Raw genomic sequence first — 70,403 nt, 5'->3', positions numbered from 1 at the left:
AGGCATGAGTGTAGTAGAGTTATTATTCCATCCTGCCTTTTCTGGAAGAACTCCTGTGGACAATTTATTTTGAAGCAGGATTTCAAAGTGATATAGTTATAATCACGTTCCTTTAAATTAAATTTTACTGATGTAGCTGCTACAGAGTTGCCCTGCCACGTAGGTGAAGCCTCAGTGTATGCTTGCAGCTCTTGCACCTCTAGGACCAAAATCTTTTTGGTTGATTTTCTCACTGATTTCCAAAGCTGTTCATACTTTTGATTCTTGCCATGTTTTTCAAAATTAGGAAGGGCTTGCTCCAGCTGGACTGTCTTACTCTGTAGTGTAAAATAGGTGATATTCAGTAATCTTGACATGGTAATCTTGACATTTTTCATTCTGAAGACTTTTGCCTAGCTACAAAATAATTTTTCCCCCTCTTTCTCACAAGAATAACATCAGGCTTTTGTAATTTGTTTTTCTTCTTCCTCTGTCTAGACAGGCTCTTTAGCTAAGTGGTGTGATTTTGTTTATCTGTAATTTCAACAGCAGAGCCACATTTCCCTCCCTACCTCTTGTAAATAGAGTTTTGTTTACCACTGTCTGTTCTTTTGGTGACAAAAGCCACATACTGTCATTAGTTCCCAAATGTTTAATTATGTTGCTAGAGCAGATGGAAAACCACCCTCAAACCTAGGGAGCAGGTCAATAGAATTTAAAATTCTTCCGTCTTTCTTTTATTTTGCATCCTCCATATCCACTTCAACAGCTCTTTAGCACCAAGTTGAACAAGCGTGCGGGGCGTTTACACTTACACGTGTGACTCTTCCCTTACTTTATTAAATGACCTTATGGCTGAGGAACTCCGCTGTCACTTTAGTTTGATTTATCACAGCGGGACATCCCTTGATGGGTGAACTCCCAACAGGACTTCAATAGTCTCTGGAGATGAGTAGCAGGTGGCCTGATGCTTTGCCATGCGTGGCAACTCTCACCGTGATTCCTTCTCTCTGAAGAAACTCATCAGCCCAGATTGCCCTTCCTTACTTATCTGCCTATTCAAATATAACTTAATGGATTTAATTCAGGCTTCTGGCCTGGCAGCCTTTTGCTATCTTTTAATCTTTGCCTTCATCTAGCAATGTGTTTACAAGCCTCAGTATAGCAAAGGATGCAGTGTGGGCATTATGGAGTCTTTCTTTGAAAGGTCTGAGCATTAGTAAGTTTATAATAAAAATAAACAAATTGAAAAATCTAGACAGATAGATTTAAATGAACTGTAATCATAATACAAATCAGCAAGCAGCCAGTATTGATTTAAATTAATGATCTATACTTTGTAGTGCTGCTTCTCATTATAATATGTTTATTTTCAAGGTAGAAATAGCTTTGCATTGAAGTTGGAATGTATTTCTATTGATCAATGTAATTGACCATTATACAAAATATTTAACAAAATATATCTAGCAATATATGGTAGTAATTTGTGGGTTTGGGGTTTTTTTACATTTTCTGTCGGGTGGGAAATGGTGAATGGAACATTGGTATTGATGCTTGAGCATGATTCATTTTTCCTGTCATCATCAGCAAGTTGTACTTGGATGAAAACTGGAATTTTATCAAAATGCACAAGAAACTGCAATCTAAAATAGCAATACTGAAAAGTACAGGGGGGAATAGTAAGATTATTGCAACATATTTTGCATTTAAACTTGATGTATGAAATGGTGAATTATTGTCCCTACTTTGTGCACTGAGGTCATTGCTTTTGATCATCCTGGTTGTATCTAAAGAGACTGTGTCACAGAGGTCCCTATGAGTGCTCCTGGGATTCTATGCGGATCTCCCAGCTAGAAACATTGCCAAACCCAAGTGCAATAACTACCAAACCTTACCATAGGGTGGCTGATGCTTACCAGGGGGCAATGCTTACCAAGGGCTTCCTCATCACTCACTTCTGTGAAGAGAAAGATTTAAACCTCGTTCTTTAGGGTAGTCGCAGCTGTAGAGAATCTCTTACTGATATATAGGATTTTTAGGTTTATTATTAGCTTGTTGCAATGCAACTGCTATTGATGTGACACACTTTGGTACAAAACTAGGGCAAGGTGACCTGCAATGTGGATGACTTCATTGTTTTCTGATTATACTTATTATCTTAATGCCTATGTGTATGGAAGCTGAAGGCAGTTAATGCATAGGTGGCATAGCACTAACTATAATTAAGGGAGCTCCTCGAGAGAGAGGGAGATGGAGGAACTATCTGTCACAATCTGGTCTCTCCCAGCACCTGGCCACCTGACCCATTGGATTTACGTGCCTCAGGGAGCAGATGTGTTTGTCACCAGTGTAAAATATCAAACCACTGAGAGCTTGTACAGTCTTCCCATTTTTGGGTACAACATATGTTAGTTTTAGTGAGGAACTCCAGTGTCCTCAAGAGCTTCTGTGCTCCATAGCTGTCCTGACCAGTTCTTGGTGCCCCAGTGCTGAGGTGACACCTGGACCGACGGTAGCATCCTTGCCTTAGGTTCTGCTTTCCCTGGAGCAGAAAGCTGGATGATTGATTGTGCAGGAACCACAAAACACTCCATGAGTTCTTACAGTCCAAACCATTGGAGGGTTTGCTGGAACCTTGGATTGAGAGTAAATTTTTGTTAACAAAGCTCTTAAATCTTGATTTTGTTCAGAATAGATCAGAAGAGGAAAGGTAGTTTTCCTTCCCTTCTTTTTTTATTTTTTTCTTTCCAAATACTACTCAGTTTGACAACTTTGAGGAAGCCAGTTATTAAACTGGTTGGTGTGCTATATGCACTCTATCTGCAAAGAGTCCAGTGAGATCCTGAGCTTTTAGATGTAAGAATGGAGTTCCAATGCATTGGTGATGACCCTTCCTGGTTAATTGGCTTGATTTCCCTTTAAATGTCAGCATCAAACACACTCTTTGAGCATTTATAAATATATTTTACAATATTTTGAGGTGTCAAAAGCTTAACCATTATAGATGGTTATATTTACAATAAGTATATTTTTGAAAAAAAATATTTGAATAGCACTCTAGATTAAATAGTTTTTTAAAGGACTTTAATAATAAGTAATAGTTTTTTCCTTTGGGCAAGAATTCCCCCTTCCTACTTCTGGATTTACAGGTGAAAAAAATTCAGAGTGTCAACTATGAGGATTTCAAAGAGCTTTGATTTCATTTTAATCTCAGGTTAAATCTCGAAATAGCAGAACTAAGTTACTTTTTTAGCCTCTGTGTTCTGCCTAGGAGTTTGCACCAATACTTATCTCTTGTTGATTTCTGTGTCCCAGCCTCTAGAAACAGATCTGATCTGTTAAATTCAGATTTTGGCTTTGCAAGGAGCTGAGAAGGTCTCTGTTACAATTTCCACTGCAGCAGCGACTTGACTCCTTTGCAGTTACACACCCCAGCGGGCGAGCGCGGGGGGCCACTAATGACAGCAGGATGATCCTGGTGAGCCCAAGCAGGGGGTCAGGTGCCGGGAACGTGAGGGGCAAGTGTCCGGGGCGGATTGGTGTCAGGGTGCAAAGCAGCTTAAGGCAGGAAACTGTGAAGAGCTATCGCAATGGCAAACAGCCACGACCAAGGGCAGCGTGGCCTTTTCCAGCACAGAAGTTCCTGCACCCAGGGCCTGGCTTTAATAGAGCATGACTGGAAATGGTGGGAAGCAGCAGCATACAACCAGTTCCAAGTGCATGGCTTCTGCTCAAAGCACACCACAGGCATGTGGGTCATCGCTGTGTGCTTTTTGGCACCTTCACTTTAGGGAAGCAGAAGAGTTGCCTAAATCTTAGTATGTCGGACATATTATCGCCATAACTTCCGACTTTCCCATTCTTGTGCCTCCCTATCCACTCTCTCATTCCTCTTCCTGTAGTAGTTTATTTTCTCCCCCCTATTCATCCTTTCTCATATTTCCTTTTCTGTGATGATTTTGTTTTCTCTGGATCACTTTTTTTCTGCTCTATTTTTCTCCTTTCAGGTCTTTGCAAAGGGTATAAAGGTATTCCTTCATATCTCTTCCAGCTGGACTCGGCATGTTTGACATTGCCTCATGAGTGAAGGTGTGGCCTTATCTGTGTAGAAAGGAAAAGTATGTAGTCACCGTGAGCTGAGTTTGAACACACAGGTGATCTATGGATCAATGGGCAACGTTCTTCCCTGTAATTAAGTAGTAACAGATGGCAAGAGGAATATTGCTTGTTTTAGTTAGATATTTTATGTACAGTAATTATTAGAGTCTATTGGTGATTAGAGTTTTGTTGATAGAAGCTGTGGTTGGCTGGTGCCCTTGAAAATCATCTTATTTATTTTGATGTCTAAATATGGACCTCAAATTTTCGCCAAGGCAATTTGCTCAAGATAATAATCTTGAGGGAACAGAACATGGAAGGCAGCCAGAATTTTTTCAGCTCTCCTTTCCTATTGGTATTAGGTACAGTTTTAGTAAAGCAAATGTTTATGTATTTAGATTCACTAAAGCAGATATTCAGATTATATACCAGATTGTAATTAAGTGAGTGGTCAGAATTAATCTGGGAGGAGTTAAAAGTAGGTCTTGTAAAGTGGCACAGCCACTTTGTGGAAGTTTCTAGAATGACTCCAGGACAGAAGAAAGGTTCAATGTTACATGGGAACATCTTGGCAAACTATTTCTGCCTTCAAAACATGGTGCACCTTTTCTGGCCCCGTCTGGCTCAGTTGCTGGGACTTGTATGGGCATTTCTCAGAGGACATCCAATTGTGTTAAGGAACCAGTTTCCATCCACTTAGCAAACAAGACAACTGTGTTCTGTTATTGCTGTGGTTTCTAGATCCATTTCAAGGCAAGCCCAAGCAGTAGTATATTTACATATCCCATTGGGCATTGAAGTATTTTCTCATTTAGTACAGCATGTGTTTAAGAGTTTACCAGCCTGGAACATGGTGAAGGTCAGAGGTAAGCTTTCCTACCACAAGAGACTTAAAACAAATCAAGTGGTGCAGCCTCCAAAGAGTTTTAAGAGCCAGCCTTCTGAGTCTGCTTCACATTGTGATTGTCAGATTCCTTCCATTGGATTCGCAGCAACTGAACTTCATTGAAAACACTGTTTTTCTGTAATCTGCCTTTGAGATCTTCCAACAGATCTGATTGATTAAGTATCTCAAATTAATTCCCAGGTCATTTTTGTCTCTGCTCAAATTGTAGTAATTATTTCCAGTTTTGTTGTCACAGAGGTAAAATATTCCTTGCTCTATTTTAGAATCAAAGAAGAGAAGAGGGACTAGGTACCCAAGTTTTGCTCAATAAAAAATAGACTCTGAATTTCTTCTCGTACCTTTGAAAGTCTTCTCCACGTGTATGATTTGTCAAAAGACCCTGGAATCTGCACTGGCAACTGGTGAAGCTAACAGCCATGCTGCAGAAGTAAAATAAATTTTGGACATCATATCTTTACTCTAGTGATTCAGTCTGGAACACTGACAGATACCAGCTTCAAATGCATGGCATTTCCTGCGGAATCATGTGTTGAATGTAAAATTAAGGTTTGGAAATGCATTCAGTTGCTATATGGAAATTCTGACCACTCCTGGATTAATGCTTTTGCATAAGCAAATGGTTAGGTAAGAAAAGTGAAAAAAACCCCAAACAACTGAAGTTTGTGTTTCACGCTTCAAGTGACCTGGCCAAGTGTGGCTAGATTCCCTTTTAAAATCAAATGACCATGATGCATCTCCCAGGGTCCTGTAGTATGAATGCTAAAAGGATTAAAACTAGTCAGGTCACACAGCTTTATTTTGCTTTTTATAAGGGCCATGTTATATCCGAGACTTTATACTCCTTGTTTACATAGATATGGGTGCATGACAGGAAATTACATAATTTAACCTGTGCCATGAAGTAAAATACCCTTTTGTGTTCTGTTTTGAAGTCAAATACACAAATAACTGTATTTTCTCCAGTTCTTTTCTACTGAAGTCTTTTTCACGAAAAAGTAATAGCATTCAAAAAAAGTTACAAAGGCAATATCATGATAATATAAATATTTAAATGAAAACACCTTTGTAGTAACTGCTTGAGTAGAAGCAGTCTATCCACACATCCTCCTTTCTGAATGGTACTCTTTGAAAACAGAAGAAGGTTAGAGGGATATTTTGATATTTATTATTGTGTAGTTCTCAGAGCCGTAACAAGGTATCCAGTCTAGACAGAAGAGGAATGGAATAAACAGGATAAATAATGAATCACCATAAATAGTAACCAGATCACTAGATTTTAAAAACTATTTAGTGAGTTAATGTTAACAATTTGAAATTTTATTAACGGATCTAAAATCTTTTAAAATGCTTTTTAAATAATTTAGGTCCCTTTAAGACCATTTTCGGAAGAGATGTCAGAACTTTGAAGACAAGGAAAAGATGCCTGCAAAAGTTCAATGCAGTGCTTACAGCCAGTCAAGCCTGCCTCTTTCTGTTTGAAAAGAATGAACGTTAAACATCGGGATGAGGGATTATAGTCTGATCCAGATCATAACTTCCAAGAAGATTGTTTTGTTCAGTCTTGAATCTCCTGCCTCCCCCAGAAACCTCTCAGACATCTTCCCCCAGTATCAGCCCAGCTCTCTCAGAACGCAGATAAGGTAGGTCTAGTGTTGTTGCTGGACCCATTCAGAATTCCACTTCATCGTCCTCTTGAACACAGCACTAGTGTGCTGTTAACATCAAGGAGAAAAGCAAATAATTATTTTGAAAGTGAATACATCTAAGTTCCATGGTGTAAAACCCCCTGACATGCAATAACCCCAAAGCCACTTTACCAGCAGATGTTACAGATGGAAAACAACTATATGAGTAGTTCAGCTCATTTTCCTGTGGTTGCAGATATCTTTTTGCCAACCAGTGTATTTTCTAAGGCACTGCCCAAGTTAATTTTAAATATCTCAGTGAGGACTAGCGGAAGCCTTTGCACAGCTACTCTGCACTCTACCTGATGTACCAAATTAGAGACATCTAAAGTATTTATCCACTCTATCTTGTCATCTCTGTGCATTTTATGACGTAATTTTGTCTTCTACAAACTTGCACTGGGGTTTGTAATTTTCTGTGCAAGGAACAGCCTTTTTTCTTTTTTGTCCTCCACTAACAAATTACTATTTTGCACAACAGCTCATCATGTTTAGCAGAAGAGGTTCCTTTTAGGTCTCACTCATCTTGACCTTTCATCTTTATTTTTGGCCTGCAGAAAAAAATATCTTCCAGCAAAGTTAGTAATGCAAATTATTCAACTTGCATTAACACGTAGTTCATAATCTTTCCACCTTTGCAGCTTCTCCTGGTAATAGAAATAAATTTCAGCAGCTAGAATATAGAATTTTTCTTTTTCTATCTATCTGAGTTGGGAAAAAGTGATTAATTTTCTCTCTTTCTTAGCAAAAGAGGAAAGTCTGTTCAGTGAAGCAAAAGTTATTAGAATTAAAATTAATTGGAGGAAATACAATCCATAATTAAGCCAGGCTACTCACTGCCACAGATGCAATATGAATAGCATTCCAACTGTATTAGCATGACAGGAAAATGAGGACATTTCTCATGTTTTTTTGTGTAGCCACTTGCTACACAAACTTGGCACAGAATCATTTAGGTGGGAAAAGACCTCTAAGATCATTGAGTCCAACCACTAACCCAGCGCTACCAAGTCCACCACTAAACCAAGTCCCCAGGTGCCACATCTTGGCCTCCTGGGTGCACTGCTGGCTCATATTGGTGGACATGCACCAGACTTTCAGAAGCCCATAGAGCTGAGAGCTGTGTAGATGTGGAGCCCAGCTCTGTTCTTAGCACCATGTGCATTAAAACCTTTGGCTGCCACACTTTGCTCCAGCGTGCCCGACACCTCCCTTGCACACAGGTTCCCTTCTGCTGGACGCACGTGCTCCGGGACAGACAACTATGAGGGTCACATGTTGAGCCCTCACGGTGACATTCACTGGAACACGTTGGTTAAAGCCCAACTTGGCAGCAGTCACTGCTAAGGGCAGGGAGAACTTGTGCAACCTCTCCTCACCAGCCTGCTCAGCCTAGAGGTGGAAACTCACTTTCTCATTAGGACAGGAGAAACACACTCTTAAAAAAAGCTGATATACTTCTGCAGTGTTAAACACACAGCTGCAAAGAAAAAGCATCATTTTAATTAGGGAGATAGGTGAGCTCTTATTAGAAAATTAAGTGGTGCTCCAACAAAATACAGCTATTTCTCAGAAATGGGGACATTCCTTAATGAAGTGGACTCTGTTGTAAAGCAAGCAATTTAGGGTCCTATGCTTGTTTATCTGATTCAACTGCATTTGCTAAATGTCAGCAGTTTTGCTTAGCAGCCTATTCTGCAGCCATCTGGGTGATAACAAATCCTGCTTCCCTAGCTACAAACAAGGCACAGACTAGGGCAGTGGGGAGGAGACTGCTGAGGGGACAGAAAAGGCTGTATTTAAACAGTTGTGTTTGCTTTTCTGTAAAAAAAAAATAAAGAATCTTGAAGATCTCTTTTCTGCCAGAACACTGGCACTTTGCAAACACTGCCAAAACAAACCCTGCAAGTGAGCCAGCTGACATCAGCTGACCAAGAACATGGTGGTACTTTGGACATTTTATCCATCTCTCTTCAGACACACAGCCTTTTGTCTGGGCCATTTGAACAAAACAAGCCCGTGAGTGAGAGCAGAAGCTGCCTATGGAAGATGTGCTTAAGTCAATAAAATCTGAGATACACGGCACCAGAAATTAATGAATTCAGCTCAAGATCAAACCAGGTTTTCAATATCTCTCTCAAATAAAATGGGGGCTTACAATACTGGATACATTGTGGGATAGATGCATAAAGGAACATTATCCCCATTGCTGCCTGGGGCTTCAGCATTTGTGAGCAGAACCCAACAGGACATGATATCTGTAAGATATTTCCTTTGGAGATCCCCAGTTCAGTATGGCCTATAGGAGTGATGAGGAAAAACATGCTTGTGTTTTTACCTAGATTAAATGAACTGAGTACTTTCTGTATAGCTCAAGCAGATTATTGTTTGAACCACAATACTTGCTAGTGAAACTGGCTCCTTGGTTGGCAGGCTGAGTAAACACTAAGGACAGAGGCTGTGGTTGCAGTGCCTTTGATAGAGATCTGTGCACTATCAGTTCAGAGTCACCATAGTTCATCTCAGACGTGGGACGCGAAGTTCTCTTTCCCAGAGTCATGTTAGTCAGCGCTCACAACACAGATATAAAGTCCCTTTTATGATTTTACGCTCACTGGAGGGTGGACAGGGATGATTGGAAGGCAGGGAAGTCACATGATACCTTATTGAGCATAAAGCCATTTGGAACAAAAATTAACACAGCCAAATTTTTGAGACAAATCACAACCAGCATAAAGGATTTAGTGCAGATCAACACACTGCATTGAGTGGCTCTGCTGTTTTCAGTCTGGCCCTTGGAGATGGATAAAACTGGATGTCTTGCGTTAGCAGGATATATCTTCTGAAACTTTTCCATGCCACAGTCTTGTAGAGCAGGCTGAGACCATGAGGAGCACACACACAAACTCCAGTGAGCTATACTGGCCCCACAGAAGTCCTGGGTGCTTTTATTCTGTCTCTGTACACTGAGCAAGCTATTCATGCTCTCCCAGGAAGACAGGGTGAGAGAGCTAGGGGTTGTTCATCCTGGAGAAGAGGAGACTGGGGAGACCCTATAGCACCTTCCAGTACCTAGAGGGGGCTTACAAGAAGGCTGGAGAGGGACTTTTTACAAGGGCATGTAGTGATAGGACAAGGGGTAATGACTTCAAACTGACAGATGGGAGGTTTGGATTAGATATGAGGAAGAAATCGTTTACTGTGATGATGGTGAGGCACTGGAAAAGGTCTCCCAGTGAAGCTGTGGATACCCTATCCCTAGAAGTGTTCAAGGCCAGGTTGGACAGGTCTTTGAGCAAATTGATCCAGTGGAAGGTATCCCTGCCCATGTCAGGGAGGTTCAAACTAGATGGTCTTCAAGGCTGCTTCAAACCCAAATCGTTCTATGATTCTATATACTAACAAAAGAGTATCTGTCTCTTGATGTAGAGGAAGATGGAAAGTCATTGCCCCGGCAAGACAGTTTCCAGTATCTTTCAACAGGCATATGCCATTTTCAAGGAACAAGTACAGGACAAATTAGTGCATTTCTAGCCCAGGCCAATGGCTGATGGCGTTTGGAGCTAAAGTGACAAGCCAATGTGATAGTAACCCTGTGGCCTGCTCACTTGCTTTTTGTGTCAGAGGAATTTCTCAAATTTCTGAAAGGTCTTGCCTCTGTGGAGTAACAGAGTCTCACTGAGTAACTACCACTGGTCATTTTCCATTGTCCCTGGAGTCACACAGGGTTGATGGAGTGAGGGATACATTACTTTTCTCTCCTTGTAAAGGCACTATGGGCCCACAGGGCTGCCTCTCTGGCAGGGGGCCGAGTGTTGTGCTGTGTTGCCCCCCAGCCGTGCTTGCACCAAGGGCAGGCTAAGCCACCAACCCAGAGAATGTCACCTCCTGCTCTTGGTGACACCTCACTCTCATCCTGTGCTGAAAGGACTACACAGCTTCAGAGATGGGAAATGGAAACGCTTTTTGACTTGGACCACTATTTAGAAATTGGTCATAAACCTGTTTTGTGTGAAATCGGGCTGCTGGCAGTGGGGCAGCTTTCCACTGGTGGGCTTGTGAGCTCCATGCTTGCTGTCTGGACCTGTTTGACACGGGGCCAGTTCCTGCAGAGGAACAGGGGTTCTACCACCAGCACAGACCATACCAGTCCAGAAAGAAGCCAAAGATGCCAGTGAAATTCCACTTAAAGCTGTGTAGCCTGGGTTTGCTGGTGGGAATATTCAGTTTGAAGCACCGTCAGGTGGCTGGTGGGACACATTGGTGAGGCAGTGTGAGAAGGGCATACCTTCACGCATAGCTTCAGTTCACTTCCAATTTTGAAATTCCTAATCCAGCTCTTCACATGACCAGCCTCTTCTGCAGTGTTTCGTTAGCTAAGTAAAATGTGATGTGTTTAAGGCTGAAAAAGAATATCAAACAGAACTTATACTTGAATTATTTCTAAACTTGGTATGTTTATATCGGCATCTTAACCACTACTATTTTTACTTCCACACTCCTAGATTTAGAAGGCTCTAGCTTTGGGGAAAAGCAGACTAAAATCCCCATAGATTTGTGCTCCCATCTCCGTACAATAAACTTGTTGCACAAATGTGGGCACGTCTTGGCCCACACAAAAATTTTTATCTTTCACATCACTCAAGCAAGGGCTGTTCTCATATGAGCCCAGCTGCAATACAAAAGAGTTGTGTCCATGAAAATTCAAATGTCGAAAAGTTAAATATTCAGATCCTCAATATTGCCAATACATTTGAAACATTCTCGTTTCCCAGGATAATAGCTACATAATTAGGGTAAGCCTTTGACACTTTGTCTTTGAACCCACTGGATTTATTTACCAAAAACCATTGCATTGGATATGCCCAGCAAACGTCTTAGAGAACTGCTTGTAACAAAATTAAAAGCTTAGAGATTCTCTCTCCACTAGGAACTAACTGGCTTTTATTAAAACCAGGAGTTTCTCATACTTCATCCCTTGCAGCCTCTTCAAATTCTCTGTTTGACATTTTGAATATGCCATGCAGGTTCTAATACACATTACACAAAAAGAGCTATTATAAAATTCCTGACTTTTTCTTGTTTGCATGACAAAGGCGGAATGGCAAATCCTCCAATTGGACCAGATAATCACTCTCCTGTGAAAAGCCTGCAATCCACATCCTCTGTTTTCTTCTTAGTTGATCTTCTTAGCTTCAACAGTGTTTGGTCAATAATTTTATTTTAGGTGTGAAGTCCATAAATCACCTTCCAATACACATTGGACAGTGGAGAGTCCTGGTAGATTTGGCATCAGCCACGGGAGAAATCACATCCGGATACCAGAAAGCTGAGTGCTGCTGGACCAATCAGGCATTTTCATTTCATGTTATTGTGGCTCTTTCAAGAGCACTCACTGCACAGCAGGACCACTCTCTGGAGCAAAGACTAATTGGATGGATAAATAAATATGGGATCATATCTTTGTGACATAAGAGAGAGACCATTATGAATCCATGACCTCCAGTTTTATCCAGATGACTCCAATCCTATGAACATAAATTCATTGCTGGAACTGAGCTGGCCAACACTTATAGAATCTAATATAAGAAACTTTATCAGCTACCTGAACATTGCTCAGTGGGGTTTCCAACCCAGTCTTCTGACGGGGTTCATCAGCGTGGCTGCATTTGTCCCAGCCCTTGAGGATCAGTCATGTGCCATTTAGCTGGGGAAGGAGTCCTGAGGGAGGGAACGTGGAGTGTGGAGCCTTCCAAAGGGGCTGAGAGGGTCACAAGGATTGCAGGAAAAAAACCTTCCCTCCTCTTATTTGCAAAAGCAGGAGTTTTTTACATGAGTTGAAGCTGAAGCGGTCAAATAAAGTGGGTATTTTTGACTGCTATCTGTGTCTTGGGAATGAATATACTTTGAATGAATATACAAACAGACGTATAAGATTCATCCACAGAGAAAGATGCTACACAAAGGGCAAGATTAAAGAATGCACTTCCTTGGGCCATGCACAAGCTGCTAGTTTGTAATCTGTTTCCATTTTAGCCTTAAAACTCGATTCAGCTAAATAAAGTACCCTTTTAACATCTAGCAGAGGCTTTATCATGTTTAAGGAGACAAGTTTCTTAAAAGGTTGTAAAGACAAAGTGAGCTGTAAGAGAAGTGTTTAGTGAGGCTCTTTCAGACGGTTTTATTGCCTTCCTCTGCTACAAAACAGGCTGCCTCGGCTGACACTTGTTTTAATGAGGGATGAACCACAACAGGGGTGCTTTTGTACAAGTTCATTACATTGAATCCTCCAGCCAGACTGTCCTCAGGGCACACCACTGGATGAAACTGAACCAATTTTAAATCATTTACAGAGGTATAAAATCCAAAGAACATCCGATGCTGAGGACATCTGTATGTGTGCTCAGGCATGTGACTGCTGGAGAGGATGAGAATTTCAAGTGCCATGCTCCTTCGTACTTTTATTGATCACATTCTATTTTTTCTATTCACTTCTCCTGGGATTGTTGTCAAAAATAGATTTCCACATCTTATGCCAGCAAAGGCCAGGGAAGAAAATGATGTGAGCTTAACGTTTAAAGGTTGACTTCAAGAAAAACATGCAGCCTCCCCATGCCAACCTCCAGGTCAGCTTCATTCTCCAGAGCCAGCATTCTATTGTGGTTGTTAACAGCATCCAAAATACCAATATTCCTCATCCATCTTCTGAAAGAGTGGAATGGTTTCTCATATTCACTGAAAGGTGATCTGCCTTTACATAAAGGCTACCTTCTTCTAGGCACAAGTATTTATTAAAACCCACAGGAATCCATAAAGAATGATGGGACATTTTTCTAAAATGTCATGCCTGTACATCTTCCAACTTCTGTGATTCAGAAGCAGCATAAAAGGACATAAATCATTCAACTGCTGTGATTCACTGCCCTGATTCATACACTTGATACAAATAGCCAGAGATCAAAGTGGTACCTCCTTCCTCCCTCCCCACCCTCCAAGATTTAAATATTTTTTTTAATGCTTGCCATAAAAATGGACTTCCAGCTAAAGCTAAAGCTTCTCCTAATTGATACTGGCTATTTTAGGTATCAAGTCTCCTGCAGTAAAAATTGACACTTCCTTTAAGAATCATATAGATTCTTCCTTTAAGAATCATACCTAAAGCAATGTACTCTGCACATGTGTTTCCTCCCTCACCTAGGCTGAACAGAGGACACTGATAGCTCAGGGGAGTTCTGGGCAAACATTTACAGGGAATTAAAAAAGATGGAAACTTCTCCCCTGTGAAGGAATCTGGGAGCCCCCCTATACCTTCTTGTATTAACTTTGCAGTAGATGAAGGTGTTAAACTGGCATGTGTCTACCAACAGGGGAGTGATCCTTTCAAGTCCTCTGCTTCTTCCCCACTTGTGAAATTTGTTGTGCCAGTGGGACGAGGCTTGCTATAAAACCCCAGTGCAGGGGATCTCTGTCCAGCTCAGGCAGCCTGCCAGCACATCTCTGCTGAGAGCAGCCCCAGGGAGATCCCCCCTTCATCTCTGCCAGGCGGGCAGCTGCTTCGCTGACGGAGGAGGATGGACCTGAGGTGCACCTGGATGCTCTGCATGCTCTGCCTGGTCATCACAGTGCAAGCATTTACCCAGGAAGGGTTCAAGGAGGCGTTCCTGAAGCAGCTGGGGCTCTCTGAGATCCCTAAACTTCATAAGAGAGACTTGGTGGATCTGGTTATCCCAGACCACGTCAAGAACAAGTACATCTCCATGCTGAAGCGCCAGAGGGTGAAGCGCCGAGCTTTGCCGAGCCTGGCCGGCATCCTAAGGGGGATCCCTGGCAACGCAGGTAACGTTTCTGGCGTTGGGAGCGTCTAAAGCACTGTGCCGCTGGCAGGGGGAGCTGCCCACTCTCTCGCGGCCGGCCTCAGGATCGGCAGAGGCAAACCCACGGGGAGAATGAGGTTTGGGTTTGGCTCCAAAGCTCAGCTGGGTAGAAGAGGTGCATGTAACAGCACCTTAAAGATAAAAAAGCGCTAGTAACTCCTTGCACCTGGAAAGGGAGACCCACAGTCCTTGCAAAAGGCAGGCTGCTGCTGGAGCTTAATAGAAGAGAAAAGCCTTGGTACCCAGCAATAGTCTGGGCAGGTGTAAAAACGATTAAGAGAAATAAAGGCAGTAGAAACTGCAGAACTTGCAGGTTTGGGGTCAAATCTACAGCAAGTCCTATAATAGGAATCACATCTCTTCGAGGATGTTTTGCTCTCCCTCATCAGTTTTTTAGATTTTTTTTTTTTTTTTTGGCTGGGAGAAATATGAAGGAGGCAATCGGCTGTACAGACATCATGGTGTACAATGGTGGTTGTACTAGGACACTTAGAGCTTATTTTGCTTTCAAAAGACATACATAGCACTCTAGGCAGCAAATGAAAATACTTCTTTATTTCAGGTGGTGCAGTTTTTGTGCTTTTATGTCCAGCACTGGCACAGAGATGCACACCTTTTGGGGTCTGCTCAATCTGGGGTCAAATTATGTAGGACATTTTGTTCCTCCAGTTTGCAGAGAGACAGGAGAAGAATTAGGGCATTTGCAAGACATTGGATTCAAATATGCATTAGAAAAAGTGTGCTTAGTGGCTGGTTCTGCCACAAGGCTCAGTGTGGGAGCATGGAAGAGGTGTGTTGTGATGATAATTGTGTATGAAATGTGGGGCCTTTGCTCACCAGGATGGCAATGACAGGCCACCTTTTTTGTTCCCAACCGCACAGGTATTCCAGGAGAAGTCCTCTACTCAGACACCACCACGCGCCAGAACCTGATCTTTGACATGGAGGGCAGAATACCTAAAAACAGCGAAGTCACAATGGCTGAACTGAAACTCTTCAAAAAGCCTCTGGACAGAGCAAACCTTCCTGCCAGGCAGTCTCACAGGCCTGTCTCCAATGCCAGAGTCAGCGTGTACTGGGTGCAACGGCAGCACGATGGTACCAACAGGACCTCCCTGATAGACTCCAGGTAAGAAAAGGCAGGAATCTAGTTATAGGCTACAGGTCCTCTGGGCTGGATTTGGGTATCATGTAGTTGTGGCTCAGGTCAGTCTGACAGAGTTACATCTGTAGAATCAGGCTCTGTAGCCTCTAAACCCAGAATGAGTTTATAAGAGCAGATATTGTGCTAAGGCTGCAGTATATGAAGATTCATTGCAATAATCTAGTTCTGTGTCAAATGATGCCATGTACTGCTTGGTGTTCCCCTCTAAAACCCTCCACCTTGTTCATTTCTCTCTCACTCTAACTCATGTGTGTTAGGCTGCTGGTATTCTTTCCATTGGCCGCTTCATTGTCTAGTCTAAATAAGTAAATTATGCAAAAAGCATCTGATTCTGTAGCCTCAAGCTCTGTGGAAGTTTTACGCTCCCTGAAGGCATTTTCTGGGTGGGTAGAGACTTAAGTTCCTACTGCAGCTAGGACAGGAGCAGTGGGAGATAGTGGTGTTTAACAGGCTGTCATCACTAGTACTGAGGTTGCATGTAAGCCTGCACCACCCTATTTCTGTTTGAGCATGAATGAATACCTTGACATGAGCATGCACAGAGGGTTTTATTTAGCCCTTCAGTGTCTGTTAGATATGTATACTTCTTTTCAAGGTGTCAGTTAATTGCTGTGGGTGCTTGCCCAGAGCGCTCAGCAAAAATGATTGTGCAATCAAGGCATGTGACGATCTACAGGAAGCAAATTATTCTGCTGCAGTAACAGCTCTGCAAGCCCAGGCTTTGTCTGATGGGCTTTTCTCTAATGCCAAGCCCTTGTCTTGCAGGCTGGTTCCTATACGCGAGTCGGGCTGGAAGAACTTCGACGTGACACAGGCTGTGCATTACTGGCTGCGAAACAAGAGGCAGGAGCCAATGTTCCTGGAGGTCTGGATCGAAGGAGAGAGAGTGGGCAGCTATGCCTCGGAAATGGCCAAAGCCGTGCGTTTCACCTCTCAGGACCCCAAGGATAAAGCCCTAGGCAAACCTGAACTGGTGCTTTACACCCTCAACTTGGAAGACTATGAGTACGTATGAACCCTGAGTCTGTACTGTCTCTGAAGTAATTTTGCCCCTGAATTATTTTGTGTGCCAACCCAGGGCGGGCAACTCTTGCTCTCACATGTGTTAGTTAGAAAGTAGGAGTTAGAAAATTGCTGCTGAATCCCCCCTCTCCTCCTCCCATATTTGTTGTCTGAATACTCAAACGAACCCTGAGCTTGGGGCAAGTTTCATCTCTCAGAGCCCATCTGTGCTATTAACAGGGGGGATTATTTGGATTATTTCCCCCACTTCACCGTTTCCAGTTACAGCATCAGTTCTTGTTTCTCCCTTGGTGTGCAGGGGCCCCGGGGACTGCAGGGAGGAGGCGATGTTGGGGAAGTCCACCTGCTGCCGGCAGGAACACTACATCAGCTTCCGCGAGCTCTCCTGGGCGCGGTACTGGATCATCGAGCCGGCAGGGTACCAGGCTTACCGGTGCTCGGGGGGCTGCCTGCAGCCCCCCAGCCCCCTGTGGCACTTTGGCTACGGGGAGCGCACGTGCGCCGTGGTGGAGAGCTCCTCACTGCCCATGATGTACCTGGTCAAGAGGGGCAACCGCACCGAGATCGAAGCGGCCGAGTTTCCCAACATGATCGTCGAGAGGTGCAGCTGCGTCACGGATGGCATGGCACTGGTGTGAGAAGTGGGTGGCCTGGGGTCTCACCCAGTCCCCCATTCCCTGCTGGCCTGCCAAGAGCCACCCTGGCCCCCCAACCCTGGGGCCAGTGATAAAGGTCTTGGGGGGGACACCTGCCTGCAAGGGTCAGCAGCAGCTGGGGCTGGGGCTCCCCCTGTGCCCTGCAGAGAGGGTGCACTTGAAGGCGCTGTCCATACAGATGGACTCAGAGGACCATGCATCTTCACATACATCTGTGTAAGGGTACCTATGGAGCCTAATGCTTCTCAGGGCCCCCTTGATGCTAGATAAATTTCACTGAAGTTAGTGGGACTGTGTCCAAGTTATTTCAGTCTCCACCCTGGAGTATTGCAAACAACTACAGACAAAGGAACAGTGACCATCAGCAGGTGAAAAAGTAATGCATGGGCTCAGCTTTTCATTCTTAGACTCCTGGGTTTAGCCCTTGTCTGTCCAAGTCATGTTTATGGTGAATTGCAGAGCAGAAGCACTTACATGTATATAATCTATACACACACACATACACACATGCTCATAGTATATGAATATGTGTATGTATTGTCTACATTGTGGATATATACACATTGACTACATGCATATATGTACATATATGTACATAAAATATTGTCTACAGCTCAAAGGGCATATATATATGTGTGTATGTATTGTATGCATATATACATATCTACACGTACATAAAATATTATCTGGAACTCAACAGTTTATATTTTTGGTGCCTGCACAGTTTTAGGCAGAATTTAGAGTCCTGGAATCGACAGGAATATTAGGACTTAGGTTTGCTCTCAAGAGTAACAGCTTATTTTTCTGATTCTGTATTAGAGTTACTTCAATTTAGGGATATTTTCCAAGTCTTATGTGCTTTCAAACTCAAGGAAATAATAAAATATAATTACTAAAGTAGTCATGTGTTTGCTTATATTTATTTTTAGGTCTAAAAATGGAGGGAAAAAAATATCTCAGTGCCCAGCTCTTATAAATATACACACAGTAACAGCTCTTTTCAGCTACCTATGTGATCCTGCCTGCTTCTGGTAAAGCTTATCTACTCACATGGGCACTGGAACTGGGCTGAATCAGCAGGTGGAGCAAAGCCCACACAGCCAGCACTTCTCCCTGAGCTGCTGCGGAGTTTAAGTCAACACTTGCTTTAAGAGAAAACCTAGAATCTTATCTGACAGCAAGAGGTGATACCCTCCCCTTGAGCTGCAGCAGTGCCAGAACCTGCAGGCTCAGCTGCAGCTGTAGTGCAGAAAGAGATGAGCTGCCTCCCAGGCCCTCCCTCCTCAGGAGAATATTTTAACTCCGACCCTTCCTGATGGACATCTGACCAACACATCCCCCGGAGAAACACAATGATAATGTGGTTTAATCCCTTCTTGAACTGTTCTGAACTGCTGACCAGGGGTGGGACCAATGATAATGATTTCCACTTTCATGTCAGACTCCTCAATTCCAAAGCTACTGAGATACCAGCAGTTCTGGGGATGAAGTGATGGCTGCTGTCCATCTCTGTGGCTCTGTGGGATGTGGCCCCTGAGGCTCTGGCTGAACCACTGCTGATAGAAAGACGCCAAAATGAGTTTGTCTGGCTAGACAGGATGGCCATGGACCAGGTGAAAAGAAGGACCTGTTGGACTCTGCAGTGGCTTTGTGTCATTCATCAGGAAGGCTGAGATGTGAAGTGCTCCTGCTACCCTGCAGGACCCCAGGTCTGAGGTCACCCAGGCATCCCTGCTGTCGCCTTGGCCTGTGGGTAGGTTGGCACCTTGCACTTGTGTAAACACCTGTGGCAAAAGGCTTTTAAGGGCAGAAAAAAAGGCAGAAGCACAGACTCACCATTCACCAGCACTGGGCTACAGCACCATTGATTACTGGAATCAGAATTGGATGCGCCCTAATGATCTCTGGTCATTTCCTTCTCATGACTATGTAACATCTATCTTAATGGCATTGGCATTCCTCTCCACCCAGATCGGGGCAGGGCATAGCCTGAAGGCCGTGAGATCATCTGTCACCAGGAAGAACAAAGCCGATGATTTAGCCACACACTGCTCCTGGGAAAGAAAGTGTTTGAGCTGGTTGCTGCCTGAGAATGAAGAGCATTAACCCTGGCTCCCCTCCAACCTTCATCACTTCGATTCCAGACATCATCCATCCCCCAGCCCTGGAGAAATCCCGGCCAGTGCAACTGAGGTCAGGCTGCTACGGGAAGTGGGGAGCAGAGTATCACAGCAGGGATGGACAGTGAGAACAGCGGGGTGGACAAGGCTGCTCCTCTCCACCAGAATCCGGTACTGTGTCTGTCTCCCCTTGCTTTCCATCTGGCTCCCTTTGCTCTGGTGTCATGAGGACACAAGGTACATAAAACCAAACAGTGGGGGGAAAGGAGAAGGGGAGGGGATGGCCAGGGTGGACTGGTTCTACTGTGAGGAGGACTGTGGGTGTTGCAGGGCAGAGACAGGATGCAAATCTGTGAGCAACCAACTGCTGCCAGCCCTGCTGCCAACACGGGTACTTGTATTCATTGCTAAGGCAGCCACACAGATGTCACAGCACCTCTGCTGGGGCTAGTTTCTAGCCCACATTTGGATTGAAGCTCCCCACTTTTGGGGAGACATCACACCACCCCTCTAAACTCTAGCTGGCTTTGCAGTGAATACGTTGCTGGCTCAGAGTTTAGGCTGATGTGAGGAAGGCTCCAGAGATTTCTACAGTGGAAACTCCTAGGCAGAAGGCTGTGGATGAAATACTGCCACACCTGAGGCTTCTTCAGACACCAGCCCGTGCTGCAGGAAATGATCTCCCAGCCCGTCGTTTACAATCCAGGTTGCATTTGCTGAGATACCTTCTGTGTGTTACTTGTATTGGTACAACATATAACACATACAGAGGCTGCCAAGCTGTCATGTTCTCCTTTCTGGCTGAGCAGCACCACAGTCTCCAAGGAAAGGCAGAACATGCCTTACATACCTGGCAGCAGTGTGGTTCAGCATTAACTTCAATGCTGTATTATAAAAAAATAAACGGAAGAGCAGCACAACAGGGGCATAACAAAAACATATAACCAGAAACGATTTCAAAAAATGTAAAGGTGTTTTAAGGCAAAACCAGCATTAAACCACTGGGCATCCTCCTGCACTACTGAAAGTGTTACAGCCCTCTGGTGCTGCTCAAGGAGAAGGCAGTGTGTGCTCTTCACATGAGGGTCTCCAACACCCCTGTTAGTCCCGCACTTAAAGTTGAACCCCTGTGTGAGTATTCACAGTGGCAGCACACCCGAGCTAAAGCTTATCACAAGTGTGAGCTCTGGCCAGCCTTTGTGGAACTGCTCACAGGATGATCTGTGAAAGCCTGCAATAGTCAGTGGAGCTGGACATGGGGTCAGAAGCTGGACCTATTGGTCTCAGGAAAGCTTTCTTTAAGAGCGAGGCTTGGGCATGCTAGCAGCACTTTCTCTCTCTGTTATCTTTTAGTTATCTTTTATCTCTATCCATTATCTCCATTTTAGGGGAGAGAACAAAAGTTTCAAGCCACATTAAATGCCACTGCTAGCAGGGCTATATTGCCCTGTCTGATGTTTCCACTGTTTCACTTGAACCAAGACTGCTTTTCAATTTTCTTTTCCGTGAGATGTTGCAGCTTTTCCCTGCTGGCGAGACTCTATTTCCTCTCTCTCTCTCTTGTGTTTTTTTCCCCTTTGCATTTCACAGACTCCTATCAAGGGTGTCTGACACTTTGCCTTTCAGGCCAGCCTTCTAATTGCCTGTAGAAGTGGAAAGTCAGATGCCCAATCCACATCCCGACAAAGGTGATAATCAGGGAACTTCTCTGGCTTTGGCTGGAAACAGCTGGAGGCTGGGAAAGGGGAACCCAGGACAAACAGAAAAGGGGGAGAGAGGCACTGGGTGGCAGAGATCCTGCAGGACTTTGATATTTTTAGAAGACTTGAGCTCCTCTATCCATTCCTGGAGCAGGTGCAGGACAGCAGCGTGCACAATGTCTGTGCATTTCAGAATAAAACTGAATAAAAAGCCAGTCATTGCTGCTGCCTCTGGCCTGTGTTCTGAGGGTACATGGGCACTCCAGAGCTATTGGGGTGCCAGGGTTTCCTACAGTTAAACCAGCAGGTGCAGAATAGCTCAGAAACGCCATGGTAGGAGATAAGTTATCTGGAGATACTGGGCACTGAAAGGTCATGTCAACAGTCCACGGCTCTTGGCACACTTTTTTGATAACTATTAAATCAGAGGGTTGGAGGTTTTTTAAAGCTATTAAGTAATCTCATTTTAAAGGTACTCCTAATGTTTATTTGTGGGGGTTTTTTTGCTTACAATTTTCCTTCTAATTTTCTCAGTGATGACAAATCTGCCCCTTTGCAAGCCCCTGTACCTGTATCCCCTTTGAAAGTCTGTTTTCTGTTTGTTGAAAATGAATGCAATCAATTTGTAATCACTACTTCTCAGGGGACTGCCAACTTCCAGCCCAATGGTCAATAACTCTGTCACCCTTAGGAGGTCTCAGCTAGTTGCTGTGTGCTGGGTATAATATCACGCAGGCCAAAAGTTACCATCTGTAACCACCAGACACCATACAATCATCTGGGTTGGAAAAGAACTCTGAGAGCTTGGAGTCCAACCACTAACCCAGCACTGCCAAGCCCACCACTAAACCATGGCCCCAAGTGCCACATATACAGAGTTTTTGAGTACCTTCCAGGGATGGCGACTCAACCACTTCCCTGGGCAGCTCATCTATGTTTTCAAGGAGATGTGTAGTGTTTCCAGCAGATGTTTCACAAGCCAGATGGCTCCTTAAAGACTGCTCTTCTTTCCTTACAGCCCAGGCATGTCTTTTAAGAGCTTCTTGCTCCTTTTTGTGCTCCAGGTTTTGTCCAAATTCCTGATTCCCTGTGCCTGGTTAGAGGCACACAGCAAATGCAGAAGGGAGAAGCAGGACAAGGCAGCATGTGCATTCAGGCCACTGGGACATTTCCCAAGCAGGCACAGCTGCTGGCTCTAAACCCAGACTAACCATCCTGGATTAGCCAGCCCCTGCCCAGCCTCCAGCAGTGTAGGAAAGCAGCAGTGCCTGCCCATCCCCTCCTCAGCAGATGAAGGAGGCCAGAGCAGTTGTCACCTCTCTACCTTCAGGTTCCATTTAGCATGTTAATCTGCAAAGCCCCTCTTACTGCTCAGCTGTAACCAAAGGAAAGCCAGCTGAGGTGGCTGTGTCAACTAACAGGTGTGCAGTCATTACCATCTCCTGTTAAATGCCTCGGAAGAAGCTTTAAAATTTAAAAATAGCACCTTCCTGAGAACAGGCATTGTTGCAAACAAACCTTTCAAATGTCAACGTTGTCCAGAAAGCAAAATCTTGGATAAGAATTAGTTTGGGGGGGGATTACAAGGATTAATTGTGACCGTTTCTGGCATAAGCAGAATGACATAAACGCGATCCAATATCCCTGCTCCGCAGCGGCACCGTGTGCCTACGGCCCGTGGAACAGAGCCATGGCTTCGGGTCAGAAGCTCTGCGCAGAGGGCTGAGGGCTTGCAGCGATGCTGGAGCTGGACACATCCTCCGCGTTAGCTCAGTGCCACCTACAGCAGCAAGTGCAGAAGCTCCCGCACTCGGCAAGCCAAAGGGAGCAATTCCCGCACACTCCAGCGGGTGGCGTGTGGGTCAAAGCGCTTAAGTGTTTTTTAGTAAGTCGTTTATTAGGACCGTACAGGTGAGGACAATGGGAAAGAAACCTTTTAGTTGAAGGCCGGCAGCTATTGTGTCTGCTGGTGACGATCTTTCTAAATCTCCACAAGTTATTTCTCTCTGTGACCCGCTCTGTTCCCTGCTATGTTTTGTGTATTAGATGTACTTATCTTTCTTTCAAGGGAAGAAATGGATCCATATGAAGTGAGGAAAAGCCCCCCCTTAGGTTTGTGCTAGTGTTTTCGCTAATTACTTCTTTTCAGTCAGCAACTCTGAAATGCCAGTGAAACACAGGCAGTGCTCCAGATCTTCTAGATGGTTGAAATAAATGCATTTAAAGTGACACTTCAGAAGAATTCTGTAAATCACACCACTTGCTTGTTGGGGAAGTGTTTGTGTGGGAGCACGAACCTTTTCTCTAGGAAGATGTTCACAGTTTCGGTGCATTTACAACCAGAAACATCTTTGAAATCTAAAGCTGCATTAATCCTCGGGAAAAGAAAGACACAGGTAGGGTGCTGCAAACTCTGCATTATCCTCTGGCCCTGGACTAGAAAGATCACTTCTATTCTCAGGCCATTCTCTCCTGTGGAAATAGCCCATATAACACTGGAACCGTTTGTTTATATATTTCTTTTAACTGTTGACTTTTCTGTTCTTGTCCAAATTCTTAAGAAACCTTAAAGCACTTCACCTATTTATTTCTCTTCTGCTGACAGATCAATCTGAGTCCTGTTTGTTATCCAGCTGTTTTCTGGTTGCCCTAAGGGGCACATGGAAGTCCAGAATTGCCTTATGGCTCTCTAGACACTGTAGACACAGTATTGCTCCAGACTAATCCTTCAGGTGGGCATAGCCCAGAGCAAGTGCTTGCTCGTGTTTAGCTCAGCAGGAGCTAAACAATTCCCAAATAAATGTGCCAAAGGGTGGAGCTAGTTCAAGGTGCACCTACTCTAAGACAGATGTAGAGTATTTCTTTCAATTCTGGCACTACTGAACACACAGTTGATCAATAAAGTGTTTGTTACTACTGCTGGCTTAAAATATTCCAGTCCTCCTTCACGAACCATCATTTATTCCCTACTTTATGTAATGCTGCTTCAGTTGCGCTTGCACAAATTTGCTAGAGCCACATCATATGCCCCATCAGGGAACTGATCTGGCTTAACCAGGAACCCACAACAACAAAAAAAGACAACTAGGTGATGCAAAGGGTAGGCTGAGAAATGGCTGTGTCACTGCAGCTGAGGCAAGAGCACGATTGCAGTGAGGGGAAATAACTTGGCCGAGAGCTGTTGTCAGAACATGTCATTAAAATGGCCCGTTCATTTTTGGCCCACGCTACCCTTGCCATGCTACAGAGGAGCTCGAGTGTGTGTTCATAGAGCTGAAGGCCCTCCCAACCCAGGCACTGTAGGAGAGCTTTAAGAGAACTGGCAGTAAGCACACAAAGGTTTGCCACCCAAGTGGGGACTGCTGCCGGCATAGGATATTCTCAGCTGATGAATTTACACCACTAAAACCTCATCATGCCACGGTGACCTCCCAGGCACCCTCCATTCCAGTTTCCTAATGAAACACATTCAGTAAACAAACCTATTTCCTTTCTATCCAGGGGCCACTTGTCCTGTCACAACCCCCATGAGATGTGATTAGCAGAACCTCCAAGTCTCTCTCATCCCTCCCTCCCTTTTTTCCCCCCTAAATTTTCCAAGGCTCCCTTATAGATTAAACTGTCAGCCATGTCACATGCTTTACCTCCACCAAACATTTTCTTACCACCACTTGCCTCACTTAAGTCACTGCTCATCATATAAACCAGATTTTACTAATGATAAGCTGCAAACTGCTAAGTACATTCCTTTTGGATCCCATACCTAGGTAAACAGAGAACAGTCTAAATGTGCTTTAACAATTTAGCCCTTAAGTCCTACAGTTTGTATTTTCAGAACACTCTGTCAAACAGATCCACAAGAGCTGGGTCTGTGTATGATGATATACTTAGCACCTGCCCATGCTTTTTGTAACTCCTTGGGATGCTAATGAAGCTTATCTTGTGGATGTGAATTTACAAGCTGGGGATACTCAATTGAAAGGATACCAAGAACTTTTATTTAATGACATCAAATACACATGCGAAAAGGTAAACAGTCTCAAATCTAACCAGCAGTTTTCCCTTTAGAGGGCTTTGCAAATAAGGATGGCTTGATCTGATCTCTAGACAGACCTCTCACTGAGAAAAGCCTTGCTGCTCTTTCCTTCAAAGTGCCTCCACATTTCAGTCCTAAAGCCATCAATCCCATCTTCAGCTTATCTAAACCCAGGGCTTCCAATTCAGCAGCAGAGTTGAACGCCAATAGGTCTATCGGCTCCACCTCCTGCAAAGAGAAAAACATGCAAGAGAAATGAGAGTTCAAAAAGCATTTGGACAACGTGCTCAGGCACACAGTATGACTCTCGTGCAGGGCCAGGAGTTGGACTTCGATGATCCTTGTGGGTCCCTTCCAACTCAGGAGATTCCATGATTCTACAATTATCCCCAGGAAAGTTCACTACTCCCAAGAAAGCTGAATTAAAAACAGCCTACTATCTTGCACAGCAGTTCAGTAAATTGACTTTCAGAGGCCTGGTAAACCTAATAGAATACAACCAATATACCTCCAGCAGGAGCAGGAAGGAGGATGAACAGTTATATCTAACATAGTTACATTGTAATTAAAGAAATAGATATAAAAGCACCTCTTTTTAGTAAGACTAACCCAAAAAACAAGTTCTGAAGTTCACACCTCATCCTGCCACAAAAAAAAAAAAAGAGGATTAAAATTTCATCTTAAAAGGAAATTAGCATATTTGCTAATTAATTGAGGGCAAAAGGGACCTCTACAGACTCTGTAGTCCAAACCCGGGGCCCTGGATAATTCAAATGCCAGATTTTACTAACATGCTAAACACTAACAGCAAACATTAACACATTAAAAAGGACACCAAAATCTATGCTCATTTCATTCAATACTTGAAAGCACAGATGAATCTTATGGTATGTATCAAAGACCCCAGAGCAAGTAACACCAGCAGTGGGAATGAGACCACTCTATTACGCGCTCAGCAAAAGCAATTCTCGCTAGCAGAACTAGAACCTTTGTCCTGCTAAGCATACAAAAAAATGACTGGTTGTCTCATTATTCTCACCCTACTTCAAAAAAAAAAAAAAAAAATCATCAAGGACTCCTATAAAAATATTTCCACCTGCAATAACAATCTGCCACAGCATTGGTGGAGTTTCCTGTTTTAAGAATAGAAAGTCTCGCAAATACTGAGCAAAAGGTAAACAGTGAAGAATGGTAAACATCCTGTTTAAAATCTGCCAGCTCTAACAGTACAGTAGATGACAGAGTTCTAATTGATCAGGTTAGATCCTTGGTCTTTTTTCCATTGAACTGTATTAAACTTTCACATATGAGAAATCAGTCATTGGCAGCTGATGGCAGACTTTCTGCTCAAGCTGAAAAAAGGCAGAAAATCCAAGCATCTCCCTAGCCTGCAAAAAAAAAAAAAAAAGCCATACTTTGTTTATTGCTAGAATAAATCTAGATTCATTACCCCCAAAAATCTTTATTAGTAATGTCATGCAAGGAGCAATGAACCACAAGTATTGGCACCCTTTACTACCAAGGATCACTTGGGCTTTCATCAGTCTAGCGGGAAAAGCTCCATTGCTGTAGGTGAAGCTTATTTGCTTCCTCAGCTGTACAGCTTCATACTTACTGTGCTCTGTAACTGGTTTGTTTCCGGTGCCTTAGAAGAAACATTTTCTAGCTCCTCTTGTTTCTGAGCCTGGGTCACTTCTTTCTCTTCTTGGGCCTCTTCCTTCAGGGGCTTCGTCATTTTACTACTTTCTTCAGCCAGAATTTCCGTCTGCCCACCTGTGCACATCTCTCTTTTTACATCTTTTCCAGTACCTTCTGGCTGCTCCAGTGGTTTCTCAGTTGCACTGGTAGATGGACTACCCTCTTCTGAAGCAGAAGCTGCACTGGTAACTGGACTATCCTCTGCTGAAGCAGAAGCTGCACTGGTAGAAGGACTATCCTCTGCTGAAGCCACAGCGCTGCTTGAACATTCATCTGAGTTTGTGCCTGACAGACAACTTCTGTCAGATGTACAAGAGGATTCATCTTTGTTGTCATCCTCACAGCCTGAATTGTTGGCGTTATCCAATCCCAGCCTGGCACAGGGAGTATGTTACAAGTTAACATATATCTATTTTAACTTTTTTTTTTTTTTTGAGTAATTTATTTAATTGTCATGTTTCTCTTTTCAAAGAGGTATAGTGAACTACCCTAACAGTTATTTAGGATAGTTTAGTTAGAGGAAGAGCTGCTGATGTTGCACAAGATATACATACCCCCAAAACAGATATCTCTTTACAGAATTCCTAATACAGAAATGACTGGAATCACTGGCTTCTCTTTCATGTTACATTAGGTTAAAGATGCCAGGAAAAAAAATCTTTAAAGTTCATTGTAAATTTAATTCATTAATGAAAAAAAGAGGACAATGGGAAGCAGTAGAATATAACCATATTAGAAGGGGAGGTGGACAAAAGTGCCTATTTTTGCAAATAAAGTTTGTCTGCTCCAGCTGGGACAGAATTACAGGAATACAGAAATGTTTATTTTCAGTTCTTTGATTTAATCAGTTTGATTTCTTATTCCTATTTCAGTCTACATCTCAGATTTGAATCTACTTACTTGTACCTATCTAACCTTTCATCTTGTTGAAGGCTTGAGACTTGAGTATAGAACCAAGGCATAACACTTACCAAAGACATTTTCTTTTTTCAGATTTTGTTCCACTCTTTCCAGGTTCACCAGGACGTTTCCGACTCTTGCCACTTTCTGATGACACTGCTTTGCTGGCAATAACCTGCAACCCTTCAAAACAAAATTGAAAGTCTCCTTCATCATTGCACACAATTCCTACATGTTGTAAATTTCAGTTTTCATTTCAGATGAAGTTTAAAACACAAATAGAAAAGAATCACTACTGGTGCACATTCATGAAGACTCTAAGCTTCATAATAACCTCAGCAGCAGCAAAAGCTTTCCTACATGGATTTACTAAGGCACAGAGTCAATTAAAATTGGATTCCTGAACTGAACTCTCAGGTTCTACATCCCATTCAGCCTCAGTTTCACCATCTAGCTGCCAACAAGGGAACAATCTGTGGATAAATAAAGTAACTACAAAGACCAGGAAGTGAAACAAGGTATTTTGTAGCTGGATTTAATATCTAGTTTTTATGTAAGACCCACTTATAGTTTCATCATTTTACCGAAACTGATAATGTAATTCTTAAAGTTCAACACCATCTTCACAGAATTTGGCTCTTATCATGAGGTGACACTCGCACAACAAGATGAAGCATCACTTGTTTTACGTTACACTGTTCAATGCAATTTGAGACTGCAGACAAAGAGGAAAAATTAAGTCAAGCAAATTTTACTGAATCTTAAAAATTTTCTTCAACTGGAAGAGTTTCCATCAGTAATTTTTTTTTTTTTTTTTTTAAGTTTTCATGCTGGAGTGAGGCTAGAGAGACTGTCAGTTTGCTCTATGTAGCACTAAACCTGCATTATATAGGGAAACTGTTGTTTAAACATGTCTTAAAATGGCTTTTGGTGGTCTCTTTGCAAACATATGCTTCTTCTTCCCAGCACCCCCCATGACAAGTGTTATCCATGCAGGAATGTCCTGGGAAGGTGCCCTGAGGTGTTTCCCACTGGCCTTTGTTAACCCCTTCCTGTGACTGGGTGTTCCTGTAAGCCCCTTGAGACTTCTAATTGGTTACTCTGTGAATCCTCCTAAACCCTATAAATGTAGCATCCCCAACAATAAACGCTCTCTTGCCTCCTCTCCATGCCCAGTGTCCTGTCTCCCTGCCAGCCATGGAGCCACGTGGGGGGGGGGAGGGGGAGGGGGAGCATCTCTCCCCTCCAGCTTCAGGGACAGAAGAAAACCCTGAAGAAACCCCTGGAGTTCCCTTTCCCCATCCTTCAAGGCGTCGCAATGGTTCTTCAGATGGAAATGGAACTAGAACTGGGCCGCCCCACGCCGTGGGTGGGGAAAGGGATCCAGAGCTCTCTGTTTTGAGGACAGAAGGCGAGGCCGAGCTGCAGTACCTATACGGATGGACTCCTCCTGCCGCTCTGCCATCTCCCGGTACTGCCGCTCGTACTCCGGGTCTGTGAACGTGTGCCGCGGCTCCGACAGCTTCCGCTGCAGCCTTTCCAAGCGCCTTTGCTCCTTTTCTGCTTCCCTCTCTGCCTGCTTCTTCACCCATTCAGCCATCCTGCAGGTAACAGAACCAGGAAAATGAGTGTTTCCAGCATTTAATGTAATGCCAGTTGGTTGCTTTGCATTTACTGGATGCTTTCACCACCCGCTACGGCGGAGACAACGGGAAAAGTCAAGTAACAATGTTCAGGGGAACTACTGAAGGAACAGACAGAGATTCTGCTACAGAGAAGAGAGCAGAGTTTATTTTGAAAGCCAGAAACAGCAGTAAGGTCACATATCCCCAATATGTGCTCTTGCAGCTTCAGGGAGAACTGTGAGAATTCCAGATGAGGAATCCAAGGGGTGGAGAGCAGTCTCTCAGAAGCAGGCTGCAGTACAATCACATCTATTTTGCAATAATAGAATTACAGTCAGGAGACTCCTGTTGGCTTCCAGTCCATCTGCACTAAAGACTTCACTTTTGCTCTTTCTAGTATTCAAAGTACCATTTCACTGCTACAACAGCCTGGCGTTTGACCTCTTTTGTTAACAGTGAACTACAGGGTCAGGTTATTTTATAATTCCAGCTTCCAAGAAAATGCCTTACGCTTTTTCATGATTGACATCTCGAAGTCTTCTTCCACTGAGATCTCGGCAAGCCTCTCTGTTTGTTGTCTTCTCAATTTGAGCACCAAGCGCTCGCAGCATCGACCCAAACCCTTACAGAGGGAAAAGTAATCAAGAATTAGCTAAACGAAAACAGAAGGATATGAGCTAGCACACAACAAAAGAATTAATTATGGAAAAAGAATATAGTGAATTCAATGCTCTCCTCTCCCTCGATGTAACTGCAGGGAGAGTTAAAAGCTGCCACATGTTGGAGAACTGTCATTGGCTGAAATGCTGAAGCACTAAGGGAAAACAAAGGTACCCAGTGTTTACTAATCACCTTGGTTTTGTGCTCCTGGTTCACACCAGAGAGACTCCAGATTTACTAGAACCTGTGCAGCATTTCTAACAGGAAGGTCTATTTCTGGGGTCCGTCAGCAAAATGGTTTGAAACCTTTTTCACCCCAAATTAACACTTTTGGGTCCTTTCTAATTTAGCCAGGATATACCTTCCCCCCACAAGACCCTTTAGCCCCACCAAGCTTAAATCACCTTTTAAAAACCTAACAAAAAATAAAATAGCTTTTTTAGCAGATAACCTCACCTGCTTCATCAAGATGATTGTTATGCACAAAGTTATTCTGGAGAGCCCCTCAAAACTGATTTCTATACACTCCTCAGCCACTAATTACTCAAAGGCAAGACCACTACTTTCTCTCACTCAGTCTCACCTTATACTGTCTCCAGCTGGATAAAGACCCTTGTTTAACAGGCTCAAAAAAACACATCATGGATTAATAGCAATACAATCCTTCATGCAATTGCAAAGTGCCAAGCACCATTTTTTTAACTGGAAGATGAACAAATCTTCAATGTCAGTGCCCTAAAATGACGTTTAAGGAGTGTTATAGAGAGTAATCAAGCCAGACAGTCTACTGCATCATGAGGCAAAAAAAGTATTGTCTTCAGCTAATAAACCCAATTGCTGCCACTAGTGAGGAAAATTTTGTAGCTCATGAAACATGCTACTGAAGAACGTGGACCAAGCTGCGACGCCCAGCCAAGTATGTTCCCAAAAATCAGCAGCAATGCGTTCACTAAGATTTTGAGAACTACATTCAAAAAGCAAACATATTGACTCCAGCTACACTCAAATATTCTGCAAAGCTTCCTTCACCCATCATGTTCCATTTTAGGGAATGTCCACAATGTCAGTGGCCATGTTAATACACACCTTCGGTAACAACACTTAAAATATTTTGTCAATACAAGGTGTCTAGCTTAGATTGAATTCTTTAGTTCTTCAGCTACTGAGATCGTGGCACTTATGTGTTTATTAAAATAAGAGAAGAAAGTCAATTAGGTCATAAAACATAGCCAAATCACAGACTATTTGTACCTGAAACATTTGTCCTAAGAAACCATCGACGAAACAGGATCCTAAGATAACAGGTCCTTTTCAACACAGTTTCAACTCTGAAGTCACTTTGGTGGATGATACAGATTTCTAATAGAGCTAAGCTGAACAGGGATGTGAAGAAGAGCTGAACTGCAGCTTCCCTGGTCAATTCTCAGCTTTCCATGTGCACTTTGGTTTCAGCTCAGAGACATTATATCACAGTCATACACACGACAAGAGATCTGGTAGTATATGAGAACTCCTGCTACCAGCCCAGACTATGGCATAGCAGAATTTTTTCAACCTAAGAATCTAATCAGTAGCAAGCAGTTAAAGAACAAACCTCCTTTTCCACCACAAAGTCTTGGCTCCAGACTATAAACAGCTCCACTTTGCAACACATCTTCATCATTGGCCAGTCGCCCGTTACACTTCACATACAAGCTTTCTTCAGGAATGTTCTAAAAAAAACAGATAATTGAGTTATATCATCAACTCAAAATGAAACATTCTGACAAAGAAAATCATTAGGCAGTGATGTTTTCTTCCTTCATCCAGGAGCAGCAGGGAGGCCAAAATCAGACAATTTTAAAAGCATGAACATTCTCTATGGTGCTTGTTTTAATTTCTGTTTACCAAACAATTGAATACAGTCTAAATCAGCTCGTAAACATGTAAGTGGAAAAGCTGTGCTATGGGAAAAATTCAGAAACAACCTGTGATGAACTGACCATAACCCCCATTCTCTGTCCTCCTATGCCACTGGGGGGAAGGAAGTAGAGCCTTCGGAAAGTGGGAGGGGTGGGGGGGAAAATGTTTTTAGGATTTGTTTTACCTCTCATTACCCTGCTCTGATTTTGACTAGTAAAAAATTCAGTTTATTCCCCCACATCAAGTCTGTTTTGCCCACGACAGGAGTCGATGAGTGATCTATCCCTGCCTTTATCTCGACACATGAACTTTTAGTTGTATTTTCTCTCCCCTGTCCAGCTGAGGAGGGGAGTGATAGAGCGGCTTTGGTGGGTGCCTGGCCTCCAGACAGGGTCAACCCACCACCATGTGCACATATTTATATATATATATATATATATATATATATATATAAATATGTGTGTGTGTATGTATGTATCATCATCATCATCATGGCCGGGCTTTGTGAACGAAGATTTGGGGAGGGCTCTACCCACATTTGTTGCAAGAGCATTGGTGGCTAAAAAGGCCAATACGAGACAGGCATGTCTGGTTGCAAAAGGCACAGCAGAAAGACTCCTTAGGTGGTATATGCTGCAAGGCACGATTCTTTCTGCGTTGTCTTTTCTCCTCGAGAGTGATCCTGTGTGCGTTCTCAAAGGCATCAGCAGCATTATAGATGTTGTGTCTCCAGACCTCCTGATTGGAGGCCAGAGTAGACCAGTTATGGTGATCAATATAACCAAGGCTGAGATGTCGTTTCAGGGAGTCCTTGTATCTCCTCTTCAGGGCTCCTCTCTTGCGGCAGCCGGTGGCAAGTTCACGATAAAGCAAGATCTTAGGGAGGCTGTGGTTGGTCCTTCATCCTGGAGATGTGCCCTGCCCAGTGCATCTTTGCTCTCATTAACATGGCCTCAATACTTGTGACTGCTGCTTGTTCTAGAACAGATGTATTGGTCACAAAATCTGACCAGTGGATGTTTAGGATTGTGCGGAGACAGCGTTGATGGAAGCGTTCTAGGAGATGCAGGTGGTGGCGGTAGACGACCCATGATTCAGATCCGTATAAGAGAGTAGACAGCACTATGGCTCTGTAAACACTGATCTTTGTACTTTTCTTTAGGTGTTTATTTCGCCAAACTCTTACACACACACATATACACATACATACACACACACATACATATATACATATAATACCTAATATAGGTAACAGGTTATAGGGCTATCTCACAGCAAACCCTGCTGCTCAGCTAAGCGACAACAACGCAAACAACCGTGCCCACAGGTGGGGATCGCGACAGCCCGTTAGCACCAGAGGGCCGGGGCGGGCGGCCTGCGCAGCGCCACCGACAGCGGAAGAAGCCCAGCGCCCCCCGAGGCCGGAGGGCCTCGCACCCGCCTCCCACCTCCCACTCACCAGCTCCCGGGCGCGGTCGCGGCGGAGGCAGCGCACGGAGCCGCTCCCGGGGGGCAGCGGGAGCGGCCGCGCCCGCGGCCACAGCGGGTCCCGCACCCACAGCGGGTCCCGCCCGACCTCCGGCTCCGCCGCCATGGCTCCTGGTCGGCGCGTCACGTCACGCGGGGCGGAGCAGGCAGGCCGCGCCCCCGGGCCCCTCAGCCGCGCTGGGCGCCTCTGGGCACTCGCTTGTTCCCGTTTATCGGTGTTTAGACGCGCACGGTCGAAGGAAGATCCGGAGAGCCCCGTCATTCCAATTCGTGGAATCCTTGCCGCCCGCCGGGTTGCGGGGGCTTTCCACGGCCCGTCACGTGGGCGCTGCGCGGGCGGAGCAGCGGGAAGCACGGGCCGTGGCTCCCGCTGCTGGCGGCGGCGGGAGCGGCAGCGGGAGAACGGGAAGGGGGAGGCCCGTGCCGCCGCGGGGAAAGGGGCTGGAAGCGCCGCGTGGAAAAATGCGATGGGAAGGGGCAGCCCTGAATTGTCCACTCCAACACTGCGCAAATTTCACACGGGGACTTGAAGGACGAGGGGCTCCGTCTCCGTGGCGTCTTCGCCTTGCTTACTCTTGCATGAGTTTGTGCATGTGGACGGGGAGAGGCCCCAAACTCTGGTATTTGGGGGCAGCCTTGTGGTGAAGGACTTGGGGGTTCTCGTGGATGAGGAGCTGGAGGCGAGCCGGCCATGTGCACTCGCAGCCCAGAAAGCCAAACGCATCCCGGCTGCGCCAAAAGAAGGACAGCTGGCAGGTCGAGGGAGGGGATTCTGCCCTTCTATTCCGCTTTGGTGAGACCCCACCTGGAGTGTTGCATCCAGCTCGGGGTCCTCCGGCACAGAAAAAGACGTGGGTCTATTGGAGCAGTTCCAGCAGAAGGCCAGGAAGATGCTCAAGGGGACCAGAGCACCCCTCCGATGAAGACAGGCTGAGAGAATTGGGGTTGTTCAGCCTGGAGAAGAGAAGGCTCATTGTGACCTTCCACTACCTACAGAGGGCTTACGAAAAAGATGGAAGGGACTTTTTACATGGGCATGTAGTGATAGGATGAGGGGGAACGGGTTTAAACTGACAGAAGAGAGATTTAGGTTAGATGTTAGAAAGGAGTTCTTTACACAAAGGGTGGTGAGGCACTGGAACAGGTTGCCCAGAAAAGTTGTGGATGCTTCATCACAGGAAGAGTTCAAGACCTGGTTGGATGGGGCTCTGTGCAACCTGATCTAGTAGGTATCATCCCTGCTCATGGCAGGGGGGGTTGGAACTAGATAATCTTTAAGGTCCCTTCCAACTCCCGCCTTTCCATGATTCTATGATTTGATTACATAGTCACATAAAATTTAAATTGGGGTGAAGGATGATCTGGAGCAGGAGGCCACAATCAGCTCTTCATGATGTGTTGTAACTTACCTGTATGCAGGAGACTGAAGAATTGGTTGGGAAAAAAAGTCACACCTCTACCTCTCCAGGAAAGTGTGTTTACAGCGTATGTTTACAGATGGTGATCCAGTCAGTGCAACCATTGCATTCTTTGGTAGCTTCAAATCTCTCCATGTTTTCAGCATATCCATCTAGAGGATATTTGAAGACGGGTTGCTGCCAGGTGTCTCTGGTGAGAACTGTTTCAAACACTAGCAAAGATGTGGTTGGACTACTCTGAAATACATGTCACTGTATTTCCAAATAACAGTGTTACCTGCAGTGCCTTTTTGTTTAGTAGGAACATGGGCAAGGACTATTGCTCATGGTATCATCTGCCCTCTTCAGGTTTGCTCCCCCCACAAGGTGGGGGCTCCCCTGCCAGGGGAAGCCCTGAAAACCCCCTGTTAACAAGTGAGACAGGCTCCTGTGTCAGAGCCTGCAGCTAAACCCAGTTCTTAGCACGGACGCTGTTTTAGAAAGATGGGGTTTGTGTCTGAGCTGCTTGGCTGTTCCAGGAAGTTCAGTGGTGTGACTGTCCCACCCTTTGAGCTTGCTGGAGAGCTGTGCTGCTTGGCCAGGCCTGTGCCAGCATGGATAAGTGGCTCTTGTGCATGGCTGTCTTAAGTTGATGTGATAATAAGGAGGATGCTGGGAAACAAAGAGGCAGAGGCATGACTTGAAATGGGGAATTCACTTGCAAGTGTAAACAAATGAGTAATAATTTAATTAAGGGGATCTTCCCATGCCTTTACCTTGGCCGACTCACAAATCAGGTCACCCACAATTTCTTACATTATAATAATTTTAGCTAAAATATTTTAGTAAAGGATTCTGACCCAGTATGGACAATCCCTTACTGTCTTTATTTTCTATAGCAAGTTGATATTTCCAAATTACATGTCATGTTGACACAGTGCAGCCATTCAAACCTGATGTATCTGTAGCCTGGAAAAGCTGTGGTTATTTTTTGTTGGATTGGGCCCAAATTCAGTTGACATTGTAATTTAAGTCACGTGGTACTGCTTGTTTCGTTTATAATCATGTGTCATGTCTGTGGCATCCCACCTGATGCCAAATTCTACTTGATTTGGGGTGGTTTTATTTATTTGCAGTATCTGGTTGAAATGTAGTTGGCAAATGTGAGGTATGCACATATATATATGCAGATGAATAGGTATTTTCTTAGATCTGTGGGATTTCACTTACATTCTGAGGTCATGAATCATTTCCTCCTCTGAAACTCCTGCTCCTGGCACCGAGAGTGTGGAGCTTGCCAGTACAGGCCAGATAGGCGGAGTTGTCCAGGAAAGAGTTGGGCCACAAGACTGTCCAGTGGATGTGCTGAATCAGGGTAATTCACAGGTCTCTGAATGTTTCGGTCTACTCTTTTATCTGTGGGGTTTTTGTATCATCATGGTGAAAAGAGGACCAAAAAAGAGGGCCCACTGCACCCCGAGAGATGTACATCAACGACAGCTACTTGCCATTCCGAACTCTGACACTTGGATTCTGCCTGCAGATTAGAGCTGTGATGCACCTGTGAGCAGGAGAGCTGGCAGCAGTAGAGTCATACTGACATAAATCAGGCCCTCTGTAGATCATACATCACCACCTTACAGGTAGTTTTATGCTACTAATGCCATGCTCTCGCTGGTGCTGGGGTCTCTATTTGGTTGGTTACACGTAGGAGACTTGTGCACATAGTCAAACTACAAGCAAGAGATATTTAATAGGCAGAGGAGTAGTTTTCTTTCAGCTCTGCCCTACAGCAGTGCTGGATATATAGTCCCCACTCTCATGATTTATGCAATGCCGTTTAGCTGGTGCCACGTTAATGTCAGTGGGTGAGTGTTCCTGTATCTCTTGTTCTTGATTACACTTCTATTCCTAGAACTCATCAAAAGTCTATTGTGTTGCTCCTCACAGAAACGTCTAAATAAGTCAAAAGGGCTCTTATTATAATTTCCCATTTGAAATATGTTTTATGAGAAATGTTATTCTCTTGATAAAACAATGATCACTCCCTGATTCTGCAGTGGTGTTTTAGACTTAGTTAATAAATCATGCTTGCCACTTTTCATTTAGACAGGATTTCACAGACATAATTAATTAAACCTGACAGTATCCTTGTGGGATAAGTAAGTACTCTGACTATTTAAATGGTGACACTCAGGCAAACTGGTTATACTACCTTCTCAAGTCAGTGGAAGGATCAAGACTAGAATTTAAAACTTCCTGCTATCTTGACATAATTTAAGAGATGAGACCACTCATCCTTTTTCTATTTCATCCTGATATCCATGTGTGTGGTGTCTGAGATTTTGGGTGTGGTTCTGTGTCCTGCAGTATGCAGTGTGGGAGACCAGGCTATGTACTTATCTGCTTAAAATCTATTACTTGATTTAACATGGAACACAGTTTTTTGAGTCTTTCTATCTGGAACCATTGGATGTGTAACTGTCATAACACTGCTATTCATTCATTCATTCATTCAAGCTTTTTGTTTCCTCAGGTATATTCCATTTTAATAGTAGTACCAGTGCTTTACTGTGCTTTTTAAGTCTTGTCAAGACCAAGATCACATTATACACAACCAACATGAAGAAAGAGTAAGGTACTCATTGGCCCTTGACTTCTAATCTGCACATGAAAGATACCTGGGGGAGTGAAGAACACAAAACCAGTTGTTGACAAGGTGCCAAGATCAGCAAAGATGGGCCAAAAGTTGCTCTGTTAAGAAGTCAATGTTTCTCTCTTCTAAAAATGATCCCAGACATAGGCAAGAGAAAGGATGAAAGACCGCTAGAAGTATGGAACAGATGTGTATATGTTCCTTTTAGAATATTCTAAGTGTGCAGAGATAGCAAGAGAGGTAAATTTTGTCCACTGAAGTCACTTCCAAAATTTGAAAACATGTCTTTTAAGAGTGGTGCTTTTGTCTGCTAGGCAGTTTAGGTCAGGTATTATCATATATATATATGGAACTGGCTCCTCTGGATATATTTTCTTCTACATTTTAATGATAATCCAGAGGGTAAATTCCAGATAATGTATTTCCAAGACTTAAATGTGTTACATGCTTTTGTAATATTTTTACATGAAGGATCAGGACAGAAATAAAAGAAACTCATGTGTGCATGTTCTTAGGACGATAACTAAGAGGTCGTATGACAAGAAGGGGCATTTTTTACTTCAGATACTATGACATCATATTGTTTGACAAAACTGTGATTAGCTGTAATGAATCTAAGTTGATATTTGCAAGTGCAGTTTCCTGCCAAATGTCAGTAGTCATCTGCTCCAGTTTCTGTGTCATCAGTGCAATGGGTAGAGAGAGTGTGTTAAGATACCTGATACCGGGTTGGGAGCAGAGGGGGAGAAATACAAATGTTTCTTACACTACATTTGTATTAATATAATAGCTACTATTAAATATACTTATTGTCTCACAGTGAATGCCTAGATGTCAATCTGCTAACAAGTCTCTGATGAGTAACTATATTTTATTATTCTTATAGCCCACAGTTGTTAGTTGTGCAGATGCTTAGAGATAATCAAGGTTTTAAAATAATTCTAAAACCAATTTTACTCTCATATTGGTCCCTTTCTTGTGTTTAGTATCTTTGAATCCATCCTATGCAGGGAAATGTAAACTGTGAGTTCTTTCAGGGAATGCACACGCACTGTTCTGTACCTATATATGTAATGAACCTGAGAAACTCAGGTCCCTCCTTGTTTGGCCATAAGTATCATCAGCACAATCAGCCTTGTTAGTGTTGTTAATAGTAATTTGAAATTTGGCAGCAATAATTTGAAATGAATTGACTAATTAGACACGTAGGTAATATTGCGGAAGTTAATACTTCAGGTTCTAAGATTTCTTTAACCTTGTGTTTTCTCTGATTTGCCTCAATGCCTAGATTTGGTCTGTTCTGGTTAATTTTAACTGAATACAGCTGAAGAGTGGTGAACGGGTCAGTTGTAGTGTAAAGTATATTTTACAGGAAAACAATACCAAAAATAGATCCCTGCCTCTTTACTTTTGCTCTCCCTGTAATGAAGCTAACTGCTTTTAATTACAGCTTGCAGAGACACTGTGCTGAATTACTTAATCTCTGTGCAAGGACTGGTTCTAGTTTCCTGATTGGCATCTGTATGTTTGGCAACTTCACAAAAATCCAAAGTTAAGAGTGAGCGTGTGGTACAAGATGTGTGTTATCCATGTAGTAGATCTCTATTGTCTATCAGATCCCTCACCCCTAAAGTTTTTAAGAACCAGGAGAGAGTGACCCTTGCATGGCTTTGCAACATGAACTTGTCATCCCATTGTGACACTGTTTGCAATAATTTGAAGTTCCTGCAGCAAAGCTACACTCTTGAAATGATCAGCTGAAGGGGGAAAAAAAAAAGATCAGGTATCCTCATTTATTTGTCAACTGAGATGGAAGCTGATTTGGAAATGTTCCTTACTATAACTGAAGTTGCATTTCCAGTAGTTGGGAGGAGCTCCCACATTATATTACCCCACCCCCATCTGCTTGCTTTCAGTTTACCTGAGGGTATTCTACAAAGGAACTGAAAGAGGAAAGGAGGACAGCAACAAAAGGGAGAGCACACAGGGCAGGTCTAAAAAGGCAGAAACTTAAAGCAGAGTACCTCAGGTGGGTAAGCCCTCATTTTGAGTTATGTTCAGTGGAGATAACATGTGGTTAGCATGTTGTTGGTGTTCATAAATCCTGTTTAAAGCAGATCGTGCCAGTGATTGTTTGACCTCTGATAAACTGTTTGAGTCAGATCCTCAGCTAGTGTAAATTTTCATTGGCTTGAGGGAGAAATGGCATAAGTTAAGGATCCAGTCTGTAGTGTGGAGAGGCCTTATTCTTTGGGTGCTGAGTTTGACATGGTTTCCTTTTGACTGCTTCATATAAGTCCCACTTAGACAACATTCCCATAATAGTAATATTTACCTCCTTGTGCAGGGAGCTTACAGAGGACCTACAAATGAGTAATAACAGATGCAGATCTGTGTTTGTTTCTTTTAGAAGAAATCACACAAATATTTTTTAGGGAAAATACTTGGGGTTTTGTTTTATTTTGGGGGTTTTTCTGGGTTTTTTGGGGGGATTTTTTTGTTTGTTTGTTTTATATGGTAAGTTTGAGTTGGAGAATAATGACCTTATAGCATCACAGACGTGTGTAGCTTCTTGTTGACTCAATATTGGAATAATTTGCCTTTTTGTTTATGCAACGTCTTTTTGCACCCATGCAATTGAAATGAAATTGTTAGTATGATGTTTAAGGAATGCCTCTGGTTGGACTCCCCTCCAGTGTTTCTTCTAATCCTTTCCAAAATAGAGGTAATTATGTGTCATCTATGAGGAATTTGTAATACGGCACACTCTGCCCCTTGAGGATCTCTCTTAAGTCATATGTGTGTGAGGCCTGGAAAAATCATGTCCTCACATGGTTATATTTCAATATTAGCAACATGAGGAGGATACAGCTGTGCATTTGTTCCTTCGTGTTCCTGTCTGACTTGGGCTCTGGCCTAGAAGTGATGTCGGTGTCAGAATATGCCAGATTGGTTGTTTCTCAAAGCGGGGCTATGAAGAAGTCTTGACAGTATATAAAAGTCACAGTTGGAAAAATCTGTTTGATGATGGTTGTTTTGTTGTTTTTTTGGGTTTTTTCCTCCCTGATGTTCTTTTGTATCAGGAAGTGACAGGAACATTTTGTCAGGAGAAGCCTTTGTGCCGCTTGTACCATGTCTCGAGTCTGCAGAATTGTGCATGGCACCGATGTGTGTTCACTCCTGGTTTGTTCTGGTGGCCCTTTGCCTGTAAAGATTCTACAAATGATCTTGTGGTTATCATAACCAAGATTCTTAAATATTGCAGATGTGGGATGAGCTATCTTCCTGGCCCTCTGAGCCACATCCCACAACTTAGGACAGCCAGACAGCCAGCTTGTTCTTCAGGGAACCAGGGGAGAAGGAGAAGGGTACTGTGTGCTTTTTGGAGGTGGGAAATGACAGTGGCTCCCAAGAATGCTAGCTGTCCATTGTGGGTCAGGGCTGGGCTGAAGGGTGTGACTTCAAGATGGAATGAAGTGTGTAATGTCAGCTTCAGTAGCATCTGATAAATTAGTCCCTCTCACAGTGGGGGATTTATCCTGCATAAGCACAACCCCTCTCTTGGATGTGGGACACAGTGCCAGCGTGGAAGCTGTGCTTGAAAGCCTTGTAGTCCAGGGGAAACAGGCTGGCAGCTTTTCCTGTGATTCTTTGTTGCTGAAGTTTCAAGCGGTGCTGCTTCTCTTCCTCTGTCCTGAGATCCCTGCCCTGCTGTCCATGTTAAATCCAACTGATGTTCTCCACTTCAGTTGCCCAGGTTGTGGCTTGTGTTTTAACATCAGTTGTACACTGTAAGTCTAAGTGCCAAAACTTAGCATGCAAAAATTGTAGTGAGTCCCCACAGAACGTAAGATTTGCCAGAATCATGCAATGTTAGCACATGCTAAATTTGTGCACTCTCATTTACCTTCTGTTGCTTGTTTGTTTTGATGGGTTTTGAGTTGTTAGGGGATCAAGCTTGTGCCTGCAAACACAACTGCCTGACACTTTCTCTGGAATTCAAAAACAAAAGATGAGATTTTGATGTTATCACCTGTCTGCAGGGATTTGGGGCTTTTACTAGAACTCCCCAAGCTCACTGTAAAACTTCAGAGGGAATTTTGTCAGCAGCTAAGACATACAAGTCATATATGAAGAACTGGTGCTGCCTGACAAATCCTTCTCATGCACCAGCCATCACTGGAGTCCTTTAAGGCAGCTGGGCCCCATGAAAGCAGCTTTGCAGTACCCACAAAGAGAGTGAGGCTTGACAGGCACCGTTTGATCAGAAGGAACTACCTATTGCCACATTGTTCCTTTGCACCCTCGCTTCCGGCCCTCTTCTCTGACACATGAGATGTGTGGTCAGAGCGTGTTTGGGAGCCAGGAACTTCTGATTCTGGCTATAGCACTCTCTTCTTTGTGATGTGAAAGCAGCTATGTGGGCATTTTTAAATGATTTTTTTAAAAAATAGCCCCTAAGAGGGGTGCCCACACCTGGGTATGTAGTCAGAGGCATACTAGGCCTGACTTTCAGAAGGGGTGAATATCTGTGAGTCCTTTTATTCTCAGCTGGGATTGTACATATTCAACATTGAGTAGTCAGGGCAAAGTGTTCTTTATTAGGCTTGAACATGAATTGTGTTGCAGAAGTTTCTAAGCATTAAGAAACTAATGAGCAGCGCTAATACGAAGCCTATTCTCAATAGCAACTGCAGTTTTCACACCGAGATGCCTTGAGAGGTGTGAGTCTGAGAAGAGGAGGAGAAATGAAGAAAAATAACCTAAAAATGTGGTACAGTAAAGTATAGTCTACAGAGTGTTTAACTTACAAAGAATGTTAGGAAAATAGAAAGCTTTCATTTCTTTAAAAACCCCCAAAGCTCCACAGTCTCCTAAGACTGAAAATAACTTTATGTTCTTTGCTGATGCTTTAAGATATAATGTCTGCTATTCCATCTTCTCTTTCCCTTTTCTGCTCTCAGGAGACCACTTTCTCCAGAAAGTGGGTTTTGAGATTTGGGAGTACTTGCTAAGAGAGATGGGACATGTCAGAACACTTCACAACTGTCTTGGAGTCAGACCTCAGAAGAGTGTTTTCATTTCTGAGACCCTTCCTCAGCTGACTGTCACAAATGAGGCTTGTGAAACATCAATGGCATTTCAAGACAATCTTATACGTTTATGAGGAAGAAGCAGATCTATTTTGAAAGCAACCAGCCTACAGAGTATTGTTCCAAATAAATTAAGATATTGGGTGTCATACCCGATATTTTGGTCTGCTCCTTGCTGTTGGAGCCTGAGTACTTTGATCTGTGCTGTTTGCATTATACTTAAGCGTGGCTAAGTTTCATTCTGCCTGCTATCCCCAGGGCCCTCATGAAGAAGAGATTCATATCTCATGAGATTACCCCACTGAGCAAAGAAATGAAATAAATAATATTACTGGTTTAGTTCTGTCAAGTATAGTGGCTCATAGAGCCTTTCATGGCAGTGTCAGCATGGGCTAGATACTACATCAGTGCGTAGAAAGACATCCTTTACAAGAAAAGCACTGCAAAATGAAGCCAATGGGAGCCTAATGGGTGGTGGGAAAGAGTGAGCCTTTTTTTTCCCCCTCCCTAGTGCAAGCCTGCAGGGAGTTATTTTCCAGCATGTGTGAGTCTTGGGGCAAATCAGCATGCTGAAATTCTTCTACAACAGGAGCTCAGAGTAAGTCACTGTAGTAGTAGTAGGGATCTTATTTGGGAACCAATTAGAGCTTGTGTTCATTGTTTCTCCTTGGCAACTTTAATGAATCTATCAACACAGAAGTACTGGAAATAAAAGATTTTACAGTAGTCTCCATTAGGAGGAAACCCACAGGCCACCCAGTTCCTTCCACAGTACAATACAGTGCTTCAAAAGACAGAAAAATGTTGTTATAATAACTTAGCCATGTGTGAAGATCGAGGAGAGCTAAAATGAGTTAAATAATTTTACTGTACTGTAACTTTAAGAAGAAATATTCCCCAGAACAATTGCTCTTCCCTGTACTGCAGAAAATGCTGCAAAAGCCCACTTGAAATGTGTCTGTCAATGCAAACTAACTCAGACAGGTACAGTAAATTTCAGATTCTTGTATTATCATTACAGAGAATAAACTCCCTTTTCTTTTTACTTGTCTGCCAGTCCTTTCAGCCAATGCCTTAGACACATTCTTATAATTAAATTTCCCATCCTGTCTCTGAAATACATTATGGCATTTGCTCATACTTTATCTAAAAAATCACAGATACTCCTTGTCGTATCATATAATTCCTAGTCTTTGGCAAGGCTGTACAATAACCTCACAATTATCTGTTGTAGCCTATTCCCAATCTCATGCTAGGACACGGTTTCTGTTTCAGTTAACCCTTTAGTGCACTCCAAACTGGGAGTATCTGTCTAAGAAAAATAGCATGATGCTGAGAAATGGAAGAAGAAAAGGCATAAGCTTAGAGAAGTCATTAAGAAGCTGAAGTTCTCCTCACAAGGGGAGGTTTGTGACTGTGTAAACATGCAGGGCTATTTTTCCTGTCATTTTCCTTTATCATCCCCATACATTGAAACAAATGAGAAGTTGGTTGTCCAGTATTAAGCACGGGGGTCATGTCAAATAAAACATAATATAAAATAAAGCATGACTGTTTAAAAAAACTACCTCTGTTTCTGTTTAGGATTTTTATAGTGTCAGTATAATAGGAATACAGGGTTTTTTGGTGTAATATTACAAGTCCTGTCTCCACCTTAAGATATTGAACTGTTGCATGCAAGTCCTTCAAAGCTGATAAGAAAAAAATGAAGACTCTCGTTACAGCTACAATGCATCATATGTACCTGGAACTGTTCTTAGCTCTATATCAAGCAATTAAAGATATTTTTAACTTCCATTCTTTAAAAGGTAATAGATTTTTTTTTTACTTTCTATTAGAAAGTATACTAAAATATTATGCATATTTAAAAGGCTATTATGAACACAAATAAGCAAACAAGATTGGAACACAAGTGAAGCTTCAGGATGTCATTATAGGGTGCTCATACAGGGTTTTTTTATGACTCTTTCCACCAGAAGAAACTCACTAGGCCATGGAAAAGAAAGAATTAGTGCTAATTTATGTAATGTTATTTACTCCTTCATGTTCTGTAGGACCTTATTAGAAGGATGAGAGATGAGTTCCAGCAGTGCATATTAATAATAGGCCATACAAATGAGATTATAATAAGAGAATCCTGGATGATACACAGGGAATTAGAGCCAGGAGTCCATATATAAAAGCAGGCGTATACTCAGAGAAACTAAGAGCTTGGTAACTCTTCGCAGGAGAGGATCCACAAAGGTGGAGGCTGAGTCAAACTCATGAAGCCTCCTAAAAAGTAGTGGTAGTCCAAAAAAGAGAAGCAAAATCCAGGAGTCCTGGGTCTTATTCTCAGAGCTATCACAGGTTTATTTTCACTCTCTTAGAACTTTGTCCTTGAAATTCCTTTTGGAAAAACTTTCCATTGAAACAGTGTTAATTTACAAAAAACAAAAAACAGAAAAAAAAAAAAAAGAAGAAGAAGAAGAGTCTGGGGGTTTTTTGGAGGAAAAAACCCCAGATTCACTGCTCTTGGATTATGAGACATTAGAGAAATGCAGTTTGTCTCCAAAATAGATTGTTCTGAATCACCTGCACATATGTGATGCTCAAAGTGTGAAAAGGACTGATAATTTTGCATTTTAAAGTATTTGTCTCTTTTAAACTTCCTGAAGAACCCATGGATTCCAATAATCTTTTTCTCACGTGGCACATATACTCTTTCCTTATAATTTAGACAGGGAGCTTTCCTTAGGGATCAGTTTTCAGGGAGACACTTCAACACTTGTGTGAATCGAAGACTGTGTATCTTCTACTGAAGTCCTTGGGACCTGAGAGCTGCTTAAAAGTAAACATATGTTATAGAGTTTTCTTTAAACAGTGGGGCTCTAATGTCTGATATATGTGAAGTATTTCAGAGAACTGCAAAAGGCAAAACACATTAAAGACACAGTAAAAGTGAGGAAAAAGCTGTGTCTGCTACTTCTACATAACTTCTTATCTGCATTTCCAGTAGGTGCCAATCTCTGAAGATAGGTGTACTATACAGCTGCTAGTTTTGGCTGGTGTATTTTTGGTCTCTATATTGACAGAGAGTATAAATATTCCAGAGGATAGATAAGTGTCCTGCATGATGTAATAGGCAACCCAGCATATCAAACAACTGTGCATTTCAATGGCTGCTGTTATAATGTTGTAACTGCTGTGGTATACAAATTCATGACATAGAAAGCTTCAAACAAATACTAATAGAAAGCTATTTACATAGAGACAAAACTATTGTAAATAATTTTGAAGTTTTAGATGACTTGTACTTTCCTTAATGAGTGCCAATGATTCACACCCTTGGTAACTTCCTAGTAAAAATACTGGAAATGGTGTATTTTCATGTTTTATGTGGATGATTATTAAAGAATACATTTAAACCTACACCAAAATTTACGGTTAAGTTAAGGGTAAAAATATTTTAATTCTGTCAAAATACACGTTAAGAGGAAGATAGTTTTAAAGCTTGTGAGCATTTTGTACTGACATTTTACTTTAATTTCCAGAAGAAGTTGTAAGTGTATAGCAGCCACAACCAGAAACTGGGTGACAGGCCTGCCAGGACTGGAGTGAGCATGAGGAAACATAGTCCAGTGTTTTTTAAGGATGGAATTGAAATTGGCTAGGAAAGGCTGTCCAGCCTGGGAGCTGCAGAAGGAAACACAGCAGGTATGGGACTGGGACTGGCTGAAAAACTAGGGGAAGGTGTGGACCATTTGGCATCAGAATCAAGATGATGAAACACAGGGATACAACCAAAAAGAAAGAAGAGAAAAACGCAACTGTCTGAGCAACTACATTGAATCAAGGAGGTGTGTAGGGAATATGAAATCATAAAATGGCCATCAGGCTGGGAGCTAAGGCGGTGTGAACATGCAGATCTGGAGTGCAAAGAGTGGTTGGAGGTTTGATTAGTTAGAGAAGAGAGATGGATCTAATTGACAACAGGAAGGGAGAATTGTGTCTGGGAGGAGATGCATGAAAGTAGGAGTCAAGTGAAGGTTGTAGATAAATAGTCTTGTACTCCTTCCCTTAGTGAAATGTCTGAGTAGCTTTTTACATAAAATTAATAACACCCACTTCCCCTTTATCTGTTGAGATAGAAGTAGACCAAGTAATCCTAAGTAATTTGGATATTTAGTTTGTGCATTTGGGAGGGATAGGAAAGAAATATTTCTTCTTTGACCAGAGACCGTTTGGAGTTTGGTGATAAATCATGAATGTCTCTTGTAGTGGGAAGCCTTTTTCAAATGATTCTTGAAGATACCTGCAAATTTTGCTTAAAAACAATCACACTCTGGACTCACTTTTTTTTTTGTTGTTGTTGTTGTTGTTGTTTGGTTTTGGTTTTTTTTGGTCCGGGTAACCTCAAAAAAAGGCAAACTTATCTGCTTTGCTGTGTTTTGTTCTGGGGTTTGTAATCTGTGCTGTTGCAAAGGGAAGCAGCTGCTACAGTTGTTTGTAGATCTTCCTGCAGTCTGTGATGTTACTGGGGTTGATCCGGTAGCTCTTTGGCCAACAGGGCCAGCGCCTTACACCAGCCTTCGAAGCTGGCTAGAAGCCGTTTTGGAAAGGACTTGAGCTTGAAGCCTTAGCTCTAAAGAAACATTGTGGCTTATTTTTTTCCCAGTAACCATTTTGAAACAGTATTTTCAGCTGTATTGACTCAGTTGCAACTAATCCCAACTAATGGGAAAAAAGCCTGTCTTCCTCTGCCCAAAGTCTCCTGGGCAAGGTGGGAGAGAGTGTTTCCCAACAAGGGAAAGGTGAAAGAGAGTATTTTGAAAAATGTCTGCTATCTGGACAGGCAAAATAAGTATGAGCTGTGGAAATCTGCCTGTTTTTTTGCTGAATGAGGGCTGAGTGCCTTCTGTGCAAGGTGCTAAACAACATCTCTGACAACTTCTGATTTGAATGTCCCTCTTTTTCTGTCCATTATCACTGGAGTCTTCTTTGGCTCCAGCCTGCACCAGCTGCTTTCCACCCTAATCTTATTTACCAAAGCAATCTGGACACGTTCGCAGCAGCAGTGGTTACACTGGGTGAGGATGAAGTGCTGCAGTTGTCCTTGGCATGTTATTGTCGGTTAAACCAGTGGAATCTCATTAGGTTAGATTCCTTCATGGCCGCTTATGGACGCCTAAGGGTGGAAGATGCCTGTGGTCTGGAGAGATAAAGGCCCTCGGGAAGGAGGAGCAAACGCTTATCAGTGCTGCCAGTAAAAGACGAACGTCTGGAGTCTTTTTAGAGTTGGGCCAGCTCTTTCTGCGCTGTCCTATGGCCACACAAATAGCACATTCGTGGCAAAGCTCAAAGGGCTGCCCCAGAGTCGCTACTGTTCCTACAGCCCCGGAAAAGCACGGGTTTAATGGCATTAATCAGCGAGGATGAAACGAGGGTGCAAAACCTGGCAATATTGGAATAGTTTTTCCTTCTCTGGGCTTTCCGTGGTTTTCCGGTGCGGGCAGTGGCCAGGCTGCACACCGTAGTCCTGCCTGCGGTATTTCGTACGCGTTTTAAACCACGCAGAGCTGCCAGCAGCAGGGCGGGAGCGGCGCTGGGGTCCAAGAGGAGACAGGAAGGCTCGATGGGCTCCCACCTTCCCGGAGGAAAACAGTGTCTCGCTGTGGGAGGGGGCAGCTCGGGGCCGGGACAGCCTCGCGCCCCGCCCTGCCTGGCGTCATGGAATTCCAGGGCGCTCCCGCCAATGGCGGCGGGGCCACGTCCAGTGCCACTCGCGGCAGCCCCGGCACGGGGGGGGCCCTGGGTCCCCGCTGGTGACCTCGGGGCTGGGTCCTGCCCGGCCCCGCTGCCGCCGGGACACCAGGGAGCAGCTCCTCGCTGCGGGAGAAGGACGCGGGGAGCAGCAGGCAAGCGGTGGAAGCGCCATTTCTCCCTCCTCCCCTCCGTGCAGAGCTAAAGCTGACAGCGAAACCCCATGGATTATTTACCTCTGGGCAGCTTCTTGCAGCTGGGAACTATAGCGCTTGCCGGCTTTTAACTTTTCCAGCTGCTTATCGTATGACATGTGTGTTATGTTGGGAATTGATGCCTATTTCGGTGCCTGGCTTTTAGTGTTTACAGAGCATTGGCAAATACTCCATCGTGTAATACTGTACAGCTCTGAGTTCTCATTCCAGCTGTCCAGTAAGGTGCTGCTCTCTCATAAAATACTATCAATAGAGAAATCACTCCGCTAATACTTCTGTAAGTATAAAGAAAATGCTTTGTGGTTTCTTTTTCCTGACAGTCACCTCCCATAAACTCACCGTTGGGTCAGAGGTGTGTCTGGTGTATCTACTCCCATCTGTGTAGTGCAGCCCGTTGTATTTGTCTGAGTACCAAAGCAGACTATATCTATTTTAGCAGGGTGTTCTGCCCACGATAACCCCCTCTTCCTTGGGGTTAGCCCCAAGTGAATTTCTCAGCTCACATGGCTAAACCACTTCTGCTGCTGGAGGTGACTTGGATGTCTCCACACAGAACTGTATTACATCATCATCCGTAATAAAGAGTTTGCAAATCAAATATGGCTCCTTCTGATGCCTCAGTGACAGACAAGATGGTGGCACCACTTTGTGTGAGTAGAGAACCTGACGCTGTAGTTGAAACGTGGTTAAGAAAATTGCAAGTGACTGTTCATTTGTATTACAATGCAGGTTACTTTCCCACAGGCCATTTAGATTCTGACACTAACAGAAAATAAAGTAAGAGCAGATTTTCTCATTAAACAACATGGCAGCTGATACAACTGGTTTGGATCTGTCGGCAATGACTCTGCTAAACTACAGTTGCTTTTCAAATAGCTGCATTTCAAACTTGAAACAGTTTGACAGCCCTAATGCAGGGAATGTGGCTCCTCTTCCTTTCCCAACAACAGATTTTCAATGTGAACCATTGTGCCTTCAGTGCGTTTCTGAGTCAGAAGTAAGCCCAGCAGTCTCCTCGTGATGCTCAGCTCTCATTTTGCAGAAGAAACATGGCACTTCCATGGCAGATCCTCGCTAGGTGGGCTCTGACGGGCCAGCTTACAGGGACAAATTTTTTGCATTGCTTCTATGTAAAGAAAAAAATCACAGAATCAATCATAGAATCAATTAGGTTGGAAAAGACCTCTCAGATCATTGAATCCAACCTATGACTGAACACCACTAGGCCAACCAGACCATGGGATATAAGTGCCATCTCCAGTCTTTCATTAAACACTTCCAGAGATGGTGACTCCACCACCTCCCTGGGCAGCCTGTTCCAATGCCTAATCACCCTTTCTGTGAAGAAATTCCTCTTAGTGTTCAACCTAAGCCTCCTCTGGGGCACCTCGAGGCTACATCCTCTTGTCCTGTTGCTGGTTGCCAGGAAGAGAGACTGACTCCCACCTGGCTAAAATCTCCTTTCAGGCAGTTGTAGAAAGTGATGTCACCCCTGAGCGTCCTCCTCCCCCAGGAACAACCCCGGCCCCCTCAGTCACTGCTCATAAGACTTGTATTCCAGCCCCTTCACCACCTTCGTCTGGACTTGCTCCAGCACCTCCACATCTTTCCTGAATTGAAGGGCCCAGAACTGGACACAGCACTCGAGGTGTGGCCTCATCAGTGCCGACTACAGGGGGAGAATCGCTTCCCTAGTGCTGTTGGCCGCCCAGTGAACCCCAACCTCCCCAAAAAACCCACCCGAAACCCAGCAGGGGAAAGACAGGGTCCCCTCCTACTTTGGCGGGGTTAAAGCCAGGCCCGGCTGGCTCCCGGTGGGTGCGGCTGGTAGGGGTCCGTGCTGCCGTGGCGGGGTGTCCCGGGGCGCCCCCGGCCCGCGGGAAGGGCGCGCGGGGCGCAGGGAATCCCCCGGCGCGCGCGGCGTGCCTTTTGTGTTTGTACACACGGGGCGGGGGCGGGGCCGGGGGCGGGGCCGCGCCTTCCCTCCATTGTGCGCCATTGGCGGGCGGGCGGGCCGGGGGCGGGGCCGCGCGCGCGGGGGGCGGGGCCGGGCGCGGGGCCGGCCCTCCCGGGTCGGCCATCTTTCAATTGTGCTCCGAGCCGCCGCCAGCAGCAGCCGCAGCAGCTCCGGCTCCTCCTGCGCCCGCCCGCTCGCCCGCCCTCCATCCCTCCCTCCCGCACGGCAGCCGCGCTCGCCCAGCGGACGGGGTAAGTCTGGCGCCGCGCCCGCCGCCCCCCCCTGCGCCCCGACACCCACCCGCCGCCCTCCGCCGACCCTCCCCACAAACTTTTGGGGGGCTCGGGAGGCGGCGGCGGCGCCGGTTCGCCCTCGCCGCGCCGCCTTCCCGGCGCAGCCGGAGCGGCTCCCTCCGCCGGCACCCCCGGCCCCGCTTCGCGCGGTCGTTGCCCCCCTCTGCTCCCCTCGCCCCCGCTCCAGACCCCCACCAGCCGCCTCCCCAGCCCCTTAGCTGCCTCCTCAGCCCGACATCCCCCGGATCGGGGCTGGGAAGCGGCCGCAAAGAGGAGCCGCTCGCCAGCCCAGGGTAACTCTCCTGCCTTCCTTCCCCTGCTCCCCACAGTTGTTGCTCAGCTTCACCATCTTGTCTCTTTTCTCTGGTCACCGACCATATTTTTTTTCCTATTGCATAAAAAACAATAAAAAGGGAAAGAAATTCGCCGAAGGAACGACCCAAACGCAACGCAATTTTTTGGTTTTCGAGTGCAAACTTTTCCGCTGCCTCCCCCTGCATCTGCACCCGCATGGTTTGGAGTTCCTGGCGATATTTTTGGCGTTATTTTTCGCAATTTATTTTTTCCTCCTTTGCAAAAGGACTAGGGCTGCATTTCGTGATTGTTTCCATTTTGTTCTGGCTCTGGGAGCCGAGTTTGCCTGTGAGAGGCGCTTGGGAGCGAGGCAGCTCTTGGGGAAGCAGTTACACAGAAAGAGAAAGACGGGCACCCAGAAAACAACCCCCCGAAAAAAAAAAAAAAAAAAGTTTGTTGCTTTCTCCCACTTTATCCGGCCCCTTTCCTTTTCGCACGATAAACGCCGGGTTGCCTGCGGTTGCCGGCGGGTCGGGGAGCGCGGGCGGGCGGCGCCGGGCAGCCCGGGGAGGGCCGGCGGGGGCTGCCGCTCCGCTCTCCTCCGCTCCGCACGTTCGGAGGAGGTTTTCCGGCGGGTGGGAGCGGCGGGTCCGTGCCAGCCCCCCGATGTTTGCCGGGCGGTATTTGCAAACACTTGGCAGGTGACGGGCGGCCGGCGGGGGGGAGGCGACAGCCGCCTCTCTCCGCGTCTGCTGCCGCGCGGCTCGCTCGTCTTCGAGCCGCCGCCGCCTCGGTATTGAATTCGTGGGCAAAAAAGCCGTATTTTAATATTCCGCGATCGGCAGACGTTTAATTTCTAATTTTTTTTTTTTTTTTTCCTTTTCTGGCGCAGTTTTTTTTTTTTTTGGTGTTGGGTTGGTTTTGTGTTTTTTTTTTTTTTTTTTCGCTTGTCTATCAGCGGGCTCGGCGCTCAGGGCTCGCCGGGCAGGATCGCGCTGCGCGGGACGGGGCGGGGGTGGGGGCAGCGCTCCCGGCCGCCCCGGGGGCAGGTGCCGCGGGGGGCGCACGCTGAACGGGGCGACCACCCCCCCCCACCCCGCCTCTCCCCACATTCCCCCCGGCAGGTGTAAGGCAGGGACGTCGGCAGGAGCATGGCCCGTACCAAGCAGACCGCCCGCAAGTCCACCGGCGGGAAGGCGCCCCGCAAGCAGCTCGCCACCAAAGCCGCCCGCAAGAGCGCGCCCTCCACTGGCGGGGTGAAGAAGCCGCACCGCTACAGGTAACGCAGCGCCGCGCAGAGGCGGCCGCGGGCCGGTACCGGGAACACCTCCCACCAAATCTCTCCTTTAAACCCCCCCCTCCTCCCCGCGGGGCCGGCGGGGCGGGGGTCGCTTCTCCCCGCCTCCGCGCCCGCTCCCGCGGGGCCGCCCGCATGCCGGCAAAATAACCAGAAAAAAAAAAAAAAATAAATGACAAGCGCGGGTCCCCGCCTACCGCAAAAATAAGTAGAAATTCCCAGGGCGGCACCTACGCCCGGCGTTTACCATCGGCCCCTTTCCGGCCGTTCAAGTGCCCTACAAAATCGACGACTCCCCCCGCCGCTGCGGCGACCCCGACTCGGCGTTGTTGTTTGTTTGGTTGGTTTTTTTTCCTTTGAATTTTTATAATTTCGTACCTGTGGTTATTTGGAGGCCGCAGCGGGGCCGCCAAGTTTATTGTTAGGGGCGCGTACCGCGATCCCCCGGCGGGGCCGGCTCCGGGCGCGGGGGCCCTGCAGGGCGGGCGAGCGGCCGCGAGAGGGCGCCGCGGGCCCGCGGACGCGCCGGGACCCAAAAAAAAAGCGGCGTCTGAGCAGCCGGGCGGGAGCCGCCGGCGGAGCTGTCAGTGCAGCCCCCTCCGGACGTGGAGTTCTGCGGTCCTTGCTCGGTGTGGGCTGGCGACAGCCGGTGCTTCAGCTTGGAGGGTGGCTTTGGGTTGGCTTTACGCGTTTCGTGGGGAAAACGTGCACCGGGAAGAAGGCGGTTTGAAATAGCGGATTTCATCTGAAAGTCTGAGGGGGGGGGGGTGTCTTAGCAATGTGTAAAACTGTCTGAAGGGAGGGTGTCAAGAGGATGGAGCCAGGCTCTGCTTGGTGGTGCCAGGTAATAGGACACGAGGCAACGGGCAGAAACTGATGCACTGGAATTTCCACCTGAACATAGGGAAGAACTTTGCTGTGGGGGTGACTGAGCACTGAAACAGCTTACCCAGAGAGGTTGTGGAGTCTCCTTCCTTGGAGATACTCAAAAGCCATCTGAACACAATCCTGAGAAACCTGCTCTGGGGGAACCCTGCTGAAGCAGGGAGGTTGGGCCAGATGACCCACTGTGGTCCCTTTCTACTTGAACCATTCTGTGATTCTGTCTGTTGCTGTAGGTGTGAGGCAGAATTAATCCACTGAGAAAAGATAATTAAGCTGAAGCAGGAGAATGCAAAGTTCTCACAGAAATAAGTGTGGTATTAATTTCACAGATGGACTTTGTGTCTGTGAGAGTATGCTGTTAATCTAAATTTGTCATTCTAACACCAAAACTTAACACAAGGAAATATGCTGGGTACTTTGTACTGATAATATAACACAGAATGTAGATTTTTATTAGTTCTGTGGACGTTGACAGTAGGGAAGAAGAATCAGATTTCCCTTAAAACTGTGCTTGGTGTCAGGCTGATTGCTGTGAGGATACCTGTGGTACAGCTGAACTCATGACAGCTTTGCCGTTTGCCACGTCTGCACTGAGCTGTGTTGGTGTCAGCCAGCATGTGCCGTCCACCTCTCGGGGAAATCAGGGCTCAAGGGCCTCATGAGTCTGCCTGACATGGGGGATCCCTGTTGAGGACAGTGGAGGCTGGCAGAGATTGATGGTGAGAAGACAGTGGCCCCTTGCCAACGAACTGGTTTCGTATTGTAATGCTTGGGCTCTCCTAGGGAAAACAAAGTGTATGGGGCTTAGGTTAGTCTGGATAGCGAACCTGTGTTTTTAAAGTGATGCAGAATATGTTTGAATACTAATAATTTTATTTTTTTTTAAATTATTTAATTTTAAAAGGCCGGGTACTGTGGCTCTGCGTGAAATCAGGCGCTATCAAAAGTCCACCGAACTTTTGATCCGCAAACTTCCCTTCCAGCGTCTGGTGCGTGAAATTGCTCAGGACTTCAAGACAGATCTGCGCTTCCAGAGCGCTGCCATCGGTGCTTTGCAGGTGAGCCTTGCCGTGGGGGCTCGGAGTGGGCAGCCTGGGGGTGGCTCAGAGGGCAGGAGTCAGTGCTGGAAGTGCCATCACATCCAGGCATCCCCCCCCGAAGCCCCCCAGACTCTGGGGCTGGCGGTGCAGGAGGGCTCCGCCTCCCACCCCCATTGGCCGGGCTGTTTCCAGGGTTAGTCTCGGCTCTGCCTGATTGCTGGGCTGCCGTGGTGGGCGGGGCCCCTCCTGGGGCGGGGCTCATCCGGGGTGGGGGGGTTTGCACACCTCAGCCTTGCCTTGCTTGCTCAGAGTGGACCTGGTGATGTCTATGGATACCATAGGCTGAAATAATGCAGTGACAGGTCAGCAGCTCCTTACAAAGGCTGTAAATGTGTTTTTTGGGGGGGCTGTCTTGGTTTATTTTTAAATAGCCCCCACCCCTCAAGCAGTTAGAACAGTGCATCTTATTAAGACACTTAAGAAAAACGTGCTTCCTCCATCCTTGAGCTTTGCTAGAGGCTTTGCTTTTGAAAGCTCTGCAATCTGAGAGGAAAGCGGCGTGTAAAGCTCATTCTGGTGTGTCCTAATGGAGCCCTTGGTGTCCTCAAATGCTCTTTAAAGAAAAGCAGCTCGGTGAGCCACATCTAAACACAGTTAGGGAAATAGGTGCTTTTCTATGATGTAGTTGATACTAAACACATTTTTTTAATATATTAGTTATATAACTTATTCAGAGTGTACAGAGAGTGAAATATTAATTGCTCTTTCTGGCCCCAAATTCCTGCATCTGAGTTAGGGCTCCCCGCAAGACTCGGTTCTTATCATGGGAATGTTTCCCTCTCATGATAAAAAGACACTCCTGGTTAAAGATAGGTCTTTACTGTTCTTTTAGCTGTTGAAAGATTGTTCCAGAACCCATCTGTAGTTGTAGACTGTCTGACATACAGGCAAAATGGTCTCTTTCTAGTTAATGACTTCCACTTGATAAAGGGCCAAGACATATGCCACGAGATCCTATAAACTTGAGCACATGCTTAGCTTCAAAAGGTGGCTGTGTGCATTTGCAGAGTTGCTGCTTTTGCTTTTAGTTATTCTGTGTGGCAGTTCTTAAATCCTGAGGTTTACCTATGTGCCTTTTTATCTAGAACTGCTTATTAAAATTTGTAGTTAATACATTTTCAGAAGGCAGGTTTGAACATTCCTGCTTTTGCACTAAGGAGTTGTTGGTATAGGACTTTGTCACATATTATTCCTAGTGCTTCCTGCTTGCATATTTGCAAAAAACCCCTCCAAAAACCCAACCCAAAAACTTTTAACCCCTTGAGTACCATGTCACTTGTACCAGCATAGCTTTTTGGTGAAGTGTCTTAACTTTTCATGTAGTGATTTAGCAAAACTTTGTTAGGGCTACTGCATGTGAAATGACTTAGTAATGCTACAGTCAGCATCTGCTATAGTAAATATTTTTCTCTCTTCATATTAGATAATCCTATGTTTTTAAACAGGGTCTTTGAACCTAGTAAGTTGATTTTTGCAGTTCTTGGTAATGAAGTGGTTCACACAAGCTGTTCTCTTGCAGGTATTCTAGAAAGGGTGACCTCAGCCTCCTTTCCATAAGTGACTCCCAACATTCCTGTCTTCTCACAGCTGTTTGCTGTGTCCTGGTCTGTTACTGGCATGCTAAGATGCTTCCTAGGAGATTGATTCTGTGTCAGCCCAAAAATGTGTAAACATTGCTGTGCTGGGCTTAACAGCAACTAACTTAACGTGAGTCAGAATAATTAGGTCCAACTGAGCATCTGTCTGACTTGGAATCCTGTCTGCAGTTGTTCAGTAACAGGGAAAACAAGATGGCCAGGGTTGTGGTTTTCCCAGGATAGAGCTTCTTGCGCTCCCAGGTGCTGCCCCTCTGAGTCTCACAGTTGTGAGGTGAAAACCTCCTGAGATAGTGGGGGCCTGTGCTGTGTCCCCAAATAGACAGGAAGGCAGGAAGAAAGTATGGAAATAGGATAAGTGTCTAATGGTAGTTCTCTGACTGCAGTCCTGGTTTTGGTGGTTCAAGGAGTTCCTGAGCTAGAGGAGTTGTTCTCTTATTTCCAGTAATTGTGTCAGTTCATTTTTTCTGCTAATTTTTGACTTTTGAATTAAGCCACCTCTTCAGTATCCTGTGGCCAGAGCTCTGTGCCCAAACTGTGTGGTTTGAAGGCATACTTACTCTTCTTTTCCCCAGCACTCTTACTCCAGTAGAGGCAGCAAACAGGTCACTCAAGTAGTGTAACCCAGCCTTTGAAAAGAGAATTTCCTAAACAAACTAACCTTTTGATAAGATAGCCCCTTCCTTATCTTGTGAGAGTCCCATAAGAATATTGGCTCAGTTGTGTTCTGGAGGATGTCTTTACCAAATGGCAGCAATACACTACTTTGACGTAGTGTATTTGATGGTTTATAAGAAAATGGAGGCTTTTAATTTTTGAAAATCTAAAACTTTTGGTGTTTGTGAGTAATAAAGACAGAAACCTAAACTTCATACCATGATACATTGTACTTTTAATTCTTAATTATGTTTTGGTTTGTTGTTTTGTTTTTTTTTTTATTTCCGATGCTCAGAGAGTCAAAGTGTTCTTAACTCTTTTCTTCCACACTAGGAGGCAAGTGAAGCCTACTTGGTTGGCCTGTTTGAAGATACCAACCTGTGTGCTATCCATGCCAAACGTGTCACAATCATGCCAAAAGATATCCAGCTAGCACGCCGCATACGTGGAGAGCGTGCCTAAACTTCACTAAGATGGGTTTGTCATTCTCGAAGCAAAATCTTCTTCCTGTTATTGGTAGTAATGAACGTTAGATATTTTTTCCATGGGGTTAAAAGGTACCTTAAGTATATGGTTGCAAGTGGAAAAATAGGGGACAGAATTGGGTATTGGCAAGTTTTCTTTCCATTTTCATTTGTGTGTGGATTTTTAATATAAACGAGGGGACATAAAACTATCAAAATGCGGTCAAAAAAAGAAAAATGAATTGTTGAAACTTGTTCACCAAAACAACTTTATAAAAAAAAAAAAGAATTATAAATAAACCTGTCAAATTTTTCTGGACAATGCCAGCATTTGGATTTTTTTAAACAAGTAAATTTCTTATCAATGGCAACTAAATGGTGTTTGTAGCATTTTTATCATACAGTAGATTCCATCCATTCACTATACTTTTCTAACTGAGTTGTCCTACATGCAAGTACATGTTTTTAATGTTGTCTGTCTTCTGTGCTGTTCCTGTAAGTTTGCTATTAAAATACATTAAATGATGCCTGCTCTTAGTCTTGATTTTTAAATATTACACGTGGGTTATACTGTTTAAAAAGTGGCCTAAATGCTTAGAGCAGATCTGCGAAACACTGGGGATGCTGCCTTGGCTGAAGTACTGAGGGTTTTTTGTAAGGGTGAAAAATTTCTGTCTGCTCCACATGAAAGCAAATTTGGTGAGTATACTACCAGGTAGAGTCTGGAGTTGAACTGAGCTCTCTAGCTAAGCTACAGTGCGAAGAGAAAGCAATTTGTTACCATTTAGATTCCTTTCTTGCTTAGTGCTGAATTTGGAAGCATTTCTGGTTTTCATGGGGTTTTAGTATGGTATAAGTGGTGGAGTGTATTGGTTTGGGTTTTTCTGGTGTGTTTTGGGGGTTGAGTTTTTCTTTTTCTTGGGTATTTTTTGTTTGTTTTTTTTTTTAACCCTTTTGCACTCTGCTACTTTGTTTCTTGGTTTGTAGGTGTTCATTTTTTGGTTGACTGCCTTTCTGTTTCAGTCACACCCTCTGGCATTTTTGAGAGCTTAGTCCACATGTGATTCGCTTCAGTTTGTACGCTCCAAACAAAACCACACTTCTGTACCATTTTTAATAGTTAAAGTTCTTCACAGAAGCAGTACTTAGAGAGGATCACACATTTAAAACTTACTGGGTTTTCCATATTCCCCTTCCAATTGCTGATGAAAGTTCACGTGGAGAAATTTACTGCTGAAATCATGTCCTGTGAAAATTTGGTTTTAATTTTTCCCCTGAAACTTGTTTAGGGATTCTGATTGACCAGTCTGGAAATGAGTTATGTGCTGCACTTCTTGATAACCCTTGCAGATAATGAAATGAGTTACATAGAAGATATGTGGGTGGTGAACAGATTTTACCTCTACGCTAACACTCCTGCAGAGCTTATTTGCTGCTAACTTCTTACAAGAGGTTTTGAGTGAGCTCTAAACACGAGTGAATTTGTCTGAAGATTTCCAAAGAGGATTAATAGAGATATTATTATCTGTTTTGGTGTCTTGAACACAGAGCCAAAAATTACAGAATAAATCACATTATTCATAACCTGCTCAGCTTTAGTAATGAATGCTGTCTGCCAGGGTTGTGCAAAGTAAAGTCTATTTAAATGGAGTAGCTTGTCACAGAGAAGACTTATGCTAGACAGAATGTGATCACATCCTTTTGATGCCAAACACTTCATAACTATCAACTAAAAATTAAGGAAGACTTGTCTTGGAGCACCCTGAACAACAGAAATACAAAAGGTGAGCAATGGAGACTTAGACAGAAGTGACATCTTAAATCAGCTATTTGATAACAACCTTGTTAAACTTGCTATAAATGCATTTCAGTATAATTCACTACTTGTTTTGTCCTGTACTTCAGAATTCTCTTTCACCTATCAGTCAACACTGCTGCAAGGACTTACATAAAAAGGTTTTTTTTTGTTGTTGTTTCTGTTTAATAACCTGGAATTGAAGTATTGATAAGGAACTTATTTTTTTTTCTCTCAGGTACACTGGGAAGTCAAAAATAGAGATTTAGCTACCCAAATGAAATACTGACTTCTTTAAAAAGAGAGAATTGGGTAGAGGAATATCCCAGTTTAACTGTCAATGCAGTTAAATTGTTCAAGGCAGAAGAAATCCTAATGAAAGATGAGGTGATCAGGAATCTATGCAGATGACAACATTTCAGTGTGCAGTGATACACCTGCAGTTTAGGGATAAACTTGGCCTTTTTGAGAGTTGTACTCCTAGAGATGCCACATGAATCCTGTTGGTGATTAGCTCTCTGTGTCTATATTGATGCCAAGAAACTTCAGTTTCTAAAATAGTTTATCTCCTTTTTTTTCCCTATACCAATTCTGCTATTTCTTGGGCAATTCAGTTAGAGCTGAGATTTTGAATACTAGAAACAAGTTGTGGTCATATGGACATAATTCTGTGGAGGAGTTTAACTGTATTGGGTGGAGGGATGGATGTGAAGTGGCTCCTTATTAGTAACAATCATATTCAAAAGTTGAACATCTCTTTAAGGCATATATGTCCACAACTCAATTTCTGAATTATTTTTGTGAAGTCCTTTACAATGTGTATATGGTAAGCTGGTTTTTAGATCTTCGTTTTAGATTTATATGTTAGCAGCTGTATTTACTTACTGTTTTCCCAAGAGTAAATACAAAACCTTATTTTAAGTTGGTTACCTTATATTAGCAACACAAAAAGCCAACTTGCTTACCAGAGCCAAAAAGTAAGGCAGTGGAAAATTTAAAGTAGTGGGAAATAACTTCGGACACAAGATCAATCTTGTGTGGCTTTATCAAATTCAACTGGTAGTTCTTGAGAGCTTGTGTAACAGGGAGCTTAAACCCAGCACTTCAGATTTTGTTTAGAAAAGTAACTTGCTGAATACGAAGTAACTAATATTAGTGTACCTACATTTTAAGTGATGCATCTCTGGGCTATGTTCCTTCAGCCCTTTATCCCACCTGGCAGTAGCTATTAGGTGATCCTAATCCAGGGGCCAGATTCATTAATGCCTGCTCTATGACAGGTTGCACCACCTACTTGAAGTTGGTAATGCCACCATGATGAGGAAGGAGAGCCAAGTGTAACTGTTTCTCCTTAAGTCTCACTAATAGTCTCTTATGCTGGTGAATTTTTGGGATACATTTTGTAATGGGGGGTTACTGTCTCAGGACATGCATTCCTGCCCTCTGACTTTCATGGGATTTTGTGACCACTTAATGATTTGAATCCACTTTTTTATATGACTAAAACCAGTGTGTTTCACACACGTACTTCCTGTGCCACTGTTTTTGGTCAATTAGCCAAATAATTGGACTTGGCATGTTTGCTTGATCTGAAGTAGTAGAGCAGACAGGAGGGTAGGACTATCCGTTTCCCCAGCAGTGTACAGTTTAGGTTCAGTTTCACATTACAATTAATCCAAACTCATGCCTGTGCTACCATTCCAATACCAGCTTTTCCTGCCACACTTGTCTCCCTTGAGATTCCGTGATGGGTTACTTCGGTTTATCTTCCGGAGCTTAATTTTAAATTTAAGGTTTAATGAAGTACGGGCAAGGTTCAGACCTACTGTGTTGATGGCATTGTTTACTGTGATTTAGTTTCTTACTCTAGCACACAAACACAACTTCTGTTGGTTTTCATAGGAGTAAACACTTAAAACTACTTCTTGTATAACTTGGATTCAAAGGCTTGAACTGAGAGGAGGAATTCTAGTGTCAGGAAAATTTGGGGTTTTTTCCCAGGCACACATCAGGGGGATACTGGGGAGCTGCTTGCTCAGATTTTACTTGTCTTACTCCCATTACCATATGTAATGAATCATCCTCAGTGATGAGATTTTTTGGTACTAAGTGGATGTTACAGACTTGTCTGTGGCAGGTTTGCCTCTAAGCAAGTGTTTTGCTGAACAGAAAACCACAGTTTATGTATTTATTCTTTTTTTAATCTGAGGAGGCTTTGGTCTTCTGACCTGGGTAATACTATGTCAAAAAACTAGCTTAGCGTGGGAAAAGCACTACATCTATCAATAGCAGTGTTAAAAAGGGACTGTTGCAACTGCACAGGCTGATTTGCTTAATGTAAGCTACTGAATTTCATCAGATGGTACCTAATCCAGTTCTTATTGTCTTTTTGTACTTAAAACATAGGATGCTTAACAGTGCATGTAGCAGAGACTGAAGACTTGCTATAAAAGACAATGTGTGCACAAAAAAATCTGTCTAGGGAATGTGAAGGGACTGCCTGGTTTCTGTTTGGGGGAGCTACTGTCACATACTTGATTAAGGCAAGAAATTGCTTTCAAAAAAACCTCACAAATTATAAGAATTTATTGCTTTGTGCATGTATTTTGGAAGGGTGCCTCAGCGTAGCATAAGCCCTTTTTTGAGTGTTTTATTTCAAGCAGTGATTGAGTGGTTAGGGGAGCAGACCCCTCTTTATTACCTGGATGTGTATTGTTGGACAACTCTTACTCAAAACGCATCCCTTTCCTGCTGCCTGGATGAGAATAAAGTAAATTGGATGAGAACAAAGTAAGAAGAGATCTGGTGTATGGCCAAGTATCCACTACGGGTGTTTCAGGGGCTGCAAGTGGAGAAGTAGGATCAAGAAGGAACACATGGGTAAGGATGTGTCTTTTTCTCCTCTTGCCCTCGTAGATGACTTTCGCACTTCCCACTGCACAGAAGTTGTGATTTCAGAGGCGCTTTCTGCTCAGAAAGTTGGTTTCTGGGTGTTGTCCCAGGGGCACCTGTGTTTCCTCTGATTCACACCACCCTTGCTCAACTTCCTGGCCTATACATGGGGATTTTAATAAAATCTAATTTTTTTTTTTTTTAAAATCACACAAAACCCCCTCAATAACAGCAAATCTGATCTTTGTAGGAGATAGGTACCACCTTTTCTTTATCCAAGAATTTCCTATGCAGGCCTGTCGGTGATGGAGTAATTCTGAATAAATGGGGAAAGACAGAATGAATTGTAGCTTTAAGTGTGAGGGGTTTTTTTGATTGCCTCCTACTTGCTATCCCTGGCAATTTTACCTGTTACATGATCATAACTAAATAAATATACAAGAAGTTATGTATTTTAAATGAAGAGTATGGTCTGATTCTGAGAAACAGCTGCAAAATGCTGAGGCTTGGGAATACTCTCGGTTGCAGTATGCCTAGGCTGAAGCTTTCTGCTTTTTCCTTGATGGTGGTGCTTCCTGTCCCTTTGCAGCAGCAACACCAAAGATCAAGACACTTGGGTAAAATCCCACAAAAGACGAGGTTGAGGTCAAAGGCAGTGTGTGTGTGCTCTCCAAGTCGGTGTCACGGTTGCTCTTCAGTGAGAAATAAGCCTGGATTTTCTGTCCATCTCTCTTGATAACACATTTGTAGGCTTACACGAAGCTCGTGGTTTGAGACGTGCACTCACATTCTCTGCTGTATTGTCCCCTGCCAGCAGCATCCCCCTCATCTCCTTCTGTAGGCATGCTATTACACACAGCAGGGTCTCTAGCAGCAGGGGTGCTTTATGTTACTAAAAGCTCCTGTGATGTCAGAAAGATTTAAGAAGTAAAATAAAAAGAAGGCCGGAAAAAAAAAATCTCTACAGCTCTGGAAACCACTTGTGTTTCCTGATGGTGTTAGGACTGAGTGTTCCTGTCCCCCTCCCTTGAGGAGCCTGCCCTCACCTCCTCTTTGCACAATATTTGCATTTATATATGTGCTGTTCCATGGAAGCATCCCAAGTGAAACCCAACTGGGAAATATCTGTTGCATATATGTCCTAGTGTGAGTGTGAGCTAATTCCATGTGCCTCAGTGATAAATGTTAATCCCCAGGTTTGCCCCTACCACCCTTTGCTCGTGACCAGTTCATCTCTCCTGCTAGCCTAGATTTGCAAGAGATTTCTAAAGTTTAACTGCTTTAGTTTTCCTTAGCGTCTGTTGAAGTTGGTAGGAGTGTATTCCCTCTTGTGACTACTTTGAGGAGAGGACAGGCTGAGAAGGCTCGGCAGTCGTCAGGTGAGAGATGCTCCGTTCTTTTCCATGTACTGGAGGAGGAGACAGGCTGAAGGAACAGTATTTACAGTCCTGCTCAGGCCTTCCTCTCTAAATGCATCATTGCCTGGCAGCTGAGCCCCTGTGGGTGGGAAGGCTGCCAGGTGAACACATGGGCACGGATGCCAGCCGTGAGGAGCGCGAGCACGAATCGTGGATGGCAGGATGGGCGTCCCAGCTGGATGCATCCCCAGGACCGGTTACCGCTGAGGGGCTGCGTGTCCCTACATCTAAAGGCTGGAGTGGCTTCAAACGGCCTCCATGCCTGCTAATTTGGGGCACAGGAAAGTTGCCAGGCTGAGGCGTGCATATCCCTGAGACCTTGGGCTTTGGCTTGGCTCTGGAGCGGGCAGGGAGTTGGCAGCGACCACGGAAGCTTCCGTGTGCTGGCTTGCTGACGTGCTTTGCCCAGAGGGGCTGTCTCCACAGCGCGTGGATGATGGCTTTTCCTTTGTGCCTCCTTCCATCTGCACCCCACTGAAGCTGAGGGCATGGGCCAGAGAAGATGTGCAGAGGAGGGGGGACATCTACAGCAGGTCCTGGGTGTGTGGGCAGGTATATGGAGCACAGGGGGTACCAGGCTGATGCCAGCACTCTCCCAGGAGGATGGGGTGTGAACTGGGACTCTGCCAGGCAGATGTGAGCAACAGGGAGCGTCCAGGGTGTTGGTTTGTTGCTGAGGATGTATGCACTGTCTCCCAGAAGATAACTGGCACAACTGAGGTCAGTTGTGTCAGGAGGGTTTTGCCAAATTCCCAGGGCATAACCTGAGCTGTGGTTAGCAGTGCTGTTTCTCTGAGTAGTCACTGAACTGACATGAGGGAGTTGTGCCTTAACCCTGACTTGATCTGGGACTGAGCTGGGTGTGGAGCTCAGGTGTTTCCTGAGACAACAAAGCACCAACCAAGAGAGTGTTACACGGTGTGTGAACGTGCAGTAGTTGTTGGCTCCCTCCAGCCCCCTCTTCAGGCCTATGTGTGCAAAAAATAAGAGCAAAAGCATTTTTCTTTGCCTGCATTTTTGAGGAAGAGGGACTCCTTTAGTGGATTGGGGTTAGGGGATTTTATGGTGATACCATCGCCATGAAAAAGACACCCCTCTGCCCTCCCATTCCCTGGTACATGAAATGATTTAAAATTATGGTACTTGCCCTTGTTTTGGAGTTACAGAGCTGGCTCTTTGATAAACCTCCAGCTCTGCTGTGCAGCTCAAACGTAGTGGAGTTTAAGAGATGTTTTCTGCCTGGTGTCAGCTTGAAGCCTCGCAGACACTGAATCCCTCTAGAGGAGGGCACATCTGTTCAGGAATCTGATCTCATTTCTGCCTTATATGTTCTCCAGCTAAATGGACCATTTGCTTTCATGAAAGTAATTGCTTTGAATGCTGTGGAAAAAAGAAGCCAAAGCCACAGACAGCATCTAACCTTGCTAGTGTTTATTCAATAAATTAATAAACACTAATAGGGTAACATTCAAGTTCACAACAGTGTACAGCCTATTTTTAAGCCACTGTGGGTATTGCTAGAAGAGCACACAGCACAGCAGCCACTATCTGTAATGTGAAAAACCTGGCTACGGGTGCAGAGAGGGGTTATAGTGCACCCACGAGCATCGTGGAGCCGGGGCGTAACAGCTCCGTAGAAACACATCTGTTCCTGCCATGCTGATGAGGAGCTGCTCTGGCTCCACTGCCTGCTGCTGCTGGCACTGAATTGGTCCCCCTGGCCTTACTTACCTGAGCCTCAGGAGATGCTGTAAAATACAGGGCTAATACCAGGATGCTCTCGGCCTGGGCACATTGTTCCTGAGGCTACCCTGACCTTCCTCCTGCCCAGCTGCTGTGCAGGTAGGGCAGGTGCTCCCAGCACCCAACACACCGAGCTCATGTCCCCGAGTACGGGGAAACCCGGGTCACTCAAACTCCGTGTCACTATGACTTGTGTGCTCTCTCTACAAATCAGAAAGGCATAATTACGTACTTGCTATAAAGCTTCTTCCCTTCCCTGCTGCGTCACCCTGCTCGTCTCTGGCGCATCCATAGCCCTGCTTTCTGTAAATCAGAAATACCGTCACACGTCCTGTCTGAAAGGAGCAGTGTGTATATCTTCCCCATGCACAGGCTCCCTCTCCTTCCTCTGCATCCACCCAGCTCCTGGCTTTTCCTGTGGTGGGGAAGATATGCCTTGTTTCTGCAGGTGCCACAGCTTCTGTGGTGACTTGACAGTTGAAGGCCCTGTCCTCTCAAGCTGGCAGCATCCTTCCCTCACAGCACTCAATTCCCCTCACCTTCTAACTTTGGTAAGAGGTCAGGCATGTGGGTTTTTTATGTGTAAATAATAATATATGGTATTTGCTCAAAGATTACAAATTATATGTTATATAAAAATAGTGTTATATATGCATATATTTATTGGAAATATAATGTTGTGAAGTATATGCAATTATATATATGCATATAAAAATGTTATCATTTAAGCACATGAGGTTGGACAGATGCTCTTTTTATGCTTAAATAATACTATATTATTTATTATAAAGATATATCTTAGCATACTAAAAATAGCTTCCTCAGTCTCACACCAAAGTCACAAGGGGTGAGGAATGGAGTACTATGATGGAAGGTTGCTGCCAGCTTTATATATCTATATATTTATAATTTTTTTTTCTGTAGGTCTGGTAAAGGTAGGTTGCCTTAGGTTTACTTGTTATTGTTACCTTTCCTTTATTTTTCTTTTAAAAAGTGGCAAAAGTTACATGGATTCTTCAGAAAGAAGGGACATTTTTGCAGATGTGCAGCTATTAAAATGGCAGTAACCAAACCGTGGAGCTCATGGTCATCACCCAAGCCACAGCCACCAGGGGCCAGCCCAGGCACTTTGTTTAGAGGGTGTGAAGTGCTGAACGGTGATTTCTCTCCCTCCCGTGCATGTGCCTGCTCTCTCCTGCCCTCTCCTCATTTCCTCCAAGGGCTGCCTTTGCAGTTTTGAGGCAGGCACAGCACAGTTCTAATGATTACTTCTTTCATGGATATCTTCTATTAAATATTAGAAAATTCATTTTGTTTCTCTAAGAGTCTTCCATCCTATCGGGATTCCAGCACATGCTCTGCAGAGCAGCTCAGCTCAGCTTCCAGCTTCCAGGGATGGTATGTGAGGGAGATGAGGAATGGGGTACAGTAAAGCCAGCAACAGAGCAAGTGCCCAGTTTCATTAGGCTCCTGGGTTGATTTGGAGTCACACAAAGATATGGTTTCCAGCTGGATGAAGACAGAACCAGGAGAACTACTTGTACTTTCCTCTTCCAGCTTAAGGACTATGCATATCCATCTCCAAGCTGGAGCTTACACGGGTAGGTGTCATTTCTTTGATTCCACGATGCGGTACACCTGAGGGGAATGCAATGTGAGGCAGTTTAAACTGCTAAACCTGCACAAAGGATTTAAAAATTAAAATAGTATATGAAAATTCCTAGGAAAAGTGCTTTAATTCAGGGCCTCCAGAAAAGTACATCACCAAACTAAAATACTTTCTAATACTTGACCAACAGAAAGAGCCTTGTCCACAGCCAGGCTGGCTGAGGTGGTACCTGTGAAACCTAGAGGTCTTCCTCAATGTAAGATACGTGTGCAGGCTGTGAGGTCCAGCTGAAGATGGTCCTGCCTCCATTCCTACTTTGCTGAGAGCATGTCTGCAGTCAGCTTTGCCCCATGGCCCCAGGGTCACACAAAATGGTGCCCCTAGCCCCCCTCGATGCCCACCCCAGCACCCTTTTGTGAAGCAGCTGGGTGATGATTAGCTCCTGTGGGCCAGTTGGGAATAGCTCATGGAGGTCTCATGCCTGCAACAAGTGCAGGTGACCAAGGCAAGCCCACCTGCAGCTTTCACAGCATCAAATCATCTCCTAATGGACACTGGGGAATGGTGTGGGAGGGTTGGTGCTGGCTGTGTTTGTGATTCCTGAGCTCTGAAATCCTGTTTTACATTAGTGTTTCTCCACTGCTTTTTCATTATATATCTCTCCCCACCACATCCATATTGCTTTTTTTCCCAAGACTAGCTTAGATGGGCTCTGCCAGGGCACAGAAATATCAGATTCTGACTGGAGCTCGCTATTAAGCAAGGTAAACGGGTAGCAGACAAGGCCCAGAGCAAGCTGTTTGGCACCAGGTAAAACTACTTTTATTTATCACCATGGGGCTACTGTCCTCAGGATGTAGCCTGGCACTAATCATTTCCTCAGTGAATTGGCTTAATTATGATCCATTGGTCCTGAATTGCTGCTGCTTTTATACCAGTAATGCAGAGGTTCACTGTACCTGTTGCTACATCCCATAGATGCTGGGAGCTACTGGACCAAGGTGCCAAATCTCTGCTCCTGAGTAAAACTTAGTAACATACAGAGATATGGGGTGGAGGTAGTCAAAACAAAAATAAAAATAAACAAGCCTCTACCCATTGGTATTTATACAATGCCACAGCTATGACTAGTGCTTCACACATTGAGGGGAAGCCTGCTAGAAGCGGTTTGTATTATTATTATATTATTCTTATCAAATAAACTCAGGACCAAGCACAACAAATCACAGGGTGGAGCAGAAGTGTGGTGGAGATACAAGCAGAAGATGAGGACTGGGGAAGCTCTTCCCTGGTATGCAGCCAGCACTGGGGCAAAAGACACCCAGATCCACCCTGTGAGCCCAGGAGCAGGTTTTCCCTTCCCAGTCTTGCTCCAGGCATGACTTTCTCAATAGTTTTGTGCAAGTTGCATCACATCTGGATTTTTGTTTTCTCTCCTAAAAATAAGGTCACTGCTTTTATGCCCTTGCAGTGGGGCTGAGACACCTGTTGCTGTTTGCAACATGCCCCAAAGAGCCACCAACCCCTGTGTGACGTTCACCCCGGAGAGCTTCTGAAATGCACCCTCCTCTTATGACAAGTCCTCTGAAAGCTGTAATCATGCTCCACTGCTGGCAGAGCAGGAATTCAGGTGGGACCATTGAGGTCTCTCCTGGGATGCTCAGAGAGGAGTGCAATCCTCCTGATGGAAATCGGCTTTTAGCAACATCGTTGAACTCCCTTGCTGCTTTAAATGCTGGCCTAGATGATAATAGTGATGATAGTACATTGCTGCACAGATCCAAACAGTGGGAAATACACCTACCTTGTTTAGAGGTAGCTAAATAAGCATATTTTATTTCATAAAATATCCTACCGCTCTTTTGGCATTAGACCAGTTCTCGGTGTCACCCCTGTCAGTCCCTGTGTCTCTGCAGGGTACAGGGCTGCGTGGTGCCAACGTCAGCAGCCAAAACTGTTTTTTTTTCTGAGGAACCAACATCTTTGATGGAGAATTTTTGTTCCACTTTGTGTCTGCAATCAGCTAGTGACAGTTGAGGATTATGACATTAAAAATATATTTTTTAACTACAGTTAATTGATCCTCATGGGAAATCAGCATGCAGTGGGCTATTCACTCTGTATTTATCACTATGCTTTGCTGAAAGAAGTTATCTCTGCTGTCTGCTACTGTATCTCCACTGTGATGGGTGAATCTCCTTGTGCCTCAGTGATGTTGGGCTCTGAAGACAGAGGCTTAACCCCGGCTGGGACAGGCAGCACCTGGCTGTGGAGATGCCCCTGGAGGACCAACGCTGCTGAATGGTTTCAGATAATCTGTGGATGCTCTGCCATAACCTGCATCCCCATATTTCTTACTGCTGCTTTCCCTTCCCTGCCCCACTGCGGCTCCAGCTGGGAAGCCAGAGCCACGTGCGTGTCTCCAGGCTATACATCAAAACTCGGCTTTCTGCGACCGTGGCTCTGCAATAAACAAGGAGAGCATGTCCCTGCTTGACTGGTACATTAAGCAGATGTTCAGTACCTAGACCTCATTTCAGGCAGGCAGAAATGAGAAGAAAGGAGAAGGGGATGATTTTTCTCTCCTCCCCAACAGCCAATGATGCCCTTGCAAACCTTCTGTGTTTGCAATGCCAGTCTGCAAATTTGGCATTAACAGCTGTGCGTGAGCTGCTGGCTGGATTGCAGAGATGCTACCTCCCAGGATATTTGAGTGTGTATGAAGCTGGCTCCAGCTGCAGAGATGGAAAGGGCTGAAAGGATGCTTTAGAGCCACTGAAGAAGTGCTGAAAGAATATGCTGGAAGCTTGGAGGTTATGGGGCTGTCACAGCCAAGCAGACCGCTTTAGCTCTCCTTCGAGCTACTCTTTATTTCTTTCAGAAGCAGCTCAATTTTTCATAACTTCCCTGTGTGAAAGGCTTGTTATTTTCTGTTGTTATTATTCTCCAAGGTTACACAGCATCTCTGTGGCAGAAATGCAGCCCTAAGCATGAGCTGAGCCATCTTGTCTCCTGTTTTCGCATTCATCCAGGCACCTTTACCCTCAGCCACAGACAGCAGTGAAGGGGAGAAGTCCCATTGACAGAAGAATGTAATAAAGGCTATAAATATAACAGAGGTTTCTAGGCACAAAGTAAGAGCTAATTAATGTGTAAATGTGCTCTAGTTAATTGGGAAGACTATAAACACCGTTTTACCTGGGTTGGACACAGGTAAGGTGAGGTGTCTTGCTCCTTTTCATCTGAGAGACAAGAAGCAGAGTGGGAGGATCTCAGCCCTGTGCTCCAGCTAAGAGATCAGCCTTTCTCTTGCCAGGCTAGTCACCCTGTTTCCACATCCATCTCTGCAAACAGTTGATAAAACAACCCTTTATGTTCACATTGAAGTTGCTTTAACTGCACAAATGACTTCTTGCAGACACAAGAAAGACAATGATCAAAACTATAGGCAATGGCTACTTGAAAAGCAGAGCATCCATGCAGCAGGCTGATAAATTCTGAGTATTTCATGGACGAAAATGGAAGGGCAGTGGTGCTCTTTTAAAGATGTTCCAGAAAAAAATCCATCCCTGAGCAGAACTGCTTTAATCTGCATGCTCCATTAGGAAAATTTTCCTTTCATCAGCAACACAATGGCCAACACAATGGAATGCTCGAGGAAAAAACATCTCAAGGCTGCACCAGGCAAAGTCTGCTTTTCACAGGATGCTACAGGAGTGACAGACACCAGGCTGCCTTCCTCCACTCAGCTGCTTGAAAAAAATCAAAGAGCATCAGTTGTAGTG

The 70,403-nt window shown here is 44.5% G+C and overlaps 3 protein-coding genes and 1 long non-coding RNA gene across 4 annotated transcripts; 2 read left to right on the top strand and 2 right to left on the bottom strand.

Moving 5' to 3' along the window:
• The first annotated feature begins 13,967 nt into the window (after positions 1 to 13,967).
• On the top strand, positions 13,968 to 18,254 carry LOC113954657 (left-right determination factor 2-like). The gene is made up of 4 exons (XM_027659266.1): positions 13,968 to 14,505; positions 15,426 to 15,672; positions 16,474 to 16,713; positions 17,030 to 18,254. Exons 1-4 carry the CDS (start codon positions 14,241 to 14,243, stop codon positions 17,367 to 17,369), a joined length of 1,092 nt encoding a protein of 363 aa, XP_027515067.1. The 5' UTR covers positions 13,968 to 14,240; the 3' UTR covers positions 17,370 to 18,254.
• A 6,928-nt stretch (positions 18,255 to 25,182) lies between these two features.
• Positions 25,183 to 33,778, bottom strand: SDE2 (SDE2 telomere maintenance homolog). The gene is made up of 7 exons (XM_027659336.1): positions 33,488 to 33,778; positions 31,721 to 31,838; positions 29,977 to 30,088; positions 29,273 to 29,442; positions 27,913 to 28,024; positions 26,859 to 27,315; positions 25,183 to 25,471 (listed from the first exon to the last, which is right to left on the bottom strand). Exons 1-7 carry the CDS (start codon positions 33,776 to 33,778, stop codon positions 25,253 to 25,255), a joined length of 1,479 nt encoding a protein of 492 aa, XP_027515137.1. The 3' UTR covers positions 25,183 to 25,252.
• Positions 33,779 to 44,988: 11,210 nt separating this feature from the next.
• On the bottom strand, positions 44,989 to 50,462 carry LOC113954674. The gene is made up of 3 exons (XR_003530304.1): positions 50,398 to 50,462; positions 49,479 to 49,745; positions 44,989 to 45,482 (listed from the first exon to the last, which is right to left on the bottom strand). It is a non-coding gene; the product is annotated as an uncharacterized LOC113954674 (long non-coding RNA).
• A 229-nt stretch (positions 50,463 to 50,691) lies between these two features.
• On the top strand, positions 50,692 to 57,687 carry LOC113954650 (histone H3.3). Its single transcript, XM_027659244.1, has 4 exons — positions 50,692 to 50,827; positions 52,288 to 52,442; positions 54,250 to 54,403; positions 57,031 to 57,687. Exons 2-4 carry the CDS (start codon positions 52,315 to 52,317, stop codon positions 57,157 to 57,159), a joined length of 411 nt encoding a protein of 136 aa, XP_027515045.1. The 5' UTR covers positions 50,692 to 50,827; positions 52,288 to 52,314; the 3' UTR covers positions 57,160 to 57,687.
• Positions 57,688 to 70,403: the final 12,716 nt, after the last annotated feature.

Source organism: Corapipo altera, unplaced genomic scaffold (assembly GCF_003945725.1).
Source record: "Corapipo altera isolate COAL_440 unplaced genomic scaffold, ASM394572v1 48, whole genome shotgun sequence".
Lineage (NCBI taxonomy): Eukaryota > Metazoa > Chordata > Aves > Passeriformes > Pipridae > Corapipo > Corapipo altera.
Note: the sequence above shows the minus strand (reverse complement) of the source record. Positions and strands in the feature narration are given on the sequence as shown.

Coding starts and splice junctions, on each gene's coding strand:
- LOC113954657 (XM_027659266.1), top strand. CDS start 14,241: ATGGACCTGAGGTGCACCTGGATGCTCTGCATGCTCTGCCTGGTCATC. Junction 14,506..15,425: donor GGGGATCCCTGGCAACGCAG/GTAACGTTTCTG, acceptor CCAACCGCACAG/GTATTCCAGGAGAAGTCCTC. Junction 15,673..16,473: donor ACCTCCCTGATAGACTCCAG/GTAAGAAAAGGC, acceptor CTTGTCTTGCAG/GCTGGTTCCTATACGCGAGT.
- SDE2 (XM_027659336.1), bottom strand. CDS start 33,778: ATGACGGGGCTCTCCGGATCTTCCTTCGACCGTGCGCGTCTAAACACC. Junction 31,839..33,487: donor GCGACCGCGCCCGGGAGCTG/GTGAGTGGGAGG, acceptor TGTTTTTTTTAG/AACATTCCTGAAGAAAGCTT. Junction 29,443..29,976: donor GATGTCAATCATGAAAAAGC/GTAAGGCATTTT, acceptor TGTTACCTGCAG/GATGGCTGAATGGGTGAAGA.
- LOC113954650 (XM_027659244.1), top strand. CDS start 52,315: ATGGCCCGTACCAAGCAGACCGCCCGCAAGTCCACCGGCGGGAAGGCG. Junction 52,443..54,249: donor AAGAAGCCGCACCGCTACAG/GTAACGCAGCGC, acceptor TAATTTTAAAAG/GCCGGGTACTGTGGCTCTGC. Junction 54,404..57,030: donor CTGCCATCGGTGCTTTGCAG/GTGAGCCTTGCC, acceptor CTTCCACACTAG/GAGGCAAGTGAAGCCTACTT.